General features: G+C 32.7%; 3 protein-coding genes across 3 annotated transcripts; all 3 read left to right on the top strand.

Annotated features, from left to right (window-relative positions):
• The first annotated feature begins 8,331 nt into the window (after positions 1–8,331).
• Positions 8,332–27,044, top strand: LOC127708580 (MOB kinase activator 1B). Its single transcript, XM_052213568.1, has 4 exons — positions 8,332–8,537; positions 13,689–13,855; positions 18,004–18,231; positions 21,799–27,044. The coding sequence occupies exons 1-4, from the start codon at positions 8,524–8,526 to the stop codon at positions 22,038–22,040; spliced, it is 651 nt and encodes a 216-aa protein (XP_052069528.1). The 5' UTR covers positions 8,332–8,523; the 3' UTR covers positions 22,041–27,044.
• A 4,003-nt stretch (positions 27,045–31,047) lies between these two features.
• On the top strand, positions 31,048–39,072 carry LOC127709635 (gastric triacylglycerol lipase-like). The gene is made up of 6 exons (XM_052215241.1): positions 31,048–31,075; positions 31,529–31,727; positions 32,369–32,615; positions 35,259–35,330; positions 35,553–35,624; positions 38,807–39,072. Exons 1-6 carry the CDS (start codon positions 31,048–31,050, stop codon positions 39,038–39,040), a joined length of 852 nt encoding a protein of 283 aa, XP_052071201.1. The 3' UTR covers positions 39,041–39,072.
• A 5,661-nt stretch (positions 39,073–44,733) lies between these two features.
• On the top strand, positions 44,734–54,150 carry LOC127708241 (gastric triacylglycerol lipase-like). Its single transcript, XM_052213086.1, has 8 exons — positions 44,734–44,970; positions 45,550–45,661; positions 45,884–46,091; positions 47,213–47,456; positions 48,653–48,808; positions 49,123–49,194; positions 50,198–50,269; positions 52,072–54,150. The coding sequence occupies exons 1-8, from the start codon at positions 44,848–44,850 to the stop codon at positions 52,309–52,311; spliced, it is 1,227 nt and encodes a 408-aa protein (XP_052069046.1). The 5' UTR covers positions 44,734–44,847; the 3' UTR covers positions 52,312–54,150.
• The last annotated feature ends 3,356 nt before the right edge of the window (positions 54,151–57,506 follow it).

Genomic DNA, 57,506 nt, shown 5'->3' with positions numbered 1-57,506 from the left:
TGTGGTTTCGTATTTTGGCCCCAGTTGATTTTTTCAAATATAAACGTGAAGTTGGTGTGCAATAAAATTCAATTTTGGATAGCTGATTAAAGATTAATAAATATAGCCTTCAAAGAGGGTTTATATGAACGACAAGATTGTGAAATGTATGTATTATGGGCTGTTTTCTTTATGATAGTGTGTATTTTTATATCCATACCAGACATTGGTCCAAAATTATTGTAAAGTTGTTTCTCACCTTTGGGTTGTCGCACAAACTTGTGACTATTATATTGTACTAATATATTATTTTCAGTTTCTTGTATATTCCTCCATTAATTGTGGAGCACTACCCATAGGGTATAATTGTAGCAACTATATACACCTTAGAACATAAGGAAGCATTTAATTATGTACAGATGACTGAATTTAGGCAATAATAATTACTAAAATTAATATTATAACTAATTCATAGGATTGTCATCATAAAATTTTAAAAATAATATTCATAATGTGCTGAAGTGTAAGAATAAGTTAAGTAAGAACTGGATATATTTACAAATAAGAATTTAGAATTTAAGTGGTCTTAAATTAAACTTTCTTATAATTGTTAGTTAAAGGTGCTATACGTACATCAGAATTTATAATGAGAAGTTATTTTATAGGACTTATGTAAAAGGGTTGGGGTTTAGAACAATTCATCATATATACATAAGTTTACCTTCACAGTTTAAAGTTACCTTATTTCGGATCTTATCATTATTCTTTAAGGTAACTGGATATCTTAAAACTTTGCAAATTTTTTTTATTTAATTTAGGTCCTAATACGTCATAAAATAGTAAGATGGTAAAGTAGGGAACTATTTTATTTTAAAAAAATTTACTTATACTGTACTTGTGTTCAAGTTTTTAATCCTTTTTGTGCGCAGCATGTGCATCTCGTAGCACATATTTCTAGCCAGAGTTTCAATGTTTTCATACACAGTTGAGTAACAGTTTATGTCCTTGCTAGTACAGTCCATTATGAGCTGCAGTAAATTCCCTTCTTGTATGATCTTCTTGTATGTTGAGGTATCGATTTCATCCATTGTCTGTTCTATTTTTGAGCAATATTTAGATCTTATTTGCTCCAATTCTTTACAGCGTAGAATAAAATGTTCCAGATCTTCATTTTCCTGTTCACAGATTGTACATATCGGGTTAACTTTCGGATCGAACTTAGCTCTTTTGGCTTGTAATATGTACGTTTGAGTACTTATTCTTGCTTTTATTTCTCCTGCCTTTACATCTTTACTATTGTTTTTTACGCTTTTCCATATATTGTGTGCTTCATTTAATGGATTGTTCTGTATCTCTATCTATTTAAGTGATGTTTTTTCCATTTTTTCATAGTGACATTCATTTTTCCAGTATTCCTTGATCTTTATTCCTACTAGTCTTTTCCATTCGACTGAGCAATATTATGTCCCAGTGCGAACTGGGTGATTCAACTTTACGAGAGAAAATATGAGGCGAAAGGCACCCAATTTTTATATGATCATTTGATAGATTAATTTCAATAGTTTCAGAAAAGATATCATTCAAAGGGATTGAAATTCAACTTTGAACCAAATTTTAGGGGAACATGTGACATTTTCATGCCCCTTTTTGCAATAGTTTATGGTAAATAAATGCAGAATGTTGCCATGGATAGTCACCATACACAACGAAGAAATTATATTTCACCATTTTAACTGTTGAATATCAAAGTTAAATCTATGGAAGATACTGGTTACATACATGTGCACATGTGTGACACAAACAGTTACCTTAATTTGTAGAAAGCCAGAAATAGGAGATGATTAAACATTTTGCGGATCAATTTTATTTATTTCCTGTGAAACTGTGGAGTGCTACCATATCCTTGAGAGCACTCCCGGTTTTTGGTGGGGTTCATATTGCTCAGTCTTTGGTTTTCTATGTTGTGTTTTGTATACTGTTGTTTGGTTGGTTTTTTTTTTTCGTTTTTTGGCATAGAATTTTTTTTTTTATTATTTACTAAGGGTTTAAAAGCTATTAAACGAAGCTTTCCAATTGGTGAAGTTGAAATCATCCATTTACATCTACATCATACGTTGAACTGTCAATCTTGACCAATACTCAACGCTTCCGGTGGGCGCAAAAAAAAGAGTATTTTTATAAGATAAAACCAAGAATATATAAAGCAAGTATATAAGTATAATAGGAAATAGTAAAGAAAGAGAAGGGGGGTACCCATTTGCATTTCGTCCATCTGGCCTAAACCAATCCGGCTTCCGTTGCGGTTCCAGGGAAATGATCCCCGCCGGCACAGCTCCAGTCTCTCATTTGACTTACTTGGCAAATGGGGGACGGAAAAGACTAGAAAGAGCGTATGAAAAGCTCCCTCTTGAAGGATGCCAAGGAGGGAACCTCATCTACTGTTACTGATAAAGAGTTCCTAGTAGTCACTGTTCTTGGCAAAAAGCTGTATTTGAAGCCATTAATCTTGGTTGAGTATTGCCGAAACTTCTTGGTATGTGATGGTCTTGTTCTTGTTGACTTTTGATGTTATAGGTAATTGTCGCATGGTATATCCACAAGATCATTAACCCACTTTGTAAAATAAGGTTAGCTGTAGTTTCACCCCTCTGTCTTACAATGATTCCCAGCCAAGTTCTTTCAACATGCTTCCTACACTACTGGTGTTCATATAGCGATTTGTGGCGTAAAGGGCTGCACGACGCTGGACCATTTCAACCTTTTTTGCCTGCTCTTTTTGGTAGGAGGTTCCATACTGTTGTACAGTAGTCTAAGTTTGATCATTGCAACCACAGGCACTTGTCCCTGAAATTTGTTTTCCCTATATACCTTATGTTAAAGTATATAGGTATTTTTTCAGAGACAAGTGCCTGTGTAACATATAAAAGAGAGTTTAAATTGTGTGGAATAACTGGTGTTTTGTTACTATTTATATGCAAATACAGTCTTAAGACTGTATGTTTACCCCTAGGTGTCTTTTTAGTGGTTATTTGTTATCTAATTTTTTTTTTTGGGGGGGGGGGGGGGGGGGGGGGGGTTACTCTTTAAGAGTAATTTAAAAAAAAATGTTCGTATATAAATTTTGAAATTATAAAGAAACTAAGGTTTCAACTCCCTCAGGTAAAGTTGACCTCAGATGGATTTGGCTATTTTTTTTCAGGTCCTTTTGTTTACATAGCTTTTCAATTGTTTCGGTTTTTATACATCCTTGGCTTTCAAATATTCGGCTTTGCGAGTTCCTGATGTCTGAAGGTAAATCCAGAAAAGCGCTTCGGACGCATGAAATTTATAACGTGTTGTTTTCATTTTTTAATTTCAATAAGCAACAGGAACTCCTTTTTGACCGTTTGAAGTACCTGTGTTCACCCAAACTGGAAAATGTGGTGCCTTATCTTTTTTTTAACCGAAACTTTTTCTTGCCTTGAGCGACAGTAACTGCTTATAATTAATTAGCCATATGTAACATTTGTGTTTATTCCTATTTTTTACGGTTTCGTGTCGTTATTTCTCATGATCGTTCTTTTTTTACTTATTTAGTCTGATAAACTTTTAACATTCGGCCATGACACATATAGGGTTATAAAGGTATAAGGTAATAGCCTTAGGGTTATGAAAATGTCGTAGAGGTCATATAATATGGTAATGGAGTTCGAGTAATAGAGTTTTAGAATTTACGGTTATCTTCATTGATAGTTAATGATTTTGCAATATCTTAATGTTAAACAAGGGACATGTCTCAGACGGTACGTGACTGTTAGGATGGGATAAAAATTAAATTACAAATGGAAAACGTTCATATGATGGGGTTTTTTTTTATCAGAAGACAAATTTAACCTTGGTTGAACAAGAGCTATTTTGGCACACATGGTTGACTAATCTCTACTTGTATTGCCCTGCGTACATTTATTGCTCCCTCTCTCTTTCTATATAGTAAAAACGGCCGATATGACCCTGTATCCGCGGTGTTGCGTTGCTCGTAACCACACTGCCTGTAACTAACAATAGAGTTGAATATCATAGAGATTTATATATGTATAAAAAGATAACAAATGCGCTTCATATAAGTGAGTATGTCAGTGATATTTTAAAGTATCTCACCGAAACTATTAATCTCTTATACTATATACTAATGGAGACTTGATAACTGCACTTGAATTTTTACAAGATAACATTTTTGTTCGCTATGAAGAGTCCGTATATCGTCAAGTTATCGGAATTCCAAAGGTAAATAACTGCACCACTTATTGCGGAACTGTTTTTGTATTGTTACGAGTAACAATTTATGACTAAAATCAACAAAGACCCATTGAAACAACATCTGATACAAAAGTTGAATAATACTTTTAGATATTTGAATGATATATTGGCTCGTAATAATTACGACTTCAGTATGTACACTAAAAAGATTTATCCTGCTGAACTGACTTTAAATAAAGGTAATACTAACAATGAATACTGCCCTTTCCTTGATCTTGATATTTTTATTTTTAACGGAAAGCTTAATACTAAAATTTATGATAAAAGAGATGATTTTTCATTTCGTATTGTTAAATATCCATTTTTAGATGGTGACATCTTATGGTGTTTACATATGTCAACTTGTTCGATTCGCTCGTGTATGTAACAACGTATTTGATTTTAACGAAAGAAATCTTTATATTACTGAAAAAAATATTACACCAGGGTTTTCGATATCACAAACTTGTCAAAACATTTACTAAATTTTATCATTGGTACAAGGACATCATTCGTAAATATAAATCAACGTGCAGACACCTTATACGTTCTGGTATTTCACCTCCCATCTTTTATGATAAAGTTCTATAAAAAGCACATAAATGTCGTCATTCACCTCAAAAGCTAACCAAACCTTAAAACAGACTTATTCAGAAGGGATATAGGTACGATACTATTGTCAGGTCATTAAAGATGGCAATTTTTGGAATTAATATTGATTCACTCATATAGGGTCTTCGGAAATAAACACATTTATTCTAAAACCAGTTGTTGGCATGATACGGGTTATGTTCTTATATCGTATATTTTATGATGGTATGATACCAAACCCCTAACGGGAGGGATTGTGCTTGATTTTCATATGATAAAGACATAATCTTTCAATCAGTTTAATCAGAGACATATAGTACTATATGTCTCTGGTTTAATTGAGGTCTGGATCGAGCTGGCTAAGATCTGTGAGTAAGTGCTAGTAGTCCTTTGTTAATTTATGTTGATTATTGTCATTTTGCTTAGTTTCTTCTGTTACCTATTCTAACATCGGACTCGGACTTCTTTTAAACTGAATTTTACTGTGCGTATTGCTGTGTATTTGTTTACTCCACATTGGCTAGAGGTATAGGGGAGGGTTGAGATCTCACAAAACATGTTTAACCCGCCGCATTTTCGCGTCTGTGTCAAGTCAGGAATCTCTTGCCTTTGTTAGTCTTGTATGTTTTTTTTAAATTTTGGTTCCTTTATATGTTTCGGAGTTTAGTGTGACGTCCATTTTCGTTAAACTTGTATACATTATTGTTTAGGGGCCAGCTGAAGCCCGTCTCCGGGTGCGGGATTTTCTCGCTATGTTGAAGACCCATTGGTGACCTTGGGCTGTTTTCTGCTCTTTGGTCGGGTTGTTGTCTCTTTGACGCATTCTCCGTTTCCATTCTCAATTTCATTGTGTCTCGACCATAATATATTTTTATGAAGAAAACATTTCATCATTCAGGGATAACATTATGGAACCATTTACCCCCTGCTTTACGTTCTCTCTTGACTGTGATTTTAAAAGAAAGAAGAAATTTAGAAGAAACAAATTATTTGTTCATGATATCAAAATGTAAGCTAGATCAGTAGTTATGAATGCAAATTTATATTTTATTAAATATCTTAATAATTTTCTATTCCAAATTAAGCATGAAGGCTACTTGTATATATATATATACGTACTTGTTAGAGGGGTCAAAATACAGCACAAACAACATTTCCCAAAAGACCAAAAAAGTGAAAAAGTATATTTTAACAAAACGCATTTGACTAACAGGTCGAACAACAAATGTTCTTAAACCCTGCTGACTGCCATTGGCGATTGCCAAATAAACGGATCACAAGGTGTAATAAATGGATCTTAATTAAAAATTTAATACCAAACAGAAAACAATAAACTTGCGGCAAAGATGGTATACCGCAAACAAAGGTGCAAAGATTTTTGTACACCATATCCGGATTTCGACAATTAATGTCTCTTCAGTGATGTTAGGAATCGAAACAGTATTTGGAAGGCCATGTAATTTACCTCAATTTAGGATAGACTCTCGAATTTTGAGGAGTCAAATTAGGATGAACGGATCATATAAACCCGAAGGCAAATATAATACAAGCCCAAACGAAAAAATATAAACAAGTCTAAATTGAAAACAACGTTCAAACCAATGATTGCGTTGGATAAAAACCGCAATTTTTATACGTGTGCATGCAAAAACAAATTTCTTGTTAGAGGGGTCAAAATACAGCACAAACAACATTTCCCAAAAGACCAAAAAAGTGAAAAAGTATATTTTAACAAAACGCATTTGACTAACAGGTCGAACAACAAATGTTCTTAAACCCTGCTGACTGCGGTTTTTATCCAACGCAATCATAGGTTTGAACGTTGTTTTCAATTTAGACTTGTTTATATTTTTTCGTTTGGGCTTGTATTATATTTGCCTTCGGGTTTATATGATCCGTTCATCCTAATTTGACTCCTCAAAATTCGAGAGTCTATCCTAAATTGAGGTAAATTACATGGCCTTCCAAATACTGTTTCGACTCCTAACATCACTGAAGAGACATTAATTGTCGAAATCCGGATATGGTGTACAAAAATCTTTGCACCTTTGTTTGCGGTATACCATCTTTGCCGCAAGTTTATTGTTTTCTGTTTGGTATTAAATTTTTAATTAAGATCCATTTATTACACCTTGTGATCCGTTTATTTGGCAATCGCCATTGGCAGTCAGCAGGGTTTAAGAACATTTGTTGTTCGACCTGTTAGTCAAATGCGTTTTGTTAAAATATACTTTTTCACTTTTTTGGTCTTTTGGGAAATGTTGTTTGTGCTGTATTTTGACCCCTCTAACAAGAAATTTGTTTTTGCATGCACACGTATAAAAATTGCGGTTTTTATCCAACGCAATCATAGGTTTGAACGTTGTTTTCAATTTAGACTTGTATATATACGTACTTATATACATAGTGTGTTTTATATATTTCATTATTATAGTTCACGGTATATATTGTATTTCTTTTTTTTTTGTGTCCGGGAGGGACTCGGGAAAGATTAGTTTTATCATCTATGGTTTTATGGTGTTACCCTTCTAAAAATAACACCATTACTTACCTACTTACTTACAATGACTTTGACTTCGCCGTGATCGATTTTGGATTGAAACGGTTTCATGGCTGCACACGTAGGAAACCTATCACTAACGGGAAATTACATCATATTTCAAATTTACGGTCATGTAGGTTATAGAGCTCGTAAACTAAGATACGATCCTATCGCATGAAAACTTATTAGTACTTTAAATAACTTATTCCTAAAGATTTCAATGTAATCTAAAACAACCAAGTTATTAACACTTCTTTATTGTTTATATGATAGCAGAAGGGTCTGGCCCTGGTATTCATTTAAAATTATTGAATGCTTGTTTGTGTTTTTATGCCTTGCTTGTCGGGTAAAAACTCAAAAGAGAGCCGTGTTATGTCTTTAAAATGGATTTGTAAACCATGCCGACCGCTTTTAATATTTATGTATACAGATACAGATACTTTATTTTGCTAATCAAAGCGCCCACAAGGAGCAGAATAATTACAATGAATTATACATAAATTAATATAATATATCAAATAACTGAGAGATAACAATGATTTTTTTCAAATTTTTCTTCTTATATAGCATCATCGACGTTTTTTAAGTATAACGACAAGTAAAACAAACATGCACAAACCACTTGTTAAAAAACGAATAACATTCGGGCTCATCAGTTTACATCTGCTTCATCTTAAAATCATAATGTTTTGATTTTTGGTCGTTAGAATGCTTAAACAATTTTAACCATGGGTCTACAGGTATACCATTAATTAAAGACTGTGCACGATCATATGCCAATAAATATGCTACCCATGAATACGAAACTATTTAATTTTCATTAAAATTAACGGAATCTGAAAAAGTTCGCATTTTGCAAATTATTTTAAATTTGAACTTATAAAGATATATACATAACTTGTATTCCTATATATTGATAGTTGTAAAAGTTATACAAGTTATACAGCTTTCTTTCTACCAGGAAAATAATATTGTACTTCCGGTTACATTTTTGGGAATTTAGAAAAATCCAAATGAACTTTTCAATCTACAAAAATCCAAGCAATCGATATCTGTAAAAGGATAAACAGCCATATATTTGGTTCTTCGAATGTCTTGTTTCATGTTGCTTGCATTTTGATTACCACTACAGAGAAATGAGCTTCTTTTTGTAAGTTCAATGTTTGTTTACATTTTCGCGGAACTGTCATTATACAGATAACAATTTCTCAAATTTGTTTATTATATATACCATAGATGACAACATAAACAAACAAGCACACTAGTACTGAAACATTAACAGATGTTAATCTGAATGCTTAGTATAAAATATAATTCATGCTTTGTTGCATTTTAAGTGGCTGTCATATGAATATGCTCGAACTCTTCCCCGTTACTTTATTTTATTGCTCAGAACAGCTGCATTCGAAACAACTATTTCACCTTAAAATTCTTTGCTGCTGGACATTAAGCATCAACAATAACTCAACCTTATACTGAAAATGAAATATATTCTTGGGACTTGAATGACTGGTTCCACCCTTCATGCTTACATGTATAACAGGTTGGAGAAGATCCTCATTAATGGGTACTATCTCCATTTATGGGTATTATACCCCAAAACAGGTATCCATTTTCAGTGACAAAAATATAAACTTTTGATCTCAAGATATTTCCTGTCATGGGGCAAACATTCAGGTAAATGACAACACATTGCCCAAAGACACCATGACTAAAATATCACCTGGATGAAAGTGAATAGCCTTGAAAAAGTAGGATTTTTGGAGGCTGTCATCTTTTCATTAACTAACAGGGAAAATTTTGCCAATTATATGAAAATTTGTGCCATTTGTCTGTCCCAAGTCAGGAGCCTCGTGCCTTTGTTAGTCTTGTATGATTTTTAATTTTAGTTCATTTATATTTTTTATACGACCGCAAAAAAATTTTTGTGGTCGTATATTGGTATGACGTTGGCGTCGTCGTCGTCCGGCGTCGTCGTCGTCGTCGTCGGCGTCGTCTGGCGTCGTCCGAAGACACATTGGTTTTCGCACTCTAACTTTAGTTTAAGTGAATGGATCTTTATGAAATTTTACCACAAGGTTCAATACCACAAAAGGAAGGTTGGGATTGATTTTGGGGGTTATGGTAATAACAGTAAAGGAATTAGGGGCCAAAAAGGGGCCAAAAATAAGCATTTTTGTAACTTCCAGACATAACTTGTGTCTTAGTGTATGGATCTCTCTGACATTGTACCACAAGGTTCCATATCACTAAAGGAATGCTGGGATTGATTTTGGGGGTAATTGCCTCCAAATTTTAGGAATTAGGGGCCAAAAAAGGGGCAAAAAACAAGCATTTTTCTAGTTTCATGACAATAACTTGTGTGTAAGTGTATGGATCTTTCTGAAATTGTACTACAAGGTTCCATATCACAAAGGGAAAGCTGGGTTTGAGTTTGGGGGTAATTGCCCTAAACATTTAGGAATTTGGGGCCAAAAAGGGTTCAAAAAACACATTTTTTTCTAGTTTCCAGACAATAACTTGTGTTCAAGTGTATGGATCTCTCTGAAATTGTACTGCAAGGTACCATACCACAAAGGGAAGGTTGGGATTGAGTTTGGGGGTGATGAATCATAATGGGGGTTCAAAAAATTTTGGGGGGGGATTTATTTTTTTTTCCTTTTTTTTCTTTTTTTCCTTTTTTGTTTCTTTTAAAATTTTCCATTTTAAGTTGGTTATTTCTGATTTATATTTAAAATCAATTATTACATTGGTAGCAATGAATTACATTGATTTTCCAGTCAAATAAAAACCGATAATTTCACATGTGAAATAAACGTGGTTATTTCACTCTCTGACGTCATACAACAATAGGCGTTGTCAAGACGTCAATAACGTCGGATCAAAACAAATTGTGAATGCGTAGAAAAAAGATATAGTTCCTTACATTTTCTACATTAATTTCATTAAAAAAAGCCATTTGCCAATGTAATAAAAAGAATAACTAATCAAAGAATTCAAATATCGAAATAATATTCAACTCGTGACCGAACAACACTGATAATTAACTCATGCGCTACGCGCATTCGTGAATTAATGTGTTGTTCGGTCACTCGTTGAATATTTTTCTCTATTTGAATTCTTCGATTAGTTATTCTATAAATAATAATGATATGGTAGGAGATACACACCAAACAGGATGTGTAAATTATTATATAATAAGTATTGTGCAATAGAAAGAAATTTTCAATTGCACAGTATTGCACAATAGCAAGAAATCTTCAATTGCACAGTATTGCGCAATAGCAAGAAATCTTCAATTGCACAGTATTGCGCAATAGCAAGAAATCTTCAATTGCACAGTATTGCGCAATAGCAAGAAATATCCAATAGCACAATATTGCGCAATAGCAAGAAATTGTCAATTGTACAGTATTGCGCAATAGCAAGAAATATTTAATAGCACAGGATTGTGCAAAAGAAGATACTTCCTATAAATTGCTTATTTCTTGACCAATTTCAATGGGGTTTTATTCTTGATTTCATGGGGTTCTTTAATATGCTGAATCTAACCGTGTATTTAGTTTTTGGATTTTTGGCCCCGTTTTTAAATTGGTCCACATTGAGGTCCAAAGGGTCCAAAATTAAACTTTGTTTGATTTCATCAAAAATTGAATTATTGGGGTTCTTTGATATGCCGAATCTAACTGTGTATTTAGATTCTTAAATTTTGGTTCCGTTTTCAAATTGGTCTACATTAAGGTCCAAAGGGTCCAAAATTAAACTTAGTTTGATTTTAACAAAAATTGAATTCTTAGGGTTCTTTGATATGCTGAATCTAAACATGTATTTAGATTTTTGATTATGGGCCCAGTTTTCAAGTTGGTCCAAATCGGGGTCCAAAATTAAACTTTGTTTGATTTCAACAAAAATTGAATATATGGGGTTCTTTGATATGCTGAATCTAACCATGTATTTAGATTTTTGATTTTTGGGCCCCGTTATCAACTTTGTCCACATTGAGGTCAAAAGGGTCCAAAATTAAACTTTGTTTGATTTCATCAAAAATTGAATTATTGGGGTTCTTTGATATGCCGAATCTAACCGTGTATTTAGATTCTTAATTTTTGGTTCCGTTTTCAAATTGGTCTACATTAAGGTCCAAAGGGTCCAAAATTAAACTTAGTTTGATTTTAACAAAAATTGAATTCTTAGGGTTCTTTGATATGCTGAATCTAAACATGTATTTAGATTTTTGATTATGGGCCCAGTTTTCAAGTTGGTCCAAATCAGGGTCCAAAATTAAACTTTGTTTGATTTCAACAAAAATTGAATATATGGGGTTCTTTGATATGCTGAATCTAACCATGTATTTAGATTTTTGATTTTTGGGCCCCGTTATCAACTTTGTCCACATTGAGGTCAAAAGGGTCCAAAATTAAACTTTGTTTGATTTCATCAAAAATTGAATTCTTGGGGTTCTTTGATATGCTGAATCTAACCATGTATTTAGATTTTGGATATTGGACCATAATAGGTGAATGTCCAATTTAAAATTTTTAAGTTCTTAGACCACATTCAATCTGTGTTAGAAACCTATGCTGTGTCAAATATTTAATCACAATCCAAATCCAAAGCTGTATCAAGCTTGAATGTTGTGTCCATACTTCCCCCAACTGTTCAGGGTTCGACCTCTGCGGTCGTATCAAGCTGCGCCCTGCGGAGCATTTTATTGGAGTTTAGTATGACATCCATTTTCACTGAAATAGTACACATTTTTGTTTAGGGGCCAGCTGAAGCCCACCTCCGGGTGCGGGATATTCTCGCTGCGTAGAAGACCCATTGGTGGCCTTCGGCTGTTTTTCGCTCTTTGGTCGGATTGTTGTCTCTTTGACACATTCCTTATTTCCATTCTCAATTTTATTCTCTAATGATTATCAAGGACATTTTCTTTTTTGATAAACGAAAATCCCCTTCCACATTTTACACAGTTTCAATTTCTCTAAAGCATGTTAGCACATTTTGATCCATCCAGTGAGCTGATAAAGGTTATGACCCTTAAACTCAGCCAATCATCTTGTGAGATCATCCACAACCACTATTTGATTAAATTTTTTTATACAATGGGTTTAGAAAGGGTTGAATTGCCAAAGAATTAGAGAAACATATATATATACAATTCAGGTTATTATTTTTGCTTTTATAGATTTTGGGTTGTGGTGTCCAATCAGTAGTCATCATCACAGAAATCTCTCAAGATTATGTTATTGACCTTATATGAAGAATTTTGCCATTTGTTTTCATTTTTGCCAATTATCTTGAAAACTATAATAGAAAGAGAGAAACACTAAATAGCAAAAAGATCTCCAAATAAGTCTCATGGCTAAAATCGTCAGACGACTCCTAAGAGTTATTGCCCTTTAATGACAATTTTGACCAATTTTTTGCATTTTGTCTATTATCTTGAAAAGTATAATAGATGGATAGACACTTTTGAATGCAAAAATGATCAGCAAGACAAGATCTAAAATTAAGTCAACTTGGTCGAAATCTTTAGTGGACTCTTTAGTGGAGTTCTCTTTAATGACGGTAATTACCAATTTTTTGCATTTTTGCCTATTATCTTGAAAACTATAAAAACATAGATAGAAACTTTAAAGAACAAAAAGATCAGAAAGACAAGATCTACAAAAAAGTTAAATATTGCCGATATAGTTAGTAGACTCTTTATAGGAGTGATTGCCCTTAAATGATGATTATTTCTACCCTCTTATGTGTCTTGGACAAAAACTAAAGAAGATAGAGAGAAACTGTAAAACAGAAAAAATTTACAGCAATACAAGATCAACAAAAAGAGATTTTTGTCATGAATTTCATTCTAGTCTACAATGTTTGAAAGTGTCCATTGTTGCATATGCACATAAACCTACGTGAGCTACATGTACACAGGCTCTTAAGAGCCTCTAGTTTACAGGTTTCATGGACAAAGTATAGACTCAAACATGCCGGATTGTAATAGGTGTATCTAGCTTACTCCTTAACAATTACGTTTTTAAACTTTTTAGGACTTTTTAAAATAGACCCTGACAAAGAAAGAAATTAAAAAAAATCATAAAATATAAGGCTTCACTAAATTTGTGGATCCAGGAAACCATTGTAAAGAATTAAAATATGCCGTTTTGATCACTGTTACCTCTTGTAGTAGAGACCTCCATGTCAAATGTGTAAATTAAACTGGATATCTGTCCGACATAAGGATCATAAATTTAAAACAAAAGATTACAGATGATGAAATATATTTTAATTGATTTGTTATTTGCAGTGGAGGAAGAAACAATAAAACCTTCAAACCAAAGAAGAATATTCCTGAGGGAAGTCATCAGTATGACTTGATGAAACATGCTGCTGCCACATTGGGAAGTGGTAATCTTAGGCAGGCTGTGGTATTACCTGAAGGAGAAGATCTAAATGAATGGGTGGCTGTAAACAGTGAGTATTTAGTGGAAAAACACAATTTATCAGTCAATGTTAACCTCTGAAAATGTGTCGGGAAAGACGTAAATATTTGGAGGCAGTAAATGTACATATATTTTTATTTGATTTGAGGTATATCATGTAAGCGTATGAACGAATGGCTATTTTCATCTTCATTGCTAATATGTACAGAAACATTTTTTGTTACCAAAGAGGGGACAGAGAGAATTTCTATTGAGTTGATGCATGCTAGTATTAACAGTAAGTTTTGATGGTTTTAGTCCCCTACCGACGAAGTCGAAGGGGACTTTAGGTTTGCACTCCGTCAGTCCGGCAAATCAGTTTTCCACACTTTTTTTCTTCGTGCTTGAAGAAATTGATTTGATATTTGGTGTTTTGTTTTATCATGACAAGTTACAGATCAAGTTCAAATTTTGTTCTGGTCTGATGATTTTGTGCAGAGTTATGGTCCTTGGACTTAGAAAATTCACTCAAATAATCAGTTTTCCACATTTTTTTTCGTCTGACATGCTTGAAAATGTTGACTTGATATTTGTTATATAGTTTACACCATGACAAGTTATAGATCTAGTTAGCATTTTGTTCAAGTACAATGAATTTTTAACTAGTAGGGGAATATGTATTGCCAGGTAATACTCACAGAATGCTTGTTTTATTGAGATTTTTGGTAAATTATTTTAAGTTATGATATATATATAGGTGTATGGTAACATTAATAAACTATAAAAGCCTTTTTTATGTTAACATGTTTAAACAACAAAAAGTACATGTATTTCCGTTGTATGTGTCATATGACTCATTGGTTTGGGAAGGATTTATATACTTATTAACAGGAAATTACAATGAATTTATAATAAATATAGATTTAAACTTAGTACAATACTATATTTATTCTCGTTTACAAATAATTGTATCTACTTACATTGACTTAGCTTTAAATGGCTTGTCCAATCAGAAATGTCCACTATGCGACAGCCTTAATACGACTTTTTTAGTTAAACAATTAGACTTGTTTTCCTATAACTTCTTCAGTAATTGCTAGATATTGAAAGTACATTTTGATATCTAACAACATTACTTTAAAGGAGGAATTTGTTATTAATTGGTCTGGGTGTTGTAGAAAAGAAACTATTGCAATGTTTCTTGGTCCATATGTACATCTCTGTCCCTGTTCAAATGATATTTTTAGAACCATTATTCAGATATGTTTTAGTAAACTAAATGCAAAATTGTATGGTAAAACCAGGAGTGTGGATATTTCAAAGTTCTTCACCTATCCAATGACAAATACTATACAAACATGTAGTTGAATGGACATTTTTTTAAATGCCTTCGGTACTGGTTGTGCTTTAACAGAATTTACTTGTCCATGACAGGTAATTGGAACATATTTTGAACATGTAAATTTTACTTGTCTGTCAGATTTGGTACAAGCCATTCAAGTTTGGCATGGTATTTTATCATCCCTGAAAGCATAAAGGAAGTAGATTCATCATTGATATGCTATCCAACATTGATCCCAGTGACCTACTTTTTTCACCTGAACTAATAGATTAGATTTGAACCGACAGCTCTTGGACAATACATTACTTAAATCAATTAACATAAATAGGACATGGTGTAAATGAATACAGTATGTCAGCCTCCTTCCCAAATAGATATAAGAAGATGTGGTATGAGTGCCGATGAGACAACTCTCCATCCAAGTCAAAATTTATAAAAGTAAACCATTATAGGTCACAGTACGGTCTTCAACACGGAGCCTTGGCTCACACCGAACAGTAAGCTATAAAGGGCCCCAAAAAATTACTAGTGTAAAACCATTCTAACGGGAAAACCAACGGTCTAATCTATATAAAAAACGAAAAGTTCTCTTATCTGTTCATGTTTTCTATTTGCTTAAACCGAGATTGTTGTTAAAATATTAAATAAAGTGTGACAAATGTATCTGTTACAATCCTGGAAATGTGAGAACATGCTTCTAAATAAAGTGTGACAAATGTATCTGTTACAATCCTGGTAATGTGAGAACATGCTTCTAAATAAAGTGTGACAAATGTATCTGTTACAATCCTGGTAATGTGAGAACATGCTTCTAAATAAAGTGTGACAAATGTATCTGTTACAATCCTGGAAATGTGAGAACATGCTTCTAAATAAAGTGTGACAAATGTATCTGTTACAATCCTGGAAATGTGTGAACATGCTTCTAAATAAAGTGTGACAAATGTATCTGTTACAATCCTGGAAATGTGTGAACATGCTTCTAAATAAAGTGTGACAAATGTATCTGTTACAATCCTGGAAATGTGTGAACATGCTTCTAAATAAAGTGTGACAAATGTATCTGTTACAATCCTGGAAATGTGTGAACATGCTTCTAAATAAAGTGTGACAAATGTATCTGTTACAATCCTGGAAATGTGAGAACATGCTTCTAAATAAAGTGTGACAAATGTATCTGTTACAATCCTGGAAATGTGAGAACATGCTTCTAAATAAAGTGTGACAAATGTATCTGTTACAATCCTGGAAATGTGTGAACATGCTTCTAAATAAAGTGTGACAAATGTATCTGTTACAATCCTGGAAATGTGTGAACATGCTTCTAAATAAAGTGTGACAAATGTATCTGTTACAATCCTGGAAATGTGAGAACATGCTTCTAAATAAAGTGTGACAAATGTATCTGTTACAATCCTGGAAATGTGTGAACATGCTTCTAAATAAAGTGTGACAAATGTATCTGTTACAATCCTGGAAATGTGAGAACATGCTTCTAAATAAAGTGTGACAAATGTATCTGTTACAATCCTGGAAATGTGAGAACATGCTTCTAAATAAAGTGTGACAAATGTATCTGTTACAATCCTGGAAATGTGAGAACATGCTTCTAAATAAAGTGTGACAAATGTATCTGTTACAATCCTGGAAATGTGTGAACATGCTTCTAAATAAAGTGTGACAAGTGTATCTGTTACAATCCTGGAAATGTGAGAACATGCTTCTAAATAAAGTGTGACAAATGTATCTGTTACAATCCTGGAAATGTGTGAACATGCTTCTAAATAAAGTGTGACAAGTGTATCTGTTACAATCCTGGAAATGTGAGAACATGCTTCTAAATAAAGTGTGACAAATGTATCTGTTACAATCCTGGAAATGTGTGAACATGCTTCTAAATAAAGTGTGACAAATGTATCTGTTACAATCCTGGAAATGTGAGAACATGCTTCTAAATAAAGTGTGACAAATGTATCTGTTACAATCCTGGAAATGTGTGAACATGCTTCTAAATAAAGTGTGACAAATGTATCTGTTACAATCCTGGAAATGTGTGAACATGCTTCTAAATAAAGTGTGACAAATGTATCTGTTACAATCCTGGAAATGTGAGAACATGCTTCTAAATAAAGTGTGACAAATGTATCTGTTACAATCCTGGAAATGTGTGAACATGCTTCTAAATAAAGTGTGACAAATGTATCTGTTACAATCCTGGAAATGTGAGAACATGCTTCTAAATAAAGTGTGACAAATGTATCTGTTACAATCCTGGAAATGTGAGAACATGCTTCTAAATAAAGTGTGACAAATGTATCTGTTACAATCCTGGAAATGTGAGAACATGCTTCTAAATAAAGTGTGACAAATGTATCTGTTACAATCCTGGAAATGTGTGAACATGCTTCTAAATAAAGTGTGACAAGTGTATCTGTTACAATCCTGGAAATGTGAGAACATGCTTCTAAATAAAGTGTGACAAATGTATCTGTTACAATCCTGGAAATGTGTGAACATGCTTCTAAATAAAGTGTGACAAGTGTATCTGTTACAATCCTGGAAATGTGAGAACATGCTTCTAAATAAAGTGTGACAAATGTATCTGTTACAATCCTGGAAATGTGTGAACATGCTTCTAAAACAGTTTATATTGTTGTAGAATTGGCCATGTTGGCTACTGGGATATATAAATAAACCTGTAATCTTCAATTCATTTTGCAATTATTATTTCGATTTAATAAAGCTCCAAAGCTTTTGTTAGGACAGTACTTTGATTGCTGTATAAATTATAAAAAATTTAATAAGACATCGACAGTTTATAATTTAACTGTTTTATGATATTTGTTTTATATTTTTAGCTGTGGACTTCTTTAACCAGATAAATATGTTATATGGTACTATAACAGAGTTCTGTACAGAAGAGACCTGTCCTGTAATGTCGGCTGGACCAAAATATGAGTACCACTGGGCAGATGGTCAGACTGTAAAGAAGCCTATAAAATGTTCAGCACCAAAGTATATAGACTATCTCATGTCATGGGTACAAGATCAGTTAGACGAAGAATCCCTCTTTCCTTCCAAAATTGGTATGTTGCTCTTGCTTCAGGGAGATCTAAGATTACATGTAGTTAAATTTAATATAACACTGGTTATTTGATATTGCAGTACCCACAAAGTGATGCAATTAAAGATCCCACAGTAAATGTTTGTGATTCACTCTGAAATATCTTTGTGTGAATTCAATAGATAATGATATATTACAAGTGTATTACATTACCCACAGTGAATGGTTGTGATTCACTCTGAAATATTTATGTGTGAATTCAATAGATAATGATACGACAAGTAGTAAATCATGGGTTACATGTATCTCCAAAACCATCAGCAATCACCCTGCTTCACTGTTATCCACTAAACACCAGCAAGATCTTAAACTTAATCACCATATGTTAATTGTATACATGGTCCTGGTACTATTTTCAATGATTTTTCTTCTGCTATAAAGTGCCATTTTACTTCCTGTTTCCAAAAAAATAAGCATTTCCCTCAAAATGTTTTGTGAATATCTGAAGAATATTATTTGAAAGATTTATAATACTGAAGAAGTAGCCTTATCATACCTTCTCCTTACCCCAAATGAATAATTGCCCTTTCCCCTTAAGATAATTTGAAAAATTCCAGCAATTATTTCAAAATCTCTTATACATTGTTTCAATAAATTCAGGATTGTTTAATTTTAATACGACCGCGGTCGTATATTGGTATGATGTTGGCGTCGTCGTCGTCCGAAGACACATTGGTTTTCGCACAATAACTTTAGTTTAAGTGAATGGATCTCTATGAAAATTTACCATAAGGTTCAATACCACAAAAAGGAAGGCAGAGATTGATTTTGGGGGTTATGGTACAAACAGTTAAGGAATTAGGGGCCAAAAATAAGCATTTTTGTAACTTCCAGACAATAACTTGTGTGTAAGTGTATGAATCTCTCTGACGTTGTACCACAAGGTTCCATATCACAAAGGGAATGCTGGGATTGATTTTGGGGGTCATTGCCTCAAAATTTTAGGAATTAGGGGCCAAAAAGGGGCAAAAAACAAGCATTTTTCTAGTTTCCAGACAATAACTTGTGTTCAAGTGTATGGATTTCTCTGAAATTGTACTGCAAGATACCATACCACAAAGGGAAGGCTGGGATTGAGTTTGGGGGTGATCAATCATAAGGGGGTTCAAAAAATTTGGGGGGGATTTTTTTTCTTTTTTTTTTCTTTAAAATTTTCCATTTTAAGTTGGTTATTTCTGATTTATATATAAAAGCAAATAATAATGTTAAAACATTTTAAGTTCTTAGAATACATTCATTCTGTGTCAGAAACCTATGCTGTGTCAAATATTTAATCACAATCCAAATTCAGAGCTGTATCAAGCTTGAATGTTGTGTCCATACTTGCCCCAACTGTTCAGGGTTCGACCTCTGCGGTCGTATCAAGCTGCGCCCAGCAGAACATTTTATTTTGTTCTTAAACAAAGTTTTATGTTCTGATATCAAAGTCTTCCATTCACAATTTTATTGTTTGCATTTTACTCCATACAGTTTATACTCTCAAATTCATTCAAAGTATACTTAAGTGTTGTTCTCTTTCGCCTCATCACACGAAAGAAAATGTTATTCCTAGAGGTATGCAGAGATTGATTTAGTTGATTTTTAGAAGAAGAAAAAACATTTTTTTAACTACAAGTCTGTGTCAAATTTACAGTTGGAACAGCTGTCTTTACAAAGAATGTTAAAACAGATTCGTCTTGTTTCATATAACTTAAGAACATTTATTGATTGAAATATAGATCCTGTGTTGTGTGCTCACTGTCCACGCATGTGAAAATTCTCTCTTTAAATTTCTGTTTAAAAAATCTTTTGGGATCCACTGGTTTTTGTCAAGCCTGCGACTTTTGTTGCAGAAAGCTCGACATAGGGATAGTGATCCGGCGGCGGCTACGGCGGCGGCGGCGTTAGCTAACTTCTTAAAAGCTTTATATTTTAGAGGGTGGAAGACCTGGATGCTTCATACTTTGTATATGGATGCCTCATGTTACGAAGTTTCCGTCAGTCACATGTCCAATGTCCTTGACCTCATTTTCATGGTTCAGTGACTACTTGAAAAAAAAGTTAAGATTTTTTGTAATGTTAAATTCTCTCTTATTATAAGTAATAGGATAACTGTATTTGGTATGTGCGTATCTTGCAAGGTCCTCATGCCCGTCAGACAGTTTTCACTTGACCTCGACCTCATTTCATGGATCAGTGAACAAGGTTAAGTTTTCGTGGTCAAGTCCATATCTCAGATACTATAAGCAATAGGTCTAGTATATTCGGTGTATGGAAGGACTGTAAGGTGTACATGTCCAACTGGCAGGTGTCATCTGACCTTGACCTCATTTTCATGGTTCAGTGGTTATAGTTAAGTTTTTGTGTTTTGGTCTGTTTTTTATATACTGTATGCAATAGGTCTACTATATTTGGTGTATGGAAGGATTGTAAGGTGTACATGTCTAGCTGGCAGGTGTCATCTGACCTTGACCTCATTTTCATGGTTCAGTGGTTATAGTTGAGTTTTTGTGTTTTGGTCTGTTTTTCTTATACTGTATGCAATAGGTCTACAATATTTGGTGCATGGAATGATTGTAAGGTGTACATGTCTAGCTGGCAGGTGTCATCTAACCTTGACCTCATTTTCATGGTTCAGTGGTTATAGTTAAGTTTTTGTGTTTTGGTCTGTTTTTCTTATATTGTATGCAATAGGTCTACAATATTTGGTGTATGGAAGGATTGTAAGGTGTACATGTCTAGCTGGCAGGTGTCATCTGACCTTGACCTCATTTTCATGGTTCAGTGGTCAAAGTTAAGTTTTTGAGTTTTGGTCTTTTTTTCTAATACTGCATGCAATAGGTCTACTATATTTGGTGTATGGAATGATTGTAAGGTGTACATGTCTAGCTGGCAGGTGTCATCTGACCTTGACCTCATTTTCATGGTTCAGTGATCAAAGTTAAGTTTTTGAGATTTGATCTTTTTTTCTAATACTATATGCAATAGTTCAACTACATTTGGTGTATGGAAATATTTTATGATCTATATGTCAGTCAAGCAGGTTTTATTTGACCTTGACCTCATTTTCAAGGTTCATTGCTCAGTGTTAAGTTTTTGTGTTTTGGTCTGTTTTTCTTAAACTATAAGCAATAGGTCAACCATATTTGTTGTATGGAAGAATTGTTAGCTGTACATGCCTGCCTAGCATGGTTCATCTGACCTTGACCTCATTTTCATGGTTCATTGGTCAATGTTTAGTTTACTTGGTTAATGTTAAGTTTATGTGACAGTTGTAATAAAGCTTTATATTTAGGACTATCAACATAATATCAATGATTAGTAAAGAAGGCGAGACATTTCAGCGTGTGCACTCTTGTTTGTAATGATACAGACCTTCAAAAAAAAATTGTTCTACATGTAAAGGGAATTCACCAAAGAGTTCAGGGGAAGCCATGAATTTGTATTAATAACAGGGTTTTCAAAGAATATGGAGTACGCATAATCATTACTAGTATGTACTTTGCAAAATGTGTAGATTGCAAAATTTAATATGTTTGTATATTTATAGGTGTGCCCTTTCCGAAGAATTTTCTAGCTATAGCCAAGACAATATTAAAAAGACTATTCAGAGTTTATGCACATATATATCATCAACACTTTAAAGAAGTGGTACAACTAAGTGAAGAAGCTCATCTTAACACGTCCTTCAAACATTTCATTTTCTTTGTCCAAGAGTTTAACTTGATTGAGAAGAGAGAGTTAGCTCCTCTACAAGAGCTAATTGACAAGCTCACAAGCAAGGACAGATAAAGGTCATAGTAAAAAGAAATACCAAAAACTAGTCTTACTGTATAAAATTTCTGTCATTTATATATATCTACACATTTGTTTTAAAGTAGCATTTCAGTCTTTTGTGTAAAAATATGCAGAATTGTGAGTTTTAAATAGCACAATCAAAATATAACTAGTTATACGTTGAAAGATAAGATTATTTGTCTTTGAATATGGATAGATTCTGTAAGGCTAAAATGCTGAGGTTTTAATACATTTTTACAAATACACAAAATGTACCCTGATTGTAAGAACATTACACCTTCATTATTTTGTAGATGTATATAATTACTAATATAAGAAGAAATGCTGTTTTAAAATGGCTAAGTTCTGTCTCTGTTTTGTTATGTTTTTTTTTCTATAAAACTGATCTAAGCCTTCAGTTTCAACATGTTTTGTTATATGTATTTAAAGTATAGTGGTTAAAATATTTATAAGATATAATTTAATAAAAATGTATTTCTAAGATACCATGTAATTCATATAAACACAGCATTTTCCCTGTTCTCAGAGAAAATACTTTCCATAAAACAAATTTCTTAATTTCAGTGGTTAAATGTTTAGTAAAGACTAGAGTAATTGGATGAAACAATGAGCTTTTGAACCCAGCTTTACAAAGTTCAGATAGAGGCAGATAAAAAAAATGTTTTTAAGCAAAGTAAAGACTATTTTTAGAGGAATTTCTCCTTCGATATCAAAGGGGTCTAAATGATTGTCATAGATATGTAATCTGCACACTAATTTGTATAAAGTGCTTTTTGCTTGAATAATAAATCATGAACTAAAAGTGTGAGGGATACATTTCCAAATGAAGTCCCGAGCATATGTTGCCATTATTGTAGTTTATTTTTTGTGGTGCAAAATAATTTATTTTAAGGAGTACTTTGTGTATAATTATGTGCCTACAAGCTCACATATCTACACTGTAAATTCAGATTATTTTACATGCATTTATCATTGCGGTTATTGCCCAACAGACGTAAATGGGAGGCTGAATTATTGCAATTTCAGGAAATGCTACATACAAGTGATGCTACCAAAATTCAAAATAAGAATTTTTATTTTTTGTGAAACATATCCTGTCACAATTTTCTTTTCGCAACAATAAAAACATTACAAAAATTTCTGAATTTACAATATGTCAACACCTATAATATAAACACCTTATCAATATGAATAAAAAGGTACATGTATAGTTATAGCATCATTTCAGCTGTGCTCAATTGTAAGATTGTACGAGGGTCTAAATGGGGTTTACAGAACAGATAAATGGGCCAATACTGCAGAAAAATGGGCCTAAAATTATAGGATAGAGAAAAATAGGCCCTAAAAATAAAGAATAGATAATAATGGGATGTTAAAATATAAAAGAGAATAATGGGCTAAAAATAAATAGAATAGAGAAAAATGACCCAAAAAAATAAAGAATACAGAAATGAAGGACACCTGATCCAGACCCTCTTGTATTATTTCAATTGTAACACTTATCTCCTCAGTTGTGCTCAATTGTGATAACATTTGTTTATACCATATTTTTTTTTTATATTTCTTCATGATTTTCTCTTATCTCTTGTTCAGAATAACTTCAATAAAGTAGGATAGTTATATCGCTTACATGTACATTTTATTACAGTGAACAATTCTGACTGGTGTATACAGAGGGTAAATATAAGGGACCACTGGGTATATTTTATTATAGCCTTAAAATATAATGATATAAGTAACAAATGTACTACCTCGTGATCATTTATAAAATCTGTTTAAAAGTGGCAAAAAAGATATCGACAAGTGGTGAAAAAATGATGCTTGTCACATATCAGAGATGGGACATTCGTTTATGTATTAAATAAAGTTTTATGGTGCCAAGCTTCCCACTTGAGTGTGAGTCTCTCAAAATTTCATTGGCTGAACAAGGTTAGACCAATAAACTGTACTTAATAAGAAATATCTGTTAATTAATGAAGTTGAAACATCATAGGGGACTGTTTGATATTTAATAATCAGTCAGATACGAGTAATTTTTCTAAAGAGAATTATTTACGAGGCTTTTGTGAGAAGAAATAACTCGAAAATGAATTGTCTCAAATATATCAAAAGTTGGATTACCGGTACATAATTTTTTAGAATATTGCCAAAGTAAATTGCGACGAAGAAAGAGCCAAACCTGAGAAGAAAAAATTCTCTGCAAATAATAAGTTGATTTTATAGAAATGGAAATCTTTAAATCAAACAGTTAATGCTACACCTACATTTTATTGGATAATTTTACTAAATTTATGAAATGCAATGTAATAAACTTGATTTATGGTGGTTATATAGTTTAAAGATTGTTGAATCAATCTTTAATAACTCTGTAGAACAGAGGGTTTTGTCAAGATGATACAACACAGAATAAGTTTGTCAAAAGAATGTATGTAGATAATGAATAATGGATTTCTCTAATAAAACATGAAAATTAATTATTTAGGACAGTTTTAATGTCCGTTTCTGCATATGGAACAAAAAATTCATAGGGGAAAATCAAACATACATAATTAAATTGTTAAAAGATTGTTTATTCATTTTAACCATTCCATGTTTATTTCATTATGTTTTATTTTACTTCTGAAGAGTGTTACACAATCTTAATAACATAGGGAAGCTTTAACTGTGGTTATTATATTTTTCAGGTTTTTATACGACTGTAAAAAAATTTTGTGGTCATATATTGGTATGACGTTGGCGTCGTCGTCGTCCAAAGACACATTGGTTTTCGCACTCTAACTTTAGTATAAAGTGAATGGATCTCTATGAAATTTTACCATAAGGTTCAATACCACAAAAGGAAGGTTGAGATTGATTTTGGGGGTTATGGTACCAACAGTTAAGGAATTAGGGGCCAAAAATAAGCATTTTTGTAACTTCCAGACATAACTTGTATGTTAGTGTATGGATCTCTCTGACATTGTACCACAAGGTTCCATATCACAAAGGGAATGCTTGGATTGATTTAGGGGCTAATTGCCTCAAAATTTTAGGAATTAGGGGCTAAAAAAGGGTAAAAAACAAGCATTTTTCTAATTTCATGACAATAACTTGTGTGTAAGTCTATGGATCTTTCTGAAATTGTACTACAAGGTTCCATATCACAAAGGGAAAGCTGGAATTGAGTTTGGGGGTAATTGCCCAAAATGTTTAGGAAAAAGGGGCCAAAAAGAAGCATTTTTCTAGTTTCCAGACAATAACTTGTGTTCAAGTGTATGGATCTCTCTGAAATTATACTGCAAGGTACCATACCACAAAGGGAAGGCTGGGATTGATTTTGGGGGTAATTGCCTCAAAATTTTAGGAATTAGGGGCCAAAAAACAAGCATTTTTCTAGTTTCCAGACAATAACTTGTGTTCAAGTGTATGGATCTCTATGAAATTGTACTGCAAGGTACCATACCACAAAGGGAAGGCTGGGATTGAGTTTGGGGGTGGAGAATCATAAGGGGGTTCAAAAAATTTCGGGGGGATTTTTTTTTCCTTTTTTTTTCTTAAAAATTTTCCATTTTAAATTGGTTATTTCTGATTTATATATAAAAGCAAATAATAATGATATGGTTTGAATAGGTAAATTAAATTTTTTTAAGTTCTTAGACCACATTCATTCTGTGTCAGAAACCTATGCTGTGTCAAATATTTAATCACAATCCAAATTCAGAGCTGTATCAAGCTTGAATGTTGTGTCCATACTTGCCCCAACTGTTCAGGGTTCGACCTCTGCGGTCGTATCAAGCTGCGCCCAGCGGAGCATTTTATTATTTCCAGGTATAAAATGAACAAAGCAAAAATGTATATTCTTTATCAGATTGTTTATTTTTTATATTTTTAGTCTATTTGCTCGGCTTTTTTTTAAACTGACCATCCATCAGCCATATATATTTTATTTTGAATGATTTGTTTTTGCTTGACAATTGAGTGCAAATTTCAGCACAAAATTACTTGTTGCTTAAAACAGTATATTAAATCACTTTCTTATCTTTTCAAACTTTAATCTTATATATATATTCATATATATGAGCAGTAAATATATATAAATAACATCTGAATATGATAACTTTGATTTATAACCTATAGTAATGATTTAAATTTTTATAGAATTTACCTCTTGTTGACAATGTTTCTATGGTGGCACTGGCTTCTAAACAGTAACTGTGAACAGTGAAAGAACATCACAATTCTCTGTGGCATACGTCTAAGCCAATGGGAAAAAACTTATTATTTATAAAAAGTATATACCTTCTGTTAATTTAGAATGAAAAAAGATTATAGGCTTGTGACAATTCTAATTTAAATGTTAGTATTTTTTTTATGGGATCTTCATTGTTTGAAGCAGCCACAAATTTGTCCTTGTGTGATATTGCTTTCTATATGATCTTACTGGATCAAGGTCAAGAGCTTGTTACCCTCAGATATCATTTTAAGCGTGTCTGAAGTATTGATGGATTTATTATATGAGAAATGGGGCAATCACAGAAAAAATTTTACTGATAAAGGAAATGAAGGCCCATTGAAACTTTAGGGTTGAAATGAAAACATGGAGAACTGGCCTGCCTTTCACAAAAGGTTGTACAACTTACGACCAGTCATTAAACAAACTATTCAAAATACTACTAGTCATTTATTGAACTTGCGTTTATGTAATGCAGGCCTGGGCCTATGGTTATAAAAATTTACTCAGTAATCGGGAGTAAAAAGTTTGTGCTGTAAACACCAAATCCATCTGAGCATTTTGATTGGTTGAATTCTGAAGACCATTATATGATGTATAAATTTAAATCCAATATAAATTAGCATGTGTTTGTATGTGTGTGTGATTATTGATAAAGATGTATAATATTATGTTATATGATTTGTTATGATTTAAGTAAAGGTACAACCTTCATCAATGTCATTTATTTCATTTTATAGCATAGACACAAGTTTTACCACGTTATTATGAATAAACATTCATTTATAGTTGTATTGTTTCATTTGTCACCTTTAATAAACACATTTAAAATCTAAATAATTCTGGGTGGATTAAATAAGGGCTAAAACACATGGTAACTTCAGGAAGGCACATTGAAAACACTTCTACCGAATATAATAAAAGGACTTGTGGAGTATATATGTAAAATGAGACAGCAAATAAAACAACTTCAGAAGTCATAATACATTCTTAACTGATAGACAAGCAATCTGATTTGAATACAGATCTGTGTCCACGCTTTATTTACAAGGATCTGACAATGCTCCATTCTACTTTCTGTTTTGAAGACCTTTTTGTATCCTCTAGTTTTGTCGTAATGATACACACTTTCAAAAATTTGTAGACTGGAATTTCATTGGCTGATGTAATAACTACAGGAACAGAAAGTAGAATTGAGTAAGCGAAGCAGGTATAATCCCATAGGTTTAATTGTACAATTCTGAATGGCTAAGAAATACCTAGCTCCTTGCTTAAATTCTATTACACCATCCCTTTGGAATAGCCTCGCTATTTTACTTCATATATCAAATTTGTATTCTATCAGAAAGCACTATACCTTTCTCCACTATTTATCTTATTCAAATCATGATTATTTTAAAGCCCTCTATCAGATATGTGAGTCTCCGGATGATACCAGAGTAAATGCCATGTAATAATCTATTATAGTGAAGTCACACAAAAAAATTTCCTAGATTTAGTGTGCCACAGGTGGCTGTCAAAAGGTCATTCACGAAGAGTAAAGGAAATTTATGTCAGATTTGTAATATGATATCTCATGTTAGTTATTTAACCAAGTCAGGCCAAATTATTAGTGGTAGCTATTGCCATCAAGTTGTGTCTGAAATCGTCTGTACAATTTGCTAGACCTTAAAGAATGACACAACTTGTGTTGTACTATATTGGTGCTACTCTACTTCCTTCAAAATTTTGATCCGCATGTTGCCAAACATTGAAAAACAAGCTCTGAAGAGCTTTTCACCAAATATAAAGACATATACAATAACAATAAAATGCTCCGCTGGGCACAGCTGGATATGACCGCAGAGGTCGAACCCTGAATAGTTGGGGCAAATGTGAACACTACATTCAATCTTGAGACAGCTCTGAATTTGAATTGTGATTAAATTTTTAACACAGCATAGGTTTCTGACACAGATTGAATGTGGTCAAAGAACTGAAAAAAATGAAATTGGACTTTTACCTATTATGGTCCAATATCCGAAATCTAAATACATGGTTAGATTCAACATATCCAAGTTCACCAAGGAATGGTTAGAATCAAAGAACCTCAAGAATTCAATGTTTGATGAGATCAAAGTTTAATTTTAGACTATTTGGACCTCATTGTGGACCAATTTGATAACATGGCCCAATATCCAAAATCTAAATACACGGTTAGATTCAGCATATCGAAGAACCCTATATATTAATTTTTTGTTGAAATGAAATAAAGTTTTATTTTGGACCAACTTGAAAACTGGACCCAAAATAAAAAAAATCTAAATACATGTTTAGAATCAGCATATCAAAGAACCCCAATAATTCAATTTTTGATGAAATCAAACAAAGTTTAATTTTGGACCTCAATGTGAACCAATAAAAAAACGGGGCCCAAAATCTAAAATCTAAATTCACAGTTAGATTCAGTATGTTAAAGAACCCCAAGAATTCAAAACTTTGAATTAACTACATTGAAATTGGTCTAGAAATAAGCAATTTATACAAAGTATTGGAAAAGTATTGTTTTTAGCCCCTTTTCCTAAACGGTCAAGGCAAAAAAAAAAAAATGAATCCCAACCCTCCTTTTTGGAATGGAACCTAAGTCCTTGTGGTACAATTCCATAGAGATCCATAGACTTATACTCAAGATATTGTCCGGATACCAGAAAATCATAGTTTCTTGGCTGCTTTTTGGCACCCTAATTCCTAAACGGTTTGGGCCATAACCCTACAAAATCAATCCCAACCTTCCTTTTGAGGTATGGAACCTTGTGGTGCAATTCCATAGAGATCCATACACTTATACACAAGTTATTGTCCTAAAACAAGAAAAATTCTTGTTTTTTATCCCTTTTTATACCCTAATTCATAAACAGTAAGGACAATAACCCTCAAAATAACGTTATAACATTGTGCGATCGTATGAAATTGTTATAGATACTATTGTTATTTGCCAGTCTTGAGTTTTACAACCGGAAAGCACCGTAAGATTGAATTAAAAACAAATATCAAGCTCATATAGTCTTAAAAAAAGAGTGCACTTACTGTTAAAAGAGATATTGTGTACTTCCCAATAAGACAGAAACCAAACAACACCAGCACACCCAAACGATATCTAGATTGCATTTGTTTTGGTGGCCAGGTAAAAAATAGTGTCTTGTTCCTGTTCGATCAATATTTTCTTTAAAACGCAATTCTCGAGGTGGTTTTGTGGCACATTTTATGGTTGAGAATCAAACATTTAAACATGGCGGTCATTATACTTGTCCGGACTTATTTGTACTGCCTGCAGATCTTGGACTGGTCCTTGGTAAATTATTATATAATGATGACTTGGACTGGTCCTTGGTAAATTATTATATAATGATGACTTATAGTTCAAGTTTGCAGTTCGTTCTGTTTGACCGTCTTTAAAGTGTGTTTGAATTTTATTTCTGGTGAGTAACATTTCTCGGACATTCTTTTTTTGATAGTCTGAAATGGAGTGAAGAAAGAAAAATAACAATTGGAGAACAGCATAATTAACCTTTAAAATTAGGATTTCCGTGATCTTCGAAACTCATGACCTCTCTTCTAGTCTTAACCACTGCGAAATTGTTTATCTGCCCCTGGTTATTCCAAGTCAGATATTTATCTGTTCTAATAACCTCTTTCTTGTCCCTGAGGTTTATATATTTCACATATTAGTATGTTGTTTATATGTTGGTTGTCTATTGAAGGAAATAATCAACAGAATTTTGCTGTCGGACAAAAGTATTTAGGATTGAAATGTAAAAAAAAAAAATGACACAAAACAAGTGATCAAATTCGTTGAGGTCCTCATTTGTGATGAGTTCACAACAAAACTAGAACAGTGACAGATAAACATAAATAAATAAAGATTATCACATTAATATAGTGTAAATTTAGTGATATCAAAGTTTAACAGACAATATGAAGCTTTTGTTGTGGTCATTATTAGCAACTTTAATTAAGATATCCAATGGATTCTTACCTCTGAACTCTAAACACTTACAAAAGGGACATGATGTTTCTCCTGAAGTTTTTATGAACTCGGTATGTAAATTCTATAGATACAATATGAAACCAAAAGTGTGGTGAGGAGAAAAGATGGATGGACAGTTTATCTATTCATGTATTAATATTACACATGTTAATCAGATCAAGTTCAAATAGTGTTTGCTTTGTTTGAATCAAAGTAAAAATAACCTCGGTCAATACTACAGCACCTTTTTGTTGGCGTCATCGTTATATTTATTTGTATTTTTGTTTGAATTTTTTAGTCAGTTGTGTTGTATGTCTGTAATGTATGTTTACACAGTTTGGCTTCTGGATCCCAATTATTGTCACATTACTCCTGTTATGTCTGTTTGGGTTTCTCACCCAATTACGTCAATATAACGGAACTATAAACAACTGTTATACAATTGTGATGTTTAGATACCTATAAAACCAGGTTTAACCCACAATTTTCTTCGGAAAATGCCTGTACCAAGTCAGTAATAGGACAGTTGTTTTTCACCTATAGTATATTTTCAGATGATGTGCTAATTATATAATAGATACTATCTCAACACTATTCCAGGTCCAGCTTATAGCGTACAATGGGTACAAACCAGAAACTCACTCCGTACCAACTGAGGATGGGTTTATCTTGGGATTACACAGAACACCGTACGGACGACATGATAAACCAGGAGGTAATGAATAAGGAAAAAATCTCTTCATATTCATAACCAAAGATACCAGGTATGAGTTCTTTCAAATAAAATGTATCGGTATTTAGACCAATGCAACTGTAAGTGCAGAATTTCACCTGTCATATCTGAAGCTACATTCATGCCCATATCATACGAGAGATAAGATGTAAAGAAAGCACTCTATATATAGCTTCAACTGTTTGTAATATCCAACCAGGATATATTTGCCTTTGCGAAACACTTATAATGTCAGTTCCTGCCTTTTTTTCAGTTTATTCGATATCCAAACTTCACGATCAGATTCAACTTATTAAAGGACCTTATACATTTTTATTTGCATCTCTATATCCAAAATACCTTTGACTTTGCACTAAAAATAAACATTTAACTTTGAGTATGTAAGTCACGCTTTTTATAGATATAAGAGACGTAAGTCAATAGGGAAACACAAAAAGTCTGCATGCAGTAAAACAAGGCCTACGGACTACTGAAGGCACATTTAAATAATATATCTATTGGTTTCAATTCGTTTCGTTTTTTTTTATTGAAAGGTTCTAGGCCAGTTGTGCTACTACAGCATGGATTATTAGCAGATTCGTCTTGTTATCTGTTTAATGGCTATAACGGAAGTTTAGGGTTTATTCTAGCAGATGCTGGATACGATGTCTGGCTTGGAAACTCACGCGGGAATACTTATTCAATGAAACATACGAAATACAACTCAACACAAGAGGAGTTCTGGGATTTTAGGTTAGTTGGTAATTTTTTCAATAATGTTATAAGTGTTAAAAATATATAGGCACTGTTTTTGGTATTTACCAACATTGCATCTTCATGTAAAACTTATTTTTGTGTCAATAACAAGATCATTTGATATAAGCCATCTAGTTCACTTTTATCTCACTGAAATTTATTCCCTTTAATCAGGCCATATTTTACGAGACAAATTAAACAAGCAACTAAAGAGAAATATAATGAAAATCACTTTTGCTTACTAAGCAATCTAGACATGAGGGATTGAAAACAGAGATTTTACTAGCCGATGTGTAACCGTGATAGCTAGGAGGTTTAGTATAGTTTATGCTATGCATTTACTTGAATAGGAACACAGGAATAACCAAAAATATCAGAACAGTACACCAGATCCGACCAAACACAAACAATCGACTCCTCCGAGAAAATAGACATGCAATCAAAGACAAACAGCCTTTGTCCTCGTAGACTACATTTCGTGAGAGTAAAAAAACATAATGAACACCTTTATAGTACAGTTACCAATATACAACATGATTTAAACGATAATACATATTTATAGGACCAGTATCATTGTTTAATTTTATATATATTTAATTGCGGATACTGATAACTGTAAAAAATAATATTTTATACAGTTGGCAGGATATGGCAGACAAAGATCTACCAGCCATGGTCGATTATATACTGAAAACTACAAACCAAACCAATCTAGTGTACATAGGTCATTCCCAGGGCACGATTATTGGATTTACTGGGTTTAGCAGAAACAAACAATTGGCAAGGAAAATCAGGCTCTTCATTGCACTAGCACCTATTGCAAAATTGGCAGATGTCAGAGGACTTACATCTTTACTTGTCAAAGCATTAAAACCTAATATAGATGTGAGATTTTCGTTTCGTTTTTTCCTCTTTTCTTGCCTGCTTTTAAACAATAAGAATTTGATTATACAGATAATTTCAATCAATGTATGTTCCAAAATTTCCTTTGCATGTGTTTTATGATTATTACTGGCTGTCCTGTAATGTTTATTATGCCATTGATTCATACTCCTAAGAATAATATCAGTTCGAATATGTTTTTGAATTAAACTCTATATGTAAAAGGAAATTGAAAGTAACTTTTTTTCAAATTGATTTCGTTATTTGGCATACAAGATTTATTCACATTTTTATAAGTTTTATTGAAGTCAACAATTTACATATTTCAGGAGGTGTTTACTATATTTGGCAGGAAAGGCTTCCTGTTAAACAATTCTGTTAACATGGACATAGCAGATAAGATTTGTGATACTGATGCATCAGCATATGTTTGCTCAGAATTAACAGATCTAATATATGGACATGGTCTGCCTAATATTGATTTGGTAATAAGTAGTTCAGTTAAGTTAAGTTAAGTTAAGTTTAGTCTAAGTTTAGTTAAGTCTTAGTTTAGTTAAGTCTTAGTTAAGTTTAGTCTAAGTTTAGTTAAGTCTTAGTTAAGTTAAGTTAAGTTAGGTTAGGTTAGGTAAGGTTTGGTTTAGTTTAGTTTAGTTTAGTTTAGTTTAGTTTAGTTTATATAAATAAGAAGATGTGGTATGAGTGCCAATGAGACAACTCTCCGTCCAAGTCCAATGTATAAAAAATAAACAATTATAGGTCAAAATACGGCCTTCAACACGGAGCCTTGGCTCAAACCGAACAGCAAGCTATAAAGGGCCCCAAAATGACTTGTGTAAAACAATTCAAACAGGAAAACCAACGGTCTAATCTATATAAAAAACGAGAAACACTTATGAACCACACAACGGCAACCACTGAACAACAGGCTTCAGACCTAGGACAGGTGCATACAAATGTATTGGGCTTAAACTTTTCAACAGGCGCAAACCCTCATCCTAACCTGTAAAATTACAACATAAAAAGACACACTATAAAATATCAATTGAAATGGCTTAACTCGATCAAAAAGACATATAAACAAAAACAAGTAAACATACACTGAACAAATAAGTTTGATCTATGACACTATTTTAGTTTAGTTTAGTTTAGTTTAGTTTAGTTTAGTTTAGTTTAGTTTAGTTTAGTTTAGTTTAGTTTAGTTTAGTTTAGTTTAGTTTAGTTTAGTTTAGTTTTCGTCGCATGAGCTTCGGAAATGTTAATCGTATAATTTTTGTATGGCATTTAACTGCAAAAAAAAACCCAACAAAAACAAGAAAAGAGTAAATGCCAAATTTAAGGAAAGATAACATGAAATCTCAAGGAGGCAGAACTCCACATAGATATCTGAATTTGACCATTACTATAAACCGTTGCATGTCCTATATATATATATATAAATCTCAAGCATATTAATTTGAATATATAACTTTTTACCTGTTATATATATATATATATATATATATAAATCTCAAGCATATTAATTTGAATATATAACTTTTTACCTGTTATACATAGATATAAGAAGATGTGGTATGAGTGCCAATGAGACAACTCTCAATCCAAGTTACAATTTATAAAAGTAAACCATTTTAGGTCAAAATACGGCCTTTAACACGGAGCATTGGCTCACACCGAACAGCAAGCTATAAAGGGCCCCAAAAATTACTTGTGTAAAACCATTCAAACGGAAAAACCAACGGTCTAATCTATATAAAAACGAGATACGAGAAACACGTATGAACTACATAAACAGACGACAACTACTGTAATCAGATTCCTGACTTAGGACAGGTGCAAACATTTGCAGCGGGATTAAACGTTTTAATGGTACCAAACCTTCTCCCTTTTCTAAAACAATAGTATAACATCACAACATAGAAAAACAAACTATACGTTTGCTTTAAACATTATTGTTTGTTTAAAACGTATGATATGATTTTTATTTGTAGCGAAATTTCCGTTACATTGATTTTAAAGGCATATTTCCCTGTTTAGAAATTCGACACACTTGGATTAAAATATACTTATGGGTCAGATACACACGTGCATTTGGCCATGATAGTATACTTAAAAAGAGGCTGTCAGATTGACAGCAAATCGGATTTTCCTGCATAAAAATGATATTTGCAAATCTGGACCCCAAACAGGAGCAAGTAAAACAATAAATGAATTTTTGTAGGGTTCAGAAATGGAAAGGCAAAAATCAATCGAAGTATCACTTTTCGCTACTTAAAGATCTATAACTCAAAAAGCTAAAATCGTCACAGGAAACAACATATATATCTAAATTTGAAAAGATTTCGTCAAAGCGTTTTCAAGTTATTGCACGGACAATGTTTGGCAGCCCACCGACCGCCGCCCGCCCGATCGGGTTAAAAAGAATGAAAATTACTTGAAAACAATGGTCAAATTCTGATTTTACAAAATAAATCACAAGTTTGATGTGACGATGATATTATCACAAAACTTGCCATTATTATATCTATCAGATATAATTATACCTTTTAGCCTGTGGAAATGAATTGACTTTAATTCAAAAGAATCGGAGGACCATGATTAACCTTATTCCTTTTAAATGTAGTTTTATTTAAGTATTTGTTATTGCAGAGAAGAGTACCTGTATATATGTCTCATACCCCATCTGGTACCTCTGTGCAAAACATGGTACATTTTGGACAGGTATGTATTTTTTTTTAACTATTTACTAAATAGTTCATTTCAAGTTTCCGAAGTGTTTGTTTTTCTGTAAGTAACAAGAATACAAGAATGCAAATGCACCAGATTAGTTTTCAACACTTTAACTTTCACTAAAGATTGTTTTTAAATCTTTAACTTCAGTATAATAAGAATAATTTGAACGCCAATGGCATGAAATAAGTAGAAAATATGTATTGCTTACAGGGGGTTATCAGTGGTCAGTTCCAGTTGTATGACTTTGGAACGGCAATTGAAAATATGGCTCGATATAATCAGGTAACTACTTAAAATATGAAGAAAAGAACATACCAAATGACAAAAACATTGGGATATAAGACATAAAGCAGAGAACACCCATCCCTTCTTATCTCGATCAGTTGAGATACAGAAGGTGCATAAAGCCCTGTTGTCACTTTTAAAGTTTTTTTTATCAAAAACTTTGAACAAGAGAACTTGGCACTATCAAACTTTTTCTGTTAATTGGTCAATAAAAAAAGGCGGGAATTTTAGGTATACAAAAAGTAAAGCGGCTGTAAAAAGACTTCTCACAGAACGATTGCATTTGCTTTATTACTTTATCTTCTAAGTAATACTATGTATATGTAAGAGAATGATAATCCCTTTCTTCATGAATAAGTACGAGCGTTAGCGAGTACTTATCATGAAGTAAGAGATTATCATTCTCTTACAAACTTATAGAATATTGTAAAGTGCTCAAGGCTCAAATGATCTATTCAAGAATTAGTTTCATTATCAGTGCAATGTTTATAATTGATGCATGACTTCCTTTTTCGACATGTCATTTATGGATAAGTTTTAGTGATGTGAGGACTTTCTTATCATTTGGGAAATATTTTAAAAAAAATGCGTTATAGATATTAGGTGACACAACAGTAGAAAGAAAAGGTAGAAATTGTATGTTTCCTGATTGTGAGTATGAATGTAAATCGTGTAATATTTTAGTGAGGAATTATCCTTTTTTATTTACAGTTTAAATCAATTAATACATTTGAGTTACAACTAAATTTTATTTCACAGCCAATAAGATTTAGGTTATTTTTTATCTGAAAGAATTTTTTTCTTTTTTTTTGCATTGCTTTGGTATTGTTTAATTTTATAGTAATATTTTCATAATAAAATTCACGGTACCAATTTTACTGCACCAGTAAACTTCAACTTATTTTGAGATTTTTGTTTGTTTCACAATTCAACTTTTAGTCAGTTTCAATCACTGTGTGATAAATCCTTTCAATCTGATAAATGTGCTTCGGGGCAGTTGTAACTCATTTATAGAAACTCTTTGTTTTGAACTGTAAATAGACCCAAATAATAGGATAATCCCTTACTAAGAACATGATTTACATTCATTCTTCACAATTAAGAGGCATCCAATTCTACAATTTCATTGGTGGAGAGTACTTTGCTATATTCTAATTTTAGTTAGAATATAGCAAAGTACTCTCGACCAATGAAATTGTAGGATTGGATGCCTCTTAATTGTGAAGAATGAATGTAAATCATGTTCTTAGTAAGGGATTATCCTATTATTTGGGTCTATTTACAGTTTAAAACAAAGAGTTTCTATAAATGAGTTACAACTGCCCTGAAGCACATTTATCAGATTGAAAGAATTTATCACAGAGTGATTGAAACTGACTAAAAGTTGAATTGTGAAACAAACAAAAATCTCAAAATAAGTTGAAGTTCACTGGTGCAGTAAAATTGGAACCGTGATTGTTATTATGAAAATATTAATAACTTCAAATTACTATAAAATTAAACAATACCAAAGCAATGCAAAAAAAAAGGAAAAAAATCTTTCAGATAAAAAATAACCTAAATCTTTAGCTTTCCAAAACTTTGATTACTTGATCAGCGGTTGGGGAGAATAGTTATTTCCAATACATGTGTTCCGATAAAAAAAACAGGAATTTAGTTTTGAACATATTAAAAACTCTTTTAAGGGATTATTTTTGAACATTTCCCTGACATAATGAAACAGTATTTGATGTAAAAAGCCGGACCAAATTATTGGCTGTGAAATAAAATTTAGTTGTAACTCAAATGTATTAATTGATTTAAACTGTAAATAAAAAAGGATAATTCCTCACTAAAATATTACATGATTTACATTCATACTCACAGTCAGGAAACATACAATTCCTACCTTTTCTTTCTACTGTTGTGTCACCTAATATCTATAACGCATTTTTTTTAAAATATTTCCCAAATGATAAGAAAGTCCTCACATCACTAAAACTAATCCATAAATGACATGCCGAAAAAGGAAGTCATGCATCAATTATAAACATTGCACTGACAATGAAACTAATTGATAGATCATTTGAGCCTTGAGCACTTTACAATATTCTAAGTTTGTAAGAGAATGATAATCCCTTACTTCATGATAAGTACTCGCTAACGCTCGTACTTATTCATGAAGAAAGGGATTATCATTCTCTTACATATACGAGGCAAATTCACTCATGTTTTGTTACGGCAGATTAATTTTACACTTCTTTGTTCAATTACAATTTTTATTTTACACTTCTTTGTTCAATTACAATTTTTATTTTACACTTCTTTGTTCAATAACAATTCACTGTCATTCCATTTGTCAATAACAAAATTTCTTTTATTTTTACTGGAAGTCTTATCATTATTTACAACGTTTTTACTTTGTGCTTTTGTTTTGTTAAGCAAAATTGCATCATTCCTAAATTCAACTCTGGTTGGTAAATTCCCATCAAATTTTCCAGAAAAGTAGGTTTATATTCTATTCCATCAAAATCCTTCAAAGTTTTTTATCAAAATTTTGTTTGACAGTTGTCACTGTCAAAATTCCTTTGAAAAGTTTTGAAAGAAAGAAAACTTTGATAGTGACAACTGGGCTTAAAAGAAAGAACAATAAAAATCAGTACAGGAAAGACACTTAACTCTATCATAACGGTATAACAGATAACAAAGTTCCGGCAGGACAATGATAAACAATATACCATATCAAAATTCGCAGCTACTGACAACAAAATCAAGCTAAAAGTCCTTATAAGCTGCTGACATGAAATCATGCATTCCTATACACTCTTATTTCAGAATTGATTTTAAAAGTACAAGAAGACGAGATCTTGTGTAAAGCGTATACTAAATTTGCATATAACTTAAATGCAGAAAATATGAAAGAAATAGTTTAGTTTACTTTATACTATATATTTGCGAATTGATGTTCATCCGCCCAAACAAATAAAATACTAGAACAAATGAATGAACAACCACATTATTATTATAACCAATGTCATTATCAATAAGTCAATTAAGCCAAAAAGAATAATTAAAGCAAACTGCTTAAACTTTTTAGCTTTTTGGACAATATTATCGTAATCAACTTGGTGTGAAATACCACGTCTTACTAAAATCATGCAAGTGGATTCATACTTCCACAATTTTGACCTCTATTTTAGACGACACCGCCGTTTGTGAATTTATCACAAGTAGACGTTCCAGTGGCTTTATACTCTGGTGGCAACGATTATCTAGCTGATCCAACGGACGTTAAGTTTATCAGTGCTAATCTGAAGCATATAGTAGAAAATAAGGAATATCCTAAATGGAATCATGCAGACTTTGTTGTTGGGAATACACCACCAAAGACATTATACAAAGATATGTTAAAATTGATGGGAAAACTGAATTGACATAATTGTAATCAACACTTATATATTCTTGCGAATAACCATGTTTATACTAATATATACGAAAATACCTATCAATGTACTTCCAGTCAGTTTGTCTAAACAGCGACTTTTTTTGGTATAAAGTGATAGATATAGGAGGCTGTATAACCGATTTCATAACTTCGGTCCTATTCGTGACGTAATTTTGTTCGATCGTGTTGGATTACATTTGATCTCCGCTCTTTTACCTTCCAACTTTTGATTTCCACACTGGTGATCAAACCGTTAAATAAGCATGAACCGATAACAAAAACGTTAAATTAACATTCCAGTAATCAAATCGTGTGATAAGCATCCCGGTAATCAAATCATTAGATACTCATTCCAGGAACAAAACAATCGTGAGATAAGCATCCCTGTAATCAACCCGTTAGATAAGCATACCGATAAATAAATCGGTAGATAAGCTCGGTAGATAAGCATATCGATCGATAAATAAATCGTTAGATAAGCATACCGATAATTAAATCGTGAGATAAGCATACCGATAAATATTTTTTTTAGATAAGCATACCGATAAAAAAAATCGTTAGATAAGCATACCGATAAATAAATCGTTAGATAAGCATACCGCTAATCAACCCGTTAGATGAGCATACCAATAAATAAATCGTTAGATAAGCATACCTCTAATCAAACCGTTAGACAACATAATGCACATTTCTATATATATAGAATCTCATTAATGCTCACTGTGAACCCTTGCATTAAAATACTAGTATATAAATAGTGACAAGTAAACATCCATCTTCAAAATAACCTGAGGCCTAAAGGATCTAGAATTACTGTATGGCTTATATGATCGAACATTTTGAAACTACACATCGTAACAATGATCACGGGAAATTTTGTTTCCGGATGGTGCGGTGATTTCAGAGAAGAAGATTCTTTATGAAAAAAACAGTTAATGCACATCACAGAAGCAAAGTGTTGACATGACCTGAAACACATAGGCAAAATAAACGGTATCTGTTTTACACCAACTAAGTGTATGCTAGAAAATATATGTAGATCTAATCAAATTCTCTTTGGCCGTATTTATATAAACGAGTTTAAAGACTATTTAAAGAGTCAAAAAAGGACGGGAGAACAAAAATGTTTGATGTATCTTTACCTTAACATGTGTCTTTTGTTCTGGAATAAATGAAAATTAATTGTACTTTCTACTAAGATGAGAGACTATAGACGTCTTAATCGAATATTAGATACCATAGATTGAGGATCATTTAATTGAAAGCACAAATAAACAGACAACGCACAAGCAGTAAACCATAATAAAAAAAATGACCAACATTAAGGATCGGATAACGCTACCGCTAGCATCTTTTATCAAATTTATTTAGTGAACTCAGGTTCATTCGAAGGGAAAGCAAATGTTATTCTACATGTATCACAATCAACTCGATGGCAGTCTAGTTTGACAAGGACAACAACTTGAAACTAAAACAATTGCAAATGACGAGGATTTAAGATTTTCTCTATTTAACTTTCTATTCCTAAGTATACCACCTGTCACATCCTATTGCGTTTCCTTATTTCAGTTGATAAGATATGCTAGATGTTGTTATCGTTGTGACGATTTTACTTACATATTTAGTAGTTGTATACTCCTTACTTTTCATGCTCTTTTCTCATGAGGCAGACTTCATACTTCTCAACAAAAATTAAAAGAAGCTGGTATTAACCATTAACTCCAAGTTCCGCTATATAGACGGTGTCCTTTCACTGAATAATTCAAAGTTTGGTGACAATGCTGATCGGATCTACCCAATTCAATTCTAATAAAGAAAAAGAAAACAGATACAGTTTCCTATCTACATCTAGAAATTGATAATAATAGTAAATTTGAAGACATCCCTTTGAAAGTTTCACGGACGCCACCATGATTTGGTTGACCGTTATCAAATAAATGTGTTACAGAAGACCACGGATGTGTTCAACTTGTCGTAGTTCTAATTTTCTTGATTGTGACATCACGTTTCTAATATTATTAAATGAATAACATGACTGGTGACCACTATTGGAGCAAGAGTTCACCCTTGTTTTTGATGCTCATTCATGTTTTCATTTTAGTTTTATTTGGACCGTTGTTTGCCCTTTCGTCTTTTCATTTTAGCATGGAGTTGTCTGTATTTATTCATTCTGTCGTTTTGATTACCCTTTGGTATCTTCTCACTCTTCATAACCTACTCAAACTTGTTATAAGGAAAATATATCGTAATTATCACTTCAATTATTCTTCATGCAATCGACATCATAGTTCATCGATAACATTGTGTCGGTTTCTCAACCCATTTATATGACATGGTAACTTTGACCTTGATCCCACATGTCCATTGATGTCAACCTGACCTGGTATCCTTCCCAACCTCCTCTTCGCGTCAGTCTACTGTCGATCAGTGAGCTAGGACTAGGCTAACATGCTTACCCTGTCGACGCCGCACCCGTTCTCTCCATTATGGAGTTCAATCGACTTCTATTGTTTTCGATCCATCTCTGTCTGTTTTAGAATAGAAAACGCGAAACACACTTCTTGTGTGAATATCTTTTTGGGCGAGAGTAGTTATCCATATATTATATCGAAATGCATTAATCAAACAGTGAAAAATGTATGTAATTTCGATATTTTACTGCATTTACTATCATTTTATTGTTACATAAAAACTAACCAAAGATATCAAGCTTGTAATATACAGTTATTAAAACTAACCCAAGATATTAGGCTTGTAATATACAGTTATAAAAACTAACCAAAGATATCAGGATTGTAATATACAGTTATTAAAACTAACCAAAGATATCAGGCTTGTAATATGCAGTTATAAAAAACTAACCAAAGATATCAGGCTTGTTGTATACAGTTATAAAAACTAACCAAAGATATCAGGATTGTAATATACTGTTATAAAAACTAACCAAAGATATCAGGATTGTAATATGCTGTTATAAAAAACTTACCAAAGATATCAGGCTTGTAATATACAGTTATAAAAACTTACCAAAGACATCAGGATTGTAATATACAGTTATAAAAACTAACCAAAGATATCAGGATTGTAATATACAGTTATAAAAACTAACCAAAGATATCAGGATTGTAATATACAGTTATAAAAACTAACTAAAGATATCAGGCTTGTAATATACAGTTATAAAAACTAACAAAAGATATCAGGCTTGTAATATACAGTTATAAAAACTAACCAAAGATATCAGGCTTGTAATATACAGTTATAAAAACTAACCAAAGATATCAGGCTTGTAATATACAGTTATAAAAACTAACCAAAGATATCAGGCTTGTAATATACAGTTATAAAAACTAACCATTAATCTTTAAGCATTATTCTAGTGGTAGTAAAATCTTACCAAAGATACCGGGCTTATAATTAATCACTCCAAACGTACATTTCGTCTACTTAAGACTCATCAGTTGCTCAAAACTGTCAATAATAAACTTGAAGAGCATTGGAAACCAACAAAATTCAAAAAGTGGTAATCTTGCTATGGTATAACACGTGTCATAACACACGAAGGGTAAATAGTCTACACCAAAACTGGAACGATAAATTCTTCAAACTATAGAATTTAATCCCAATTTTACCTTAAATTTTACCTTCTCCTCCGTTTGTTTGATTAAAAGTACAATGTATGTCGCACCATTACTAGTACAAGGCAAACTGTTGTAAGTACATAGATAAGACCAATGTACTAACAGAAAACTAATATTATTTGTTGATATGACCGTATGTAATATTGATGAACTTCAATATATATGTCTAATCTTCCTATAGTGTCCATCCGTATATATAGTAAAAACGTCGTATGTATACTAACAGATTTTGTATAAAATACTAATATGATCAACAACAAAAAATAATTTTAAAATCATATCCTTAATTACCACAAAGATGAAAACATGGTTTCAAGTAAGTAAGTAAGTAAGTAAATTTTATTTAGAGTCGGCATATGTATACATAATAACAGACAAAACATGAGCTCTGGTGAGCTCTTTAACCTACTACCACATACAAAAACATGCAGCATCATGCAAATACTAATAAATAAAAATGAAAAAGCATGCAAATATAATGAAAGCAAATTGATTTTGATTTCTGAGCCTCCAGAGTCAATGCTCATGCGACAAGCACCTCTATGTGCATTGAATGGGGGAACCAGCAAATCACTTGAATATCATAACAATACTAACAGACTAAAAAGCATAAAATCAATAAATAAATAAATTATTAAGCACTGGCATTTAATAGCAGGTATATATAATAAATGCATAAAAAGAGCAAAAGGCCATAATAAAAAGAAAAAAAAAAATATCAGCTATGAGACAGCACTGGATGGAAACGGCATAAACTGCAGTTACATTTTTGACCCCCACACCAGGAATTTATATAATTCCTAAATTAGTCAAAAGAGGTCATAATTCTAGTCTCATTGGGAAGGGAGTTCCATACTTGTGCTGCCTCAAATCTAAAAGATCTTTTACCATAACTTGAGGTTCTAGGTCTAGGTACCTCAGCAGTGTTCACATACCTGCAATTATATGAATTGTTTTTATAACAACTAGATCTTGAATAAATAAGTGACATTTTTTATTAATTATTTTAAAGGTATCCAAGGCAATTGAGCGCATTCTACGAGTTTTTAGTGATGGAAGGTTTGAAATCTGCAGGAGTGTTTCGTATGAGTTCTGATGGTCTTCATAAATAAAGCGAAGCGCTCATTGAATAGACATGACAATGCGGACACGGTGTATTACTATGACATTATTTTGTAAGGTGAAACCATTTTGGACATTTCCATTCTCGTGTTAATGCATTGGGAAAAGTATGAAAATCATACAAACTGACGTAACCGCACGGAACAATGTTTGCTTACCACATAAAATTGTATAATATACAGTTTTTATTATTATTTTATAACAACAAGTGTTATAATTAAATCAAAGGTTTGTTTTCACTCTCAATCGCGAAATCAATAACTTATTAATTAAACTGGTCATTACTGTGTGGTGCCAATATGCAGACAAATTCCTCGTTTACGACTTCTAATGTCAAAGTTTAAAAGATTAGTATAATGAAATGGACAGAAGTTATTACACAGTTCGGCTATCTCTGATGTCTCATGTTAGTAGGTGGACAATCGCAAGTCACAAGTCACAATGAGAATGGGCTGGTTTTTGGGCAATACTTATGTCATATATATTTTTTTTTATAAATGTAAGCATTGCGAATACTTTCATAAAAAGGCACAATTGCATTTTTCTTGATACATTGGAAATCTATCAATTGTTTTTATCAGTACTTGATAGATACTGGGGGGAAAATTGCCATTACTACATTGTTGCTAATAAATCCATGCTTTGGTGTAAGAATTTGTAGACATTAGTTAAATTCGACATCAAGCATGAATTTACTTTAAAGGCACTATAGGGGCATCGATTTACCCTTTTTGTTTAAGATTTTTAGTAAATAATCTTAAATATTTTAATTTTGCGAGAAAGATAGCTTACAAAGTTATTTTGATTGTATTCTCCAAATTTGAATGTAACATATTTATATCATTTTATATTTAGTATCTTATTTCACATCAAAGTGGGGTGATGTTGAGTAATCTATTAATTGTTTATTTCCGTTTATAGGGATAATATGGTGTTTTTGATAAAGGGGGCATTAAATGTGACAAGATAATTTTATGGTATAACATTATCAAAGGACGATTTTCTCATTGTTGTGTCGGTGTTAATCTGAAAGATGAATGCGCTACGTGTTGGAGATATTGTAGTTTTAGTTTGTACTCTCGTTAGTGCATCACCCGTATCAAAAAATGATTTAAATTTCATGAAGAAGGTAGATCCAGATGCCTATAGAAATGTTGTAAGTATCCAATCATTTTATGATATGGTTTTTAATACTGATTTATTGCAAACAAATGGGTTTTTTTTGTAGAGAAGGTAAAAAAATTATTCTACAGCATATGAAATGTTGGGCAATTAAAAAAGATTGTATGTGATATAATAGTATATTTGTCATCGATTGAATCGCATTTCGTACTGATCGAGACAAATGTAAAGAAATGGACATGAAATGAAATGCCATTTCAAGGGCATGGAAACATTTCTTTTTTAATTTTTATTAACTCAGCTGCTTCACTAAGTTATTAAAAATATCTGGAAGGATCTTGTGTCGGTTTCTGTCAGATTCGCTTCCATACAAAAAGTGAAATCGGATGCCGAACGAAGTACGCGTAAACCATGTCAAATCACGAACTTTTAGGGAAAACTTAATCTTTCATGATGAAAAACTACATCTTAATAACTCGATTCTGTGCAAATATCTTACTTGACATCGAAAGAGTTTGTTACACTATTATACGGTTTTGATAAATAATCAGAACTTTTCCCACCTTATTTTGTTATTACTTCTAATCTAAAACTTCCATTTTGTTTGTTTTAGTCACAGTTAATAACAAGTAAGGGGTATCCTTTCGAAGAACATTCAGTGGTGACAGCAGATGGTTACATTCTTGGTTTACACAGAATTCCTCCAAAGCATAGCTCAGTTGTCGGTAGTAACTTTTCTCAGTGTTTTTCTCTGTAACATATGTAATGCTCTCTATGAGTTAGTCTATCATTAATTAGAAAGGAGACGGTTTTATCATTGAAGGCATAAAACACAAAGACAATTTTGATTTATCTGTTTTATAAAAAAATCTGTTATTTTAAATGAGACATACATGTACAAGAAATTGAAAATATGTGAGTCCATATAGTTCAGCTATTTGTTTCAGGAACTAATGGCAGCAATCCTGTCGTTTTGCTTCAACATGGACTGTTGTCATGTTCTGCGTGCTGGGTGGAAAATCTTGCCAGTCAGAGCCTCGGTTTTATGTTGGCTGACAGAGGCATCGATGTCTGGATGGGAAACAGTAGAGGAAACACATACTCAAAACGACATAAAACATTAAAACCTGCAGATGAAAAATTCTGGAACTTTACGTAAGATAAAACTCTTACAGTATATCAACTGTGTATTTTTTCCGAAGTAATGTGAAATCAGTCCTGTCTTTTTAGTAAATATCAATTACATAAGTCACGTAGCCATCTAGCAATTGGTAATTTTAGTAATAATGATTTGTGCATATTGTTCGTGTTCCTCAGTCTTCAATATTTGGCTTAAACCGTTTTTGATGAAAGTTTATCCAGAAAAGCGCTAAGGACTCATATAATTTATACAGTGTTATTTCCTTCGTTTGGTATCTTCCGCCTCTTTTTTTAAAATCAATTAAAGTTGCAATGTCAAAAAAATCAGTTTTCTCCGCCTACATACATTGTCTCTCTGAAGTAATCATCTGCATGTTAAATGCTTATCCGTATCATACGTTAAAGAACAGAACAATTTATTAATATCAATAGCCAAAATGTTAGAATGATGATTTTTATAATTTGTGTCCCCATCTCCTTCTCTGACTATCGCCAAAATTTGAATAAAGTCTAATTTTCGACGTTTAAATCTAGCAAATTTTAATTATAAAAAGTTGAAATTTCGAGATTTAAAAAGTCAAATTTCAAGATTTAAAATGTCAAATTTTAGATTTAAAATGTCAAATTTTAAGATATAAAATGTCAAATTCTAAGATTTAAAATGTCAAATTTTAAGATTTAAAATGTCAAATTTTAAGATTTAAAATGTCAAATTTTAAGTTTCAAAATGTCGAAATTTATAGTTTAAAATTTCGAGTTTGAAAAAATGAAATTTTTTGAGCTTTTAAAGCAGAAATTTCGAAATTTGAAAGTCAAGACTTCGAAGTCATGACTTTTAAGATGTTGAAAATGAAATATCGAGTAAAGTCGAATTTATAGATTTTAAAATATCATCGTGAAAAGGTTACTTTCTAATTTTAATTTCGCAAAGTCCTTAAATCTCTTCTGTTATATTAATGAAAGTATCTCCAACAAAACTTGAACGCTTGAAGCCGAAAATCTGGTCATCTAACAATGTGTTAGTATAAACACGCTGGGGTCTCAAACCAAAATGTACCTCAGGATGCCACAAACCTCTAATGAAGTCAATACTGCTAGAAAGAGTTGGATTCCATTTGAATCTATTAATTTTGTAGATGGGACGAAATGGCAAAATACGATCTTCCTGCCACAGTAGACTACATAGTGAATACAACCAATAGCAGTCAGATATATTATGCCGGTCATTCTCAAGGCACAATGATTATATTCGCTGAATTAGGACGAAATCCAACACTAGCTTCTAAAATAAAACATTTCTTTGCTCTTGCACCTGTGGCTACTCTTGGGGACGTCGGAGGACCTTTTAAGGCAGTGGCTCCGTTGGCAAAAGACCTTGATGTAAGTTTCTTGTCCAGTCGAAAGTTAATGTGCTATGATACAAAATGCAAAAAAGGTGTGTGTTGTGTCTCTAACTATTTTATGTTTGCATGTCATAAATATAAAGTAAAAATTTTTTATTATAAATAATTGTTATTATTAGCATGAAAAAGAGTTATGACAAATTTCCCCTGTTCTTGTTTTACTCAGAGCATTATAATTAGATGAAACCATGCAAGGGTTGACTAGAGTATAGAGATGAGGTCATTCCTGGACCTCTCCCTTTCTGGTAGTAAAACCCTTGCTTAAAAAGGCGTCCGTTTTTGTGCTTGATGATAAGTACGCGCCCATGTCCGGTCATAATAAAGACGTTTAGTCCGACGCCTCATGTAGAGAGAGTATCATCGTTTAACAAAATGTAATTATTCATATCTGAAAGACAAAACATGACTTTATACCCGACATATATGTTTGTTTAGTTTCTGAGTGATCTTGTAAATTTATTTGAGAAAAAAAAAATGAAAATTTGTCCTAATCAATCACGATTGCAGTATTGAGCCATCTTAAGAGTTTAGTGAATGGGAAAGTGTTCATAAAATACGCTGTTATGTTGTTTAAAGCCCTTAAGTATTTGATAATGTGAATTTTAGTAAAGATTGAATACTTTTAAAAATGTCCCTGCTGTCATATAAACTCAGGGTAATTAGACATACTTCTTCCAAAAATAAAAACAGGTACATGCTAAACACTATGTATATATTTTTCTTACCACAAAACGAAATTTTGCAATTACTTACCATTTTAGAATATGAATAAACCTGTTTATTATTTCATTCTGCAAAAAAAAAAAAAATTACAAAAATACCGAACTGCATGATAATTTCAAAACGGGGGAAGTCCATAAAACCTGACAAAATCAAACACACAATTGTATCAACCAACAGAACGAATGGAAAACAACTGTCAGATTCCTGACTTGGTACCGGCATAAGGGCTAATTTCTTGCCTCTTGTTTTGGTTTCAGGCTTGATGATTATCTCTCTGTTGTTAACCGTTTTTTACAAATTTATCGAAATTGCTTTATAGTAGCACCAACACGAAAACAGTTGCAATTTTATACAATGCTAACCATGTATGGAAAGTTGTGGGTTTCATTTTTATTCTTTTTTTTTTGTAAAGGCATTTGACAATAATAACCTTGTAATACACTGTTTCAGATATTATTTAATCTGCTCGGGAAAGGAGAATTGTTACCAACATCTGACTTCATTCGTTTAATTGGACATGATTTCTGTGGAAACAACCTCGGAAGTATTGTTTGTGAAAATTTTCTTTTCTTTCTTGCTGGCTATGACTCAAAACAGATGAATCGGGTGAGTCAAGATAGAAAATAACCATGGAAGCTGTCACCGACTTAAAAGATGTAAATAGAAATAAATGGAAGACATAATTAGTTACTAAATAACATGTTTTATTCAAAACAATTCTGATATATTGCATTTTTCATATCATAACATTCTGATATTTGGATTTAGAAGTAACACAATAAAAAAACAATGAAGCATTAACTGGAACAAAGAATTCAGAACATCAAACCGACATATACTCACGATATAAATTTTCCATAATTTCAATATAAATATACAGTATTTAATGTCTAATATCTAGCAATTCACTTTTTTGTCAGACAAGGATACCAGTCTATGTCGAAGAACATCCAGCAGGAACATCGGTTAAAAATCTTCTTCACTATGGCCAGGTAAACCTTCATTATGCTCACGTTAACCCTCTTAACTATGCTCAGATTAACCTTTGTCACTATGCTCAGGTAAAAAAAATCACTATGCAAAGGTAAACATTTTCCACTAAACTTAGGTAAACCTTCTTTACTTTGCTCAGATCAATGTTCGTCACTACGCTCAGGTTAATCTTCTTCACGATGCACAGGTAAATCTTTATCACAATACTTAAATAACCTTCTTCACTATGATCAGGTACTGCTTCTTCAGTCAGCCTTTTTCACTATTAGCAGGTAAACCTTCTTCACTATGCTCAAGTAAATCTTATTCACTATGCTTAGGTAAACATTTCTAACTATGCTCATGTAAACCTTCTTCATTATGCTCAGGTTAACCTTCTTCACTTTGTCCAATTAACCTTCTTCACTATTCTCGAGTAACTCTTCTTCATTATGCGCAGGGGGCCTCGGTGGCGTATTGGTCTAAGAAGTCGAACTACTGTATCACTCCAAAAGTGCTATCATTTCAGTTGAAGTATGCATAATACTTTCGAGAACTTATAGTCCAATGAAGTGATTTAATATCAGTTGGTGTGTAGATGATAAATTCTTGGACTAAAAGTCCACTACCAGTGGTACAAGTTCAGTGCAAGAATGCATGATACTTTCGGGGAATATGAGTCAATGAAAAATTAATATATGGGAGAGGTAATATCAAAACAAGCCTTAAAAAGAAGCCAAACCAAAGGAGCTGGAACCATAGTTTTGAGAGAAAATAAGTTTAAAGCATTCATCAGCTGAGAAAGGTGCTTATCAATTAATAATTATAAAAAAGCAGTGATTACTTGACGTGTTTATCCAGGTTGCACTTACATTCCACTTTTCTCGTTGTTTCGACCTAATTATAGTAAAACATACTAACTATACTTAGCTGGTTTTAACCAAAAAAATGTTTAATGTTCCATGATTAAAACGAACGTTATTTTATTAGTACATCACCTTTTTTGTAAACCATCTTTTTCAGAGCGTTTTGAGTGGAAAATTTCAAATGTTTGATTACGGTTCTTCCAAGGCCAATATGGAACACTATAATCAGGTAAATAAAGTTATATATTATTTTAAAAATGAAAATAACCTTGATAAATTGTATGCATCTTAATTGCTCTTCTGGATTTATCTTCATAAGGAACGCTAAAAGCCATATTTAAAAGCCAAAGGTGTATACGTACCTTAACACATGAAGAGCTTTATGACCAAAAGGGACCTAAGAATAATAGCGAAATCCATTTAAGGTCAACTTTGATTTGAGGGAGTCGAAACTTGGAAAAGGTATGTAATAAATCATGTCAGTACAAAAACACTGGCTACTTAGGGGATGATTGTTCCTCTTTTCCTTGATTCTTGTTTTTTTTCTGTGGTGTTTGTCAGTTCTTCTTCGACTTATTACATTTGAATGTCCCCTTGGTATCTTCCGCCTCTTTTTTAAAAACTCATAACAGTTTTGTTATTTTTGTAAACTTGGAAACTATAAGAAAAAAATCGACAATAGTGATAAAACAGCAAATCAAAAACAAAAAACTGAAAAAATATATATACAAACAAAATCAAAACAGTACTGCAAACAAAGATGTCAAAAAAGTATCTAAAAATCTAAAAGATGATAATCAATGAGAAGCCATTTATGAAATTACATACAAGAATTTTTTTGTAAATCTTACGTTTGGAGGACGTGTTTTTCAAGATACAATCGGGAACAAACTGTGCCCCTCTTCTTGTCGACTTGTTCCTTTATTCATATGAGGCTAACTTCATACAGGAACTTCTTAGGAAGAAAGAAAAGAAGTTAGCAGTATCCTTTAACTTTACTTTCCGCTAAATAGATGATGTTCTCTCACTAAATAATTCAAAATTTGGTGATTATGTTGAACGCATCTATCCCATCGAACTTGAGATAAAGGATACAACAGATGCAGTTAAGTCTACTTCATATCTTGACTTGCATCTAGAAATAAACAATGAGCGTTGGTTGAAAACAAAACTTTACGAGAACAGAGATGATTTCAGCTTCTCAATTGTGAACTTTCCATTTCTATGTAGCAACATTCTAGCAGCGCCTGCACACGGAGTATATATCTCCCTGTTGATACGATATTCCAGGGCGTGCATTTCCTATCATGATTTCCTTGATAGAGGGTTGCTGCTCACAAGGAAGCTATTAAACCAAGAGTTCCAAGTGGTGAAGTTGAAATCAGCCCATCGTAAGTTTTACGGACGCCATCAAGAGTTGGTTGACCGTTATGGAATATCCGTTTTACAGATGATAGCGGATATGTCCATAATGTCGTAGCTACAATCCTTCCCCTTTTCGTGAATGTGACCTACCGAATTAGACTTATTACCGGGTTGTACTAACATGAGCAACACGGCGGGTGCCACATGTGGAGCAGGATCTGCTTACCCTTCCGGAGCACCTGAGATCACCCCCAATTTTTAGTAGGGTTCGTGTTGCTCAATCTTGAGTTTTCTATGTTGTGTTTTGAGTACTATAGTTTGTCTGTTTGTCTTTTTCGTTTTTAGCCATGGCGTTGTCAGTTTATTTTCGACTTATGAGTTTGAATATCACTCTGGTATCTTTCGCCTCTCTTTTTTATCCCATCAAACATATATAATTCCACCCAAAATTAAGAATGCTATTTTAGCTTAAATCTTTCACTAATTTTTTAGTCTTTTAGTTTTAACTTTACAAATACATCTCGCAATTTATCTACAACAGGTTATCTCCATTCTACAAATTGTTAAATTGATCCATCTACGTTTGTGCGTTTGATGGTTAGGTCAGAATCGACAAGAATGGTTGAAAGGTAAAACGTATGTACCATTTTTACTTTTTAATTTCAGACCACAGCTCCGTTATATGACGCCAGTTTAATGAAGAACAATGTATCCCTATACACGGGTGGACATGACATCCTAGCGGACCCCAAAGACGTCAAACAGCTGATAAAAAAGCTTCCGAACGTTTACCGTCATACAGATATCACCACTTACGAACATCTGGACTTTATCTGGGCCATAGAAGCCAATAGGCAATGCTATGATGATATCATTATGACAATTTTATCACATGAAAATCACTGAATGTACAACTTTCCATGTGTGCGTTTTGTGTTTATTTTGCGTTGCGCAAACCTAATGATTATTGAATCGGAAAAAAATCCTTTATAAGTAATGTACAAGTAGCCTTAGAATCTAATTCCTGATTCCTAATTCCTAATTCGTTTCAGTACATTTTCATAGCATATAGAATCATATAATTTCAAATCAATAAGTGAAATCACAAACATTACAATTCATATTCCACAGTGTGGGAACGGAACTGTACGGTTTTGTAATGTTTTGGTCATTCGGGAGACTGTCAATCGGGGCCCCGCCATTCGAAACAATAACAAGTTGCTTGATGGAAAGTTTGATGAACTCAAATGTTACTATATAACGTTTCTGCTGCAAGTTTTGGTAATCAAAACATTCTATATGTAAATATGAACCAATAAAATAATAAAAATGACATATGCATCCAAACGTTTTCCTTAGAATGGTGGAGCTCCCAGTAAGTCGATCAAAACTGTCACGGAGCAGCGATCAAAAATGTTAAATAAACATCGAAAAACCCATCGTTACTACCAGAATTTTCACATGTACCTTTTCTGATATATAGTCTTACCTGTCTGAAAGTTTAAAAGCCATTGTCCCAGTAGAAATCCAAATATATTCATTTTCTAAATGTCGGATATTTTAATTGACTGTACAATCGCTTGCAAGTTTACTGTACAATCACTTGGAGCTATCCTGTACAATCGCTTGGCCAACTTTGGTTAACAAAAATTGAAAGGAAGTAGAAATATCTTAATTGGCTTGATTTGTTTGACTCGTAATTAAATGTTCTATATAAAAACTGGCTTAGCACTGATATTTTCGATTGCAGGTTAAATTAAAGCACAAATGTCATTACAATTATTTTGTATCATCATATTTTCGTGATACATAGCTTTAAAAACATATTTTATTTGAAATATATGAAACACAAAATATGATTGCAGTTATACACAAAGAGATTGAGAACAATGTTGCTCTTATATCAATCTCCCTGTTAAAAGATAAAAGGAAATGACTGCTTTTTAAATGGTTAAAACGTGACATTAGGATATGTGTTTCAATGCTGTTCCAAATCGGAGATAAAGTCTATTAAAGAGGAATTCATTATAGGCCAAAAAGTAAATTGATATTTTAATGGAACATAATAGTTTCTAGTGTTTACGTTTTGGGCATATGAATAATTATGACACTCAAGTAGGAAATGCTTACTGTTATCTATTCTGCAACATTCATGAACAGTTTTTTCTTTCAATGAGATTTATGTCATATAAATGTTCATTAAAAACTACTGCAATCCAATGCAACATAATATATATGTCTGGCATGAGTTTGTTTTCCTTGTTCTGTAATGATTTAATAACAGTTATTTGGTATTGTTATCAATTTTTTTTTATTTAAGCCTCAATAACACATTCGAAAGTCTCACTAATGTGTGAAGGTTTTATTTTTAATTAATGGATGCAGTCTGCATTAGCGGATCCGGTGTGCGGGGGAGGGTGTTCTGGTGGTTGAAACCCCATTTTTTTCGATTTTATTTATTTTGTGAAAGTTTCATGATGTTCTATGGTTTGGATCACCCTTTGTTCAGAAAGGATGGATCCACGTCTCGTATGCTATCGTCAATGATAGTTTTACGTGATGAAATGATCATTCAATTGATTTTTTTATAGTTTGGTCTTGTGTGCTGTAACACCAGTTTTGGGGAGGACTGAGCGCACACAAAAATATTTAACCCGCCACTATCTTTATGTGCCTGTCCCAAGTCAGGAGCCTGTAGTTCAGTGGTTGTCGTTGGTTCATGTCTGTCTTTTTTTGGGGGGGGGGGGGGGGGGGTTACATCTTATTAAGAGAGCTTTATACCACCAGTAGCAAAGATAGGTTTAATCCACCATTTTCTACATAGGAAAATGCCAGTACGAAGTCAGGAATATGACAGTTGTTGTCCATTCGTTTGATGTATTTGAGCTTTTGACTCGTTTTGCCATTTGATTTCCGTTTTGAATTTTCTTCGGATTTCAGTATTTTTGTGATTTTACTTTTTTTTTGTATTAAACAGAATATCTTATTGACAATTATACCACATCTTCTTATTTTTATTTTATGTTCATTGCCATATACGTGTATTTTCTTTGTTCCGCGAAAAGCTACCACCATTCCACATTCGAATGCATTTATCAAGTTAGAATATCCCGGTCCTCTGATGAAACATTCTTTGTTGTATTGTTAATATACGTATATATTATTTTTTAAACTGTTGGGATTAATAAATTAAGTGAACATCGGCGGATCCAGGGGGGCTGGGGGGCGCGGGCTCCCCCTTTTGTGGGAAAAATTTGGTTGATTATATAGGGAATCACTGAAGCATGACTGGAGCGGGCCCCCCCCCTCCCCCCCCCCCTTAGGTAAGTCAGCGTCCCCCCCCCCCCCCCCCCTTATGAAAAGTTCTGGATCCGCCACTGGTGAACTACAAAATATGATTACCCTTCCAGAGCACCTACTCACCTTTTCATTTATTTATGTTTGTACGAGCACTATTTTCTTTAAAATGGTTTCTTTACATTTGTACTACCCTTTTATTTTGTCTTGTATGCTTATTGTTCGAATGTTGAGTTTCTCTCTGATATAGACACCTTAAAAAGTTTCCTTGATATAATCTTAATCGGCAAAATGACTGAATTCGTACTCATTTTTATTTCAAATACTATAGATGAATATAATAGGACAGATGAGGAACAACCAATGAAACGCGTATGTAATGTATTTAATGATATGGCCAAGCGATTGTACAGGATAGCTCCAAGTGATTATACAGGAACTTTGCAAGCGATTGTACAGTCAACTAAAATATCAGACATTTAGAAAATGAATATATTTGGGTTTCTACTGGGACAATGGCTTTTAAACTTTCAGACAGGTAAGACTATATATCAGAAAAGGTACATGTGAAAATTCTGGTAGTAACGATGGGTTTTTCGATGTTTATTTAACACTTTTGATCGCTGCTCCGTGACAGTTTTGATCGACTTACTGGGAGCTCCACCATTCTAAGGAAAACGTTTGGATGCATATGTCATTTTTATTATTTTATTGGTTCATATTTACATATAAAATGTTTTGATTACCAAAACTTGCAGCAGAAACGTTATATAGTAACATTTGAGTTCATCAAACTTTCCATCAAGCAATTGTTATTGTTTCGAATAACGGAGCCCCGCTTGACAGTCTCCCGAATGACCAAAACATTACAAAACTGCACAGTTCCATTCCCACACTGTGTATTCTAATTAAAGAAATATGTTGGTTTTTATAGAATATATATGTAGGACTCAAATCTATGGTGGGTTCCAGATCCATGGCAGATCCCTGATCTATGGTAAATATGACGTCCTGCCATTCCAAATCTATGGCAGATTTTTTAGAATCCTAATATATGGCAAATTTTAGTTTCCTAATCTATGGCAGATTTCTAGTTTTCAAATCTATGGCAGATTTTCTGCAAATGGAGGAACAGTCAATATATGTCTGACCAATGATTTCAAAGTTGCCTTCAACATGTGGAAGTATCCTAAGGTATAACGAAAAAGCCAGTATAAGAATAACGGATAAGATGTACGACAACGGAAGCATATCCATAACCATTTGTGAAATAGACCTTCCATAATGATCGACCAAATCGTGATGACAACCATAAAATTTTCTTAGTAGGAAGTGATATATACTCATACAGACTTTGAAATGATGTGCTCCGGGAGAATAAGCATTTACTACTCTGTGCATGATACCTTGTTGACCCTGTCATTTAACCAAGTCCCTTAAAACGCCCAAAAAGCAGTTTTTATTAAAAAGTTTGACTTTTAACCTAATATTTATTTGAGCGTTAAAAAACTGATGACAATTGAAGTCAAAGTCTTGTAATGACCAATGGCTTGTCTCAAAGAAGTGGCTTTCTTCAAAAATCCAAATTTCTCCAACAGTACAATTATTCGACATAAATAAAGCTGAACATAATGTGAATAGTTATTAGGAATGTATGACAGATTTTTTTTTTAGTTTTCAAATGTCAAGAGGGATAATTTGCTACAATATAACAGTCGCTGTAATAAAGCTGATAAGTGCTAAAGATTATGTTTAAAGCAAATTTGAAGAGTACCATATGAATGAAAAGGCAACAAGAAACAGCCTTTGCATAAAAAAAAATTATTAAAAAAAAACATACCAAATTCACAGTAAAAACTCGTAAAATCAAGAAACAATGTAACACTAGGAACACAGACGAGGATAATAAAAGAAGGAGCGAAAACAAACACGAAACATAAACACAGAAAACACCAAAAACACAAAAAACATATTCATTTGCGCGAAACTGCCTGCACTAGCGATTTTGCTGCTACGAATGACTATGGGTTTGTTTGCTAGTATCATCCGAATCAAATGAGTACATCTTCTCATTTGCAGGGATTTCTGTCACCGTAGACTAGAATTCTGAAATATAATCTAATTTATGGATTAGGTTCCTTGAAAACTGGCCTTTTCTTTTCCTTCTATAGAACAAAACCGTCAGAGTTAGCGGCAGCGTGAACATTATGCATGTTATAGTTTACTCCTCTTCCCGGAAAATTACGTAATATCAAAATCTGCCATAGATTTGGAGAAAACATAAAACTGCAATAGATTTATGATTTGTTTGGCGTTTGTGACGTCACATTTACCATAGATTAGGAATCTGCCATAGATATGGAACCCACCATAGATTTGAGTCCTACATATATGTTTATATTGCGGAGATATAACGTTGTACTCTGTTTACACAAGGTTAAAAACATAATATATGACATAAACAATTTATGGAGTAATGTTCTTATCTAAACAATTGTCATTTCTGTGTTTTTACTTACCACCTTTATTAATTGGCTTTTTTTCTGTTTTTGTGTTGATATATATCTTGCCTTACTTGATATTTTGAATTTGCGTGAACGGGTAGATTCCGAATTTTTCTTTTAAAATATTTGGATCTTACTTTACTAATATATAGCATGTGTCGTAGCATTTGGTTTTTGGATCTCAACTTGCTCCGGGATAATATTTTCTGACTTTTGTACAATATATCCTTGTTGCTGCTATCGTATGATTTCTCCTCAGGACTTAGTCATCCCTTCCTCAATAATGCGCCATTTTGAGCG

This window comes from Mytilus californianus, unplaced genomic scaffold (genome assembly GCF_021869535.1).
Source record: "Mytilus californianus isolate M0D057914Y unplaced genomic scaffold, xbMytCali1.0.p SCAF_7, whole genome shotgun sequence".
Taxonomy (NCBI): Eukaryota; Metazoa; Mollusca; class Bivalvia; order Mytilida; family Mytilidae; genus Mytilus; species Mytilus californianus.
The sequence above is the reverse complement of the archived record's forward strand: the minus strand, read 5'-3'. Positions and strand labels throughout refer to the sequence as shown.

Bases quoted from the DNA above. Each gene is read 5' to 3' on its own strand.
- LOC127708580 (XM_052213568.1), top strand. The intron at 13,856-18,003 runs GTGAGTATTTAG...TTATATTTTTAG, and splicing joins TGAATGGGTGGCTGTAAACA to CTGTGGACTTCTTTAACCAG. The intron at 18,232-21,798 runs GTATGTTGCTCT...GTATATTTATAG, and splicing joins CCTCTTTCCTTCCAAAATTG to GTGTGCCCTTTCCGAAGAAT.
- LOC127709635 (XM_052215241.1), top strand. From the start codon at position 31,048: ATGTATCGGTATTTAGACCAATGCAACT. The intron at 32,616-35,258 runs GTGAGATTTTCG...TTGTTATTGCAG, and splicing joins CATTAAAACCTAATATAGAT to AGAAGAGTACCTGTATATAT. The intron at 35,331-35,552 runs GTATGTATTTTT...TATTGCTTACAG, and splicing joins ACATGGTACATTTTGGACAG to GGGGTTATCAGTGGTCAGTT.
- LOC127708241 (XM_052213086.1), top strand. From the start codon at position 44,848: ATGAATGCGCTACGTGTTGGAGATATTGTAGTTTTAGTTTGTACTCTC. The intron at 46,092-47,212 runs GTAAGATAAAAC...TTAATTTTGTAG, and splicing joins GAAAAATTCTGGAACTTTAC to ATGGGACGAAATGGCAAAAT. The intron at 49,195-50,197 runs GTAAACCTTCAT...CATCTTTTTCAG, and splicing joins ATCTTCTTCACTATGGCCAG to AGCGTTTTGAGTGGAAAATT.